The sequence below is a fragment of the Salminus brasiliensis genome, chromosome 12, assembly GCF_030463535.1.
Source record: "Salminus brasiliensis chromosome 12, fSalBra1.hap2, whole genome shotgun sequence".
NCBI classification, from domain to species: Eukaryota; Metazoa; Chordata; class Actinopteri; order Characiformes; family Bryconidae; genus Salminus; species Salminus brasiliensis.
In genome coordinates, this window is record NC_132889.1 from 31,331,104 (window position 1) to 31,385,975 (window position 54,872).

The window sequence follows — 54,872 nt, forward strand, 5'->3', positions numbered from 1 at the left end:
ATAAGACTGCAGTGGCTTGCTAGGTAGGCCTACAGTGTTTATCTATAGATCATGGGTCAGTTCCTGTCCTTGAGGGTCAGTGTCCAGCTTGGCTTGGTGAGTCACATGCTCAAACACAGCTGATTATAGCAGTTAACGTCCAGTTAATTGCAGGCACAGAGGTCAACAAACTGTGCTGGACTGTATGGAATTGATGACCCCTGATCACTATAAGAAGCTTATTATTGTTATACACTAATTAGCCATATCATAACATTAGTACCACTGATATTATGATATTGCCTGATATTGAGTAGGTCCACCCTGTGCCACCACAACAAAGGTGACTATTTGAGGCATGGACTCCACAAGACTTCTGAAGGTGTCCTGTGGTATCTGGCACAAGGCAGCAGATCCTTTAAGTCGTGTAAGTTGTGAGTGTGGGGCCTCCATTGAATGCATCAATAAGCCTTAGGTGGCCATGACCCTTTCGCCGGCTCACCAGTTGCCCTTTCTTGGACCACTTTTGGTAGATACTGACCCCTGCATACCAGAGAAAACCCTGATGTTTTGGAGATCTTCTGAACCAGACATCAAGCCATGACAGTTTGGTTCTTGTGAGAAATGCTCAGATTCTTACGCTTGCCTAATACAGCCACAGTCACTGTAGATTAAGATAATCAATGTTTTTCACTTCACCTCTCAGTGGTGCTAATGCATTTTACTAAAAGACACTGAACAAGTATTATAGATTGTCAGAGTGGCACCTCTAAAATCATTGGAGTTGGACCATCAGAGTGTAAATCTTTAGTATCTTTAGTTGGGATCATAATATAGCACCATATTCCAATTCTTTTTGGATTTAGCATTGACTTCTGTTTTTTATTAGATTCATTTCATTTAAAAACATTATAAAACACTACAAATATGCACCTTTCCCCAAAAGAAAGTGGATTTACTGTACATTTAAAACTCAATTAAGATGCAGCATTGACCCTTAAGACAACTGTTACATCTTTGAGGACACATTAACATGTAACATTAATATTGTTTACAGTGATCTGACGGGGTAGTGGATTCAAATGACTGATCTATGGATCAGGGGTCAGCAGTTCTTGTCCTGCAGGCCTGGGGGGGGGGGGGGGGGGACTGGGGGGTAGCAGGGATTATAGATTGGTGTTTAAGCCTCACCAAAGGGACACCACCAAACTGACTACTGCTGGACAGACCCTGAGATCTATAACCACTGCCCCAGTCATTTGAATCCAGAATGACCTCAAATCTATAAACCATTTTCATTTATATTTATGGTATTCGGCTGACGCTGATATTCAGAGCGAATGTGAATTGTGTTTCTCAGGTCGGGGAATAGTGTTTGCCAAGCACTCTATATATTGGTGTAGCGGGTTTGCTCACTAGAACCCTAGTCTGCAACAGGGAAGGCACTGTTAGCCATTCACCTACACTATCTGTAATTTTGCTAAGTGGAACAGACATTATGATCTGGGGCTGTACTTATTAATTTATCAGTTATCTGTCTTGTAATGTTTCCTTTCTTTATTTAGATTTATTTATATGCTTGTTCTTGATTGATTTTCTCAAATATAGGTAAAGTTACAATGTTAATTGTAGTGATGAAGTGTTATTAAGTGTTATTTATATTTATTATTTTTAGTGTTAAGTGATATTTCATATTGATATTAATCAAAACAAGCTATAATGGGTGGTTTTACTTTTGTTTTACACAGGGGATGTTGGGGGAGTGGCGGAATTCCCTTGTATCGCCCTCAAATCGAGCTTCGATTAATTTATAAGTGAAAGTATGAAATTGTAATAAAACCAGGCATATTATACAGTATATCTACAGTGTATTATTAACTACAGCTGTTTCTATAAGAGTCTGTGATAGAGAACCGTGCTAGACTGAGATTGATTAGGACAAACGTCACGTTCCCTATCAATATCACCACCTCGCTTTCACTGTATTGAAGCCGTGATGACGTCGCCGCTGCCAGTAATTCAGATGACTTACAGCCGGGCTGTTCCAGGAACCTAAGCGCTGCCCCCTCCGCTGCACACGCTCCGCCAACGGCAGCCCGGAGGGAGGAAGTCGACTCTGACCGGTCAACCAACCTATACCAATAAACAACAGGCTCACACAAACCCGCTGAGAGCAGAGCCCGCCTTCTAACGCCATTCCAGGGCAATGATTGGACAGAATTCTGCCTGTGCACTGTGATTCGTCACACGCGTTGTCAATCATAGCGAAGTTAGCGCCGCACCGCCCCTCCTTCAGCCAGACTGCTTTGGACTTACGTTTTTTAGGCTGTTACCAGAAAGTTAGGATAAGTCTGGTCGTCGAAAACGTCTGATATCGCGGTTTTATTGATATTTACACGCTTTGAACGCTGGTTTGATTGCCTCCTTCACTCAGCGGCGGGTCGTAGGCTTTTCTCACGTTTTCTCTGAAATCTCAAACCACGTACACAGAGGGTGAGTATGGCAGGCATCCAGAAACGACCCCACATTCCGCTTAATGTCTTACATTTTTACTTAACAGTTCGATATGAGTGGTTTTTGGTCATTTTACCGTATGTTGAGATGTTGAAATGTGCGCTGGTGGAGCCAGAGGCAAGCTCCCATAACTGATCTGAAAGTTGGCTGATGCTGGGCTGCAGTTCTGAGAACACGATGCTCTGTGTGTGTGTGTGTGTGTGTGTGTGTGTGTGTGTGAGTGAGAGTGTGTGTGTGTGTGTGTGTGTGTGTGAGTGAGAGTGTGTGTGTGTGTGTGTGTGTGTGTGTGTTGAATGTGAAATGTTTGTTTCTGATGTTTAAAAAGTTGATCACATGATTAGATCCCAGTACTCCCTGCGCTTTTCTACACCACATATTACCACATGTCATCTGCATAACATGTGGATTCACTGTTACTGTGGCAGAGGTGGGGTTTCTTTCACTTCTAGGACCTCTCCTTTTCATTTATGCTGTTTTACAGAGCCCTGCGTTTGTAAACGGGGTGTTTTTACTCCATCATGTAAAAAGTAGTGTCAGTAAACCTGTTTCTTCATGCCTTTTTAATGAATGTGGCTTCAGTCATATTTTGACCTATTGTTGTTTATCATAATCACTAATATTATTATTACTGTTATTGTTGTTATTGGTAGTAGTAATAGTAGCAGTAGTACAGTCTGTCTGTTTGTCTTTAAGAGTGTGTGTGGGAGAGAGAGAGAGAGAGAGAGAGAGAGAGTGTGAGAGAGAGAGACCCACATACACTGAGAGGGCGCACACGGGAATAAACGCAGCCTGAATCTACGGGTTTTCGGCCCGGAATGTCCCGTCCAGGCCTCGGTCAGCGGTTCCTCGTCTCCTATGCAGGAGCACTACTTTAGAGCATTTGTGCACCGTTCACAGTTTTGTTTCCGTGCTCACTGTAAACAGCTACGCAGCTCGATAGAGGCCTATAAAGAGCCAAACGACCTGTATAGCCATCTTCTCAATGCTATATTATGCTTAACTAACTTTATAGCATTTGATATTGACATATATCCCACAAGCATAACACATAACATAACATTGATAACACTGTTAGATGTTTATGTATTTATGCCCCCTGGTCTGCTAATGTGCCGGACGCAACCTTTCCATCACTAATACAGGGCTCCAGATGTATAACTGGTCTATAATCACTTTATTTTTCACCTCTCGGGGGTAGTCCCTGGCTCCCGTGACGTCATCACTTCCAGTATTCTGAGGGAGGGAATCCTCTCGTTTCGTTTCTTACACTGCCTGCTGTAAAGTGTGTGTGTGTGTGTGTGTGTGTGTGTGAGAGAGAGAGAGAGAGAGAGAGAGAGGGGGAGAGAGGGAGAGAGGGAGAGAGGGGGGGTTAATGGTGAGTTGCCAACTGGTGTTGGTATGTGTGTCTTTGCTCCTGCTGTAGCCCTGCACCGCTCACTGGAGTGATCCACCTCCGAGCTGAGCCTACCTTCAATGAATGGTTCAGTGTAAAGTTGGGGAATATCTTGCTTCTATCTTGTTAAGGTCAGACCTGATGATAACCAACCATGATGACTCAGTTAATGACTTGGTTTTTTGAGAAAATGTTATATTTGACTAACACCAACTTTCAACCTTTATCAAAGCTCAGTCAGTGGCCCAGTTGTCTTATCAGTCAGTGAAAGCCAAGCGGTCGGTGAAAGCCAGGCGGTCGGGCCGCACAGGCGGTCGGGCCGCACAGGCAGTCGGGCCGCACAGGTTTGAATTGTACGCTGTAGCCAAAATGTGCTCCATTAGCAACTCAAGAACTTCATGCTTATTAAAAACTGTGGATATGTAGTGGACAGTGTTGGGTTTTGGGCAGTGGTGGCTCAGCGGTTAGAGCACCGGGATATCGATAACAGGGTTGTGGGTTCAATTCCCGGGCTCGGCAAGCTGCCACTGTCGGGCCCTTGAGCAAGGCCCTTTACTCTCTCTGCTCCTCGGGTGCTGGAGTTGGCAGCCCACCGCTCTGGGTGTAAAGGTGCACGTATTTGTCACTGTACAGTGTACACCGTACAGCGAAATGTGTCCTCCGCATTTAACCCATCTGGTAGTGAACACACACTCACACACACACACACACACACATGTGTTAGGGGCAGTGAGTACACACACCCAGAGCCCCTAACACGTGTGTGTGTGTGTGTGTGTGTGTGTGTGTGTGAGTGTGTGTTCATTACCAGATGGGTTAAATGCGGAGGACACATTTCGCTGTACACTGTACAGTGACAAATACGTGCACCTTTACCTTTTCTGGGTTTTCTAATGTTTGCCGTCTCCAGTCAAGAATTGGCATGTTGTAGAAATGTTTCCTGACAGAGAACCTTGCATGTTTTTTTAGTGGTAGGAGGTTTGTGTTCAAGGCTGTGTAGGCAGGTAAAAGTGCAGCCAAATCGGAATTCATGCAACTTTTACATCCATCTTGATATTTTTATCCAGTGAAGTAGCTGCCATGACCCCACAGAGACCCATCATCCTTCTGCTCGCTGCGCCAGCCTCCACTGCACGGAACATGGCTATTAAGGAATTGTCTGGGACTCCATTTTGATTGTTTACCTCGGATCAAGCGGGTCACAGACATTTTTATTTGGTTCAGATAAATGTTGGCTATAGCTCACGTTTAAAAGATACCTGAACAGAAACAAAAATCAGATTCTTTGGTAAGTAAATTGAGTTTGGGCCACTTTACCTGCTGTGTGAACGTAGCCTGTTTTTGGTGCACTGCTGTGGGAGTTCTGGGCTGGTTTCGATACCTGGTGTTTACCATGTTTATATCTGCCAATATCATTACACAAACATTTATAAAATGCAGAGCCTAGAGGTCAGCAGATGTGTATTTGGGGCAGATACCAATTATTAGTAAACGTGGTACATTTGAGGCCGGTAACCAAGGTTTGAAGATTTACAGGAACACCCTTTCTGCACAAAATGAACATGAACAGACCATGATGTTTAATGAGGTACTAAAACTAAAAATTTGATCACTGTACAAATAGGCACATTAAGCTGCTTGTGAATCTAAACACTGGGAAATTATGGTTTCAAATGCATGAATACATAAGTAAATATGTAAATCAGTAAATAAATATTCCTGACACGGAATTAAATGGAACACCCAACAGCAATAATCATTGAATAGCTCAAATAAATTTATGATCTATATATTACACAGAATAACCCAAGACTGCCTTTGAGTCAGGCCTGAATTCCAGTTCTCTCACGTGTCTTTGAGCTCAGTGTTATCTTTGCTAATTGATAAGTAGGTTATTAATGTAGGCGCTACCCAGCATGTTCAAATGCTCAAGTATGTGCTAAGTGGGAATGACGTTGGAGGGTCTGTCAATGGTCCACTTGGTTTTAACAGTGGTTAAACAGTGGACCTGCTCCAACACACTCTCTTTAACCTCATGAGTTAATGTGTTGAATGTGACTCCACACATGGGCCACGATAGTCCAAATGTTTGTGGACATCCCTTCTAATAAATACATTCAGCTCCTTTAAGCTGCACCTGTTGCTGGCACAGATGTGCAAGCGCATACACACAGCTTGTCTAGTCCCTGGCCAATAGAATAGGACTGTCTGGAGCAGATAAACATGAATCTATTGGTGCCATGCATAATACCAGGTGTAGGGTATAAAGCCCCCCAGCATTGAGCTGAGGAGCAGTGGAACGATTGTGCTCTATCCAATACTTTAGTTGGGGATGAGGCGGGTGGTGATCATCCAACATCCTGACCTCGCACATGCTCTTGTCGCTGAATAATATTAAATTCTCACAGCAATGCTCCAGAAACTAGTTCTACTACCTTTCTTGGGAAGTAGAAACAGTTACTGTAACAAATCCCAGGTGAAACTCCTTTTTAATACCCTTGATTGTAAAAGAACAATGAATGAGCAGGTGCTTTTCTCTGTATAGTGTACCTAACGTAGGTGTTGTCCTCGTAGCCTATTTGTTGCCTAGATAATACTGTGACAACAGTCATAAACATGAAATGCAAGTCCAAAGATTAGTTTGAGCAATGACCAATGGTACACGTGAGCCACTAATGAGACAGCAGGACAGGACAGAAGCCTGAATCTAGACAGAACAGTAGCCCGAAGCAAGAGTACATCAGAACCGTTAGCGCAGGGATCAGAGCGGCAATACAGTAGAACAAGACTCACGACTCCAGAACCAGAACTTCATGGCATGAGAATACAGAATTACCACCTTAAAAATAAAGGTGCTTCAAAGGGTTATTTGAGCGATGGCATAGAAGAACCTCTATTGGTTCCATAAAGAACACGATTAGTGAGTGTAAGAAATCTTTCCATCAAATGAAGATTCTTTTAGACCTTTACAAGGTTTTTTACACTCTCATTTCGACCCGCATCAGACCAGCTGCCCTCCCTCCAGCTACTGCTATCTGCCCTAGTGACCCTCCCTTCATTGCATTGACATTTACATGGACTCTATTTGCTTTTATTGGTACCATTAACCATCTTACCATCAGTACTATGGCAAAGGGTGGTAAAGACCGCAGACAGAATTATTGGGATTTCACTTCCTCCCATACAGGACATTGTGACAAGTTGCAAGGTTCAAATACAGCTTCTTTCCACATACTACAAGACTGCTGAAATGAAAAAGCAGCTTTGATTACCCCAGTGCAATATACTATACTTAGGAGCTCCAGTGCAATGTATTGTAAATCACTGTTGATAAGTTTTGCATATTTATTTCTATACATGTTTATATTTTACTACACTTTGCACTACACTGTATATGGTATCAACACTGTTTACTTCTGCTGACTTCGTAAAACCAATACATCAAAGTTCGTTCTTAAGCGCACTGTACAGTGCAAATTTGAATGATAATAAAAGTCTAATGATCATATAATATAATATAAAGTAATATAATATATTATATTTTTATATCAGCACACTTGAGCATAAGAACTGTAGTCTCAAATAGTGGTTTAATAACTTTCTATCAATAATGTCTATGTAGTTCTGACCAGAGAAGGATGGGTCCCCCCCTGTGATTCCTCCCAAGGTTTCTTCTTCCAGCCCTGAGGGAGTTTTCTTTGCCACTGTCGCCTTTGGCTTTCTCATCAGGGCTTTTATGTTTTGTTGATCTTTTGTTTTAATCCTGGATTCCTGTAAAGCTTCTTGAAGACAACATCAGTTGTAAAATGCGCTATACAAATAAATTTGATTTGTTCACGGAACCAAAAGTTAAGCATCGTTCAAAGAACCATGTGAAGCACCTTGGTTTTTAAGAGTGTACGAGAGTTTGCTTTAGAAAGCCTGATATTCTTTAAGCCAGTGGGCTCTAATACCCTGGTCCTGGAGACCAACTGCCTTGTTCATTGGGTCAGATGTGTTGGGAGCAGGGAAAGCACTGGATGTGGTGGACAGTGGGCCTCCAGGATCAGGGTCAGAGAGCACTGCTTTAAGCATTGATGTCTCTCTTCCTTCTTAAATTTGGTCACGAATGAGTCACACTGTCTATCCCTTGTGTGTGTGCTTTGTTTTTCATGCACGCAGACAGTGCTGCAGTATGAGGAAATACTTACGGGAAAAGTCAGGACTGGAAAACTTCCTGCAAGAATATTTGGAGTTGTGCAGCGCCACTGACCAGAATAGGCCTTGTTTTGTTTAGGTTGGCTTTGTCCATGCTTAGGCAGATAACTGGTGATTGCAGTGTATTCGCTGTCTGAGCTGACCTTTTATGGGTTGACCAAATTTCTTTGGAAGTCCGTTCAGATAATCTGCTTATTACAATGCAGTGTGTGCGCTGGTGTTGGCCTTGCTCTTTGCTCTGATAGGATAGTCGTCTTGATTTCATTTAGCTGATTGTTTACTTCAGATATGTATGGCATTTCTACATAAATGGAATACAGCAACATTATTATTATTATTATTATTATTATTTTAATATATATTTTTAAAAGTTGTGTTAATGTTAAAATGAAGTGCACGTCTGAAGTCAAGATTCAATTAATCACTTTCTTTAGTCTTTCTGGAGCAGGAAAAACAAGCAAACACATTCAAATTAGAAGCCTCATTAATCAATACCAATTTTTTGCACATCACTTTTGCAGAGACCGATTACTAGTTGAAATATGAATGGGAGAACTCATAACTCTCAACATGGCATCTGTTTACGGATGCCCACCCAGTCCCACCCTTCAACAAAAAGAGCTTGCTGGTTATGCTGTTAGTAAAGGAGGGCAACATGCTTGTAGGAAAACAGATTTTTTGGCCAGATGTGATCAGTGATTTAACATCTGTTTGGAGTATTTTGGACTCTCTCCATTCATAGAGATCAGAGGATGGTTTTGTATGAAAATAACTGCCCTCCGGCATTGCAGAGATGGCCACCAAGTGAACTGACTTGCCTATAAGAGCTTTGACCTCGGGCACCAATAGCACTACATGTATAAATGACTGAAATCAGATTTTAACAGTTCAGATATGACATGTCCACACAGCCCTGAAAAATCAGATCTGTGTCTTCTAAGACACTTTTCAGTGCAGAAAATCAGATATGAGTCACTTCAGGCTGGTAATGTGAATGTACCCAAAAAAGTCCTTATTACCAGGGTTGTGAAACTCCAGCATAGCGGTGGGTAATTTTATTGTTATTGTGATATATATTACATAACATTTAAGCTTTTTTTGATCGTGTGATGGACATTATGGGGACATATATTAGCCAAATCATCACAATACAGAGGTTAAGATTTGGAGCATGCAGTTGTAAGTAGAATATGCAGTACCACTTGTGCAAAGATTGATGAACGTAATGTGCAACCAAATTTCACCAGTGCCAGTGAAACATAAAGCAACACTATGTAGCATTTTGCCTTAAACCCCTGTAATATCACTCTACCGCCTCAGTCCACATACTTCTTTAACTTTCAGTGACTGTTCTGTATCTCACCCAAAAATGCATGTGTACATTGGGATCTTTAGTGGTGGCTCAGAGCACGAATTACACTTCCACACTGTGGCGGGAGCCAAGGAGCAAGAAATGCCAGTTGTCGCATTCTCCGTTCCTGCTTATCCTACCTTGAAGAACAATATATTGTGTTTAATTTTAAATAGCATGGAAATATCATAAAGTATATTTATTTTACCAAATTGCCCGACTCTGCTGGAGGCTTTGTTGAAGTCCAGCTGGATTGCTCAGTCCTGCATTATTATACAATACACCAGTGTTTGCAAACAGTGTTTGCATAGTATATGAAGAAACTTCAGTTTTCCATGAGTGGGGGGGGGCTTTTACTTCATGTGTGCTGGTGTTTGATACTCTGTTTTATGAGGTGCTAATGATGGGGCAGCACTAACCTTCTCACTAGAAAAGGAACCAAAGTAAGTATCCAGTTCATGGCAGTTCATGGAACTGTGCTTCCTCAGTGAACAGTGGAGTAGGCCTTTGTCTGTGTGTAGCTGTGCTGAATTCTGAGCCTGGTTTGGAGCTGTCCAAATTTACATAACTGTTCTGGCATCCATTATGGTGCTGTGCCTCTTGCAAAACAGTTCTTCATTGTTTTGGCCTTGTTTAGACTTCTCTTTTCACTGATGGGTCCTAATGAGTTGTGGTGCTAATGAGGTTTGAACTATGGCTGTGCAATACAGAGGTTATGATATAGATTGTTTTTTAATTATTATTATTATTATTAGTGGTAAAAGCAGATACCGCAGTAATGAAAAATGTTGACATGTCTGATGTGTCAAATTTATGTTGTGTCTGTATAGTAAAGGTAAAGGTGCACTTATTTGTCACTGTGCAGTGTACTCCGCATTTAACCCATCTGTGGTAGTGAACACACACACACACACACACACACACACACACACACACTAGTGAACTAGGGCCAGTGAGTACACACACACCCAGAGCGGTGGGCAGCCAACTCCAGCGCCCGGGGAGCAGAGAGGGTAAAGGGCCTTGCTCAAGGGCCCAACTGTGGCAGGGAATCGATCGAACCCACAACCTTGTTATCGACAGCCCGGCGCTCTAACTGCTGAGCCACCACTGCCCCAAGTACATGGCCAAGTAAGCTCATTCCTCAGGTTGGGGACACCGTGGGAGCTCACTGATTGTTGAGATCACGCTCTGAAAACTGGTGGGGGAAAAAAAACAAGCCCAGCGTAGTTGCAAGTTTAGTGGAGCTTTAGCCGAGCTGGTTAAGCAAAGACTAGCTCAGCGAGGGGCTACAGGTCCAAAATCATGGGAGAAAAAATTCACTTTAGCTTTCTGTCCTTTTACAAAGAGCTGCTCAATCATTGGCCACCAGTCGCTCGAGTCATTCTCGTCTTAACGTTTATAAGTGGGGTTTCAGTCAGACAGGCTTGAGTTAGTTCTGTAGTGAGCAGACTGTTATCCTGCTCACTAAGCTAACGTTAACCAGTTTCTCTCCTGATTCAGAGCAGTAGAACATTTGTAAAGGTCTGATTGACAGTTTAACATGTGTTAATTAATTGATTGATTGATTTTATAACTGTGCAGTTCACTTTGTCACCAAGCAAGCAAACTGAACTGTATTTAGTCATTTCTTAGTCTTAAAATCAGACAGAATGAGATTGTATGGATGTAAATATAATCCCCCGGGTGTTTTGAGACGGTAAAATGCCACCCAAGCCTAGTACTAAATATACACAGGACAGACATTTCATGGAAATATCATCAATTTCACATATTTACAGACCTTATCACCATTATACCACCAGAACCTAGTCCTGCAAGACATTTTTGTGATTTGTGAGGTTTTTTTTTTTCTTTCCTGTGATCCCTCCTTATGCTTTAATCATTGACTCCATTTCATATATGACCTTCATGACTAAAACCGAAATTAGCAATACCTTTACGCTTGATACATGAGGAGAATGGGAACAGAATGTACTGTTGAGCAATCAGAAAAGCCACTACAGCTCCTGTTCCTGTGAACATTATAGATGACATTGCTACATGGAAGCAGTGTTGTGGTTTAAGTCGCAACTCCATTAACCGTTCAAAGATCAGTGCTGCCGTGTGTGCACAGGATGAACGCTGCGTAGTATTCTTGTGAAAGCTCTTACACTTTTAGGAAACCATGAGTACCAGCTGTCAGCTGTCACTTTCAGTATTCATAACCAGCGTGCCACATCTGTTTTTGAGAGAAAACTTCTCTTGGTGAGAGGGGACTTCTCAGAGAAGAGAAGTATCAACATGCTTTAAAATCTAAGCTAATAAATCTGCTAATGAAAAGAGGCACTCTTAGGTTCCAGCATGCTGCATAAACACTGTTATGTAGGTATAATGCGTAAGGCAAGTTTTGTCCCGCAGACCATCAAAACGAAAGTGTGCATATCTGGTGATAAGAGGGAAGTGGAAATGCGTTTGCAGCGGGGGAGTGGGAGGTGAGAGACAGGGATGAAACAGCCAAGTAGACTTGTACCACTAACCCATCTTGTCTGCAGTGGAAAATAAAGAAGAGAAGCTAGAGGTCAGGGTCGTCGGTGTCTCTCAGTTGTAAAGATGTCCGTCGGCATGTATACTTTAGCTTGGCTAGTTCTCACTGTCAGATATTCACAATGCATTCCATTACTTTTTACACGCTATATCGCGGCCAAAGTAATAATAAACAGCAACGTATCCCCCATTATTCTGCATCTGAAACCCCATAATGAGAAAGTAAAAACAGGATTTTAGACAATTTAGCAAAATTATTGAAAAGAAGAAAGTAAAGTATTGATGAAGCATTGACTAAAGTATTCAGACCCTTTACTCAGTACTTAAATGAAGCACCGTTGGCAGCGATTACAGCTTCCATTCATCTTTGGTATGATTCCTCAAGGTTTGCACACCAGGATTTGGGGATTTCTGCCATTCTTTTCAGCAGGTTCTCTCAAGCTCTGTCCAGTTTGATTAGGATGGTCAGTGAACAGCCTTTTTTTTTTTTTTTTTTTTTTTCCTGGAAATGGGTTCAAGAGTTCAGACTGTGGCTGGGCCACTATGGGGCATTTATTGGACATACATTGTCCTTAAGCTACTCCTGTATTGACTTGGCTGTGTGTGTAGGACCATTGTCTTGTTTTTAAGGGGAACCTTTGACCCAGTCTGAGGTCCTGAGCACTCTACAAAATATCTCTGTACTTTCAGAACAGAGCATCTGTTTTTTCAGTCTGAGAGGGCTTTACAGGCCTTTTTTTATGTGTATTATAGTATGAAGAGGCTTCTGTCTGGCCACTCTGTCATAAAGAAACTTCCAGAAGCTTAGCCAGAGTGGCCATTTGGTTCTTGGTCACCTCTCTTACAAAGGGCCTTCTCCTCTGATTACTTAGTTTGGTGGGGCGACTGTTTTGCTCTGATCTGCTTTGCCAGCTGTAAGAGAGGTGTGTCTTTCCAAATCCTGTCCAATGAAGTGATGTTATCATAGGTGGACTTCAGTCAAGGTGTAGCAATATCTCAAAGATGGTCTAGGGACATTGCAGGCTCTCAGAGCTAAATGTTAGGTGTCATAGCAAACACTAAAATTCTGTTCAACTTCTCATTATGGGGTATTGAGAGTGGAATAAAGGTTGGGGGGGGGGGGCTAGGCCTCAACTAGGGCTAGGTGATATGGTAAAAATATTGCTTCAACGATATTTAAAGACATTTTAACGATGCACAATATTCACCAGGATAGACGTGAGTGCAGACAAAATGCATCAGTAGTAATAAGGGGTTTTCGCTTATATTTAGTACAGTAATTTTTATGGAAATGTGCTGCACTTTATCCAGTTAAACCAGACTAATTACACTGTTTGTAATTAAATATGTAGCTGATCAATGTTATTTAGGCACTACCAATAAGCATATTGTGTGTGACTGTTAGAAAATGTATCACGATGCAATAAAAAAGTGGCTGAATGAAAATACAACAGATGGAAATGCTGACTTAAATAAACATCCTTATAGTAAGTTATGAGCTACTCACTTACGTACAAGATGAGGAAAATGAAGAAATATCTCAATTCACAGATGCTCTGGTGATATAAGATAAAGACATCTTGTTTGGTTTGGGCCTCCTTGCCAAGTGCTTTCTTTTTCCTCTGCTGAAATGACAAAGTGGAAACCAATTAGGAAAGGTCAGTTAGGAACCTCCTTCAATCTGGTTTACTTCTCAAAAAACTTCATTCCTCTGTGACATTTTCTCACTCTTTACTGTGCAACCTGAACCTCAGGCTGCGGAAGGAAAGCAGATTGCTTGGAGCAACATCAACAAAATGCAGAACATTGTTGCAGACTTTTGGTTTCGTCTCCACTGCATTGTCTGTTATGGAACTGTTCATTAGTCTGAAAGCTGATGCCGACCAAACCTCCAAGGGTCGTCTCCAGTCTCTGTCTGGGCTTTTAAAAGGCTGATATTGACCACGGAGAAGGGTCACCAGATGATGGCGAATGATTATCTCCCCTGCCTTTAGGGAGAACTGTATTGTTCCTCCTAAATTTCCACATTAGCAAGCCATTCTTCTCAGCTGTTGTGGTTGCAGTGTGATCCAAGTCCGTTGGTTTATCTAAGTTCTACCATTGACCAGAAATGCCAGCCAGGCAGATCAGCCTTTGTGTCGCTGCTGTGTGACAGTGGGTCGTTAAGATGTGTCAACAAGGAAGTCCATGCTTACTTCTTGTAGTGCTTGTGCAGTGAAGAGGTTTCCAAGATGTGGCTGTTAAAGTCGGTTTGTCACTCGTGTAGGCAAATTACTGCTGACTTTCTCCTTCAGTCACTGGAGTAGAGTGAAGTCAGTATACTCATCAGATTAGTCACAGGCAGGAGGCCTTTCTTCAAAGTATGAACAATAAGGCCCGATATATTGATTGGCTGATAATGAAACTGTTCTTGGACAGTAAACACCTACTCACTTTTTTATTTTTTTATTTTTTATTACGGCAACAGAGTCTAAACATGAAGCGTGATCATAGTTAAAAATTTAACCTTAATTGTGAAACTATATATGCTATGACACAGAAAAACACTCTTATATACCAGGAAGCTCATAAAAGCAATCAGCCAATAAAGCAGGTTGAGAAACTGTTGGAATGACTGAAAATACAGCAAAGTTATATCAACATTGGCTGATATTATTGGTAATCTGAATTGTTAGGTTCTTAAAAGTGGAGCAGTGTCTGTGATTTTTAATCAATAATGAACTTTAAAAAGTAATGGATTAGGCTTTAATTAATTTTAAAAGGCCGCATTGTCAGGCCCAATTAAACATACAGTCACATGTTCACTAATTAATATAAACAGATATATTGTCAGGCTCTAATAAACATAAATACAGTAGGTGTATTGATCAGGCTCTTATTAACATAAAGTCAAATTGTGAGGCTCTAATAAACACAGATGCATTGTAAACATAATGTCAAACCCTAATAAATATATTAAGAAAATGGTGTCTTACAAACATAGTTATTAGTATTGATCAGGCTCTAATGAACATTCATAGTCATATTGTTGGGCTCTAGTAAACATAAATAGTCTTATTGTCAGGCTTAAACAAATGTAAATACAGTAGTCCTACTGTCCAGCTCTAATAAACATAAATACAATAGCCATATTGACCAGGTCCTAGTATACCTAAATATTCTTATTGTCAGGCTTAAAAAAATGTAAATACAGTAGTCCTACTGTCCAGCTCTAATAAACATAAATACAATAGCCATATTGACCAGGTCCTAGTATACCTAAATATTCTTATTGTCAGGCTTAAAAAAATGTAAATACAGTAGTCCTACTGTCCTGCTCTAATAAACATTAAATACAATAGTCATATTGACCAGGCCCTAATGTACTTAAATATTCATACTGTCAGGCTCTAATAAAGATAAAAAAAGATTTTGAGACTCTAATAAACATAAATACATAGTAAACATAATGTCAAACCCTAATAAATATATAAAATAATATATAAAATACATAAAGGGCTCTAATGAACATATAGTCATATTGTCAGGCCCTTTTAAACATATACAAAACAAACAAATAATCCTCATAAACAAACACAGTAATAAGAAAGAGCTACTGATTAGGCCAGAAAGAACGTTTAACGTTAAATGAAGTCGCAGAGCGGTGTGAGCTGTTCTGTCAGGCTGTGGCTTCCTGAGTGCCTCAGTGGGGAGGTTCTTCTGTTAGAGTTGGAAAGTGTAGGAGTGATGTCAGGAGAAGTGGTCGCGAATGCCTCCACAAGTCAAAACTTGATGACCTGTCTTCTTTTCACAGCCTGCGTGACGGCCGAAGAGACCTCAGCAGCAGCAAGGAAGATGACCGTGTGTTCTGTTTTAGGCCATGTTTGTGCAGACGCAAGTGTTTTAGAAGAGCTGCTGTTGCATCTGTATGCTGCCGTGTAGAGATTTGTGCTAGGCCTGTGTGTGTTGTGTGTTTGCGCGGGTGGGTAAGCAGACCCATGCGTGATGAACAGGATGTGTGAGTATGTCTTGATGGGTAGTTGGATTAGAAAGAAACCAACAGTTTCTCAGCCTCTGGGTTTTGAGGTTTTCCTCTGAGAGCGGATGCTCCTGCTGCTGTCTGATCAGGTGCCATCGATTGTAGATGTGATGGTGCTTCAGCAAGATATTTCTCTCCAGACTGCACAGTGTTTCCCGCAGCGCTTTTGGGGAGACTTGAAACTGTTGAAGTCTAGAGTTAAGTTTAGCCATTCAGGTCAGGTCAGTTCTGTTGATTCGCTGCTAACGGATCTAGCATTATGTAATCTTCTATTCCTAGAAGGCTTTTTACTAGGTTGTAGAGCATTGCTGTGAGGATGTGATTGCATTCAGTAACAAAAGCATTAAGAGAGGCCAGGATGTTTGTGATCACCACCCAACCTCATCGCTAACTCCCCAACTCCGCCCAAAAGGATGGATGAGCACCACCACCATCATTCCAGAGAATTTATTTAAACAAATAAACAAATATTTTAAAAAAGGAAAACAAAATATTAGAAGGGACGAGTTCTACAGAGCCATCCAAAACGATCCTCCTTTGTCCTCACTGGAAGATAGTATAATGTCATGGTGTTGCAGCCCCACATGGCTGTGTCTAAGATATGTTTCCTGTTCTTTGTGTTTTTGCAACAATGCAGCCATTATTTCAATCCTTCAACCCTGACAAAGACATATGAGCCACTTGTTGGTTATAAATAGTGTGGAGTTCTTTAGTCAACTGGTGTTGCTGGTTCTACTCTTCCGATAATAAAATACTGATCTATTTCCTCTTCTACTGTTTTCATATTTTCCTTTTCTACCAACACACATGTGGTAGACAGTATAAACTGAAACTTGAACTTGAAACTTTATAATTTGCACTTTCCCCCACTGGGGTGGTAGGGGGGGGTGTCCAAACTATTTCATATAATGGGTGTAAAGGTGTACATAGTGCATATTTCTGGATTTTTAGCTAACCCTAATGATCTCAAAAATGATCTTTTACCCCTTTTTTACCTTTTAGCTCATATTATGCATGTTTCATGATATCATATATCATTTAAAAGACAAACTTCTTATATTCCTGTAGTCTTCAGGATTCAGGTGACTTTTGCCACCTCTTAAACGTCTTCTGAGTGTTGCTTATATCTTAATGCACCAGCATGTGAGTTAAAATACTTGCCAATTGTATGAGGGTTCACCACCCCTCCTTATCATCGCACAAAAAAAAACTTAGGTAGCTCAGAGAACCTCTGTGTTACTGTGTTTGCCTTGTAAACACACCATGATATGAAAAGAAAATGTGTATTAATAGGATCCATATCCTTTAATAGGATAGGAAGAGCAAAAGTAAGATTTTCCCCCTACTCAATCACAGGAAGTGTCACATGCTTCCTCTGACACTTGTACTACCAGCTACCATCTCTTTTCAAACGCCAGGTACTCTGATACCTCTGAAGTAATGTGGGAGGGAGAGATCGAGGCCAATTGCGCTCGCTCATGCTCCGGCTGCTGATGACAGGACTCAATCTAGTGATCCACGGGTCATTGTGGCCGCGCCTTAGTCCACCTGGATGTCTCCTTATGCTTGTTGAGAATTTAAAATCTTATCTTAATATGTCTCTATCTCTCTGCCTTTCTCCACACTCAGGTCACCATGGCCCAGTGGAACCAGTTGCAGCAGCTGGAGACGCGCTACCTGGAGCAGCTGTACCATCTGTACAGTGACAGCTTCCCTATGGAGCTCCGCCAGTTTCTAGCTCCCTGGATCGAAAGCCAAGACTGGTACGTGTCCTAATCAAAGAACCAACACCCTTCTTCTGCATATACACTGTAAAAACTGTTGTATTGAATTTATTTGATTCAGTACATGATTCGTATGACAGGTAGGCCATTGTATTGCTAGAAATCTTGCCTAAGGACAAGGTGTCCTTGTCTGGCCAATTCCAACTCCCTAGTCAGCCACTACAATACACCAACCCCCTCATGTGTATCATATTTTCACATAAATAAAATGACAAATAAGCTTTTCAGCCTGATTTATATAATTATTGTAAATAATGCTTATTGATTGCAATAAAATAATTACTTTATTCAGTTCTTTGAATTATCCTTAATAGGACAGTGCATTAATATGTTTAATAGGACAGTAATTTGTTGAAGGATATGGTTTGTGGTGCCTGTAGGAGTTGATTGAGTGGCTGTGCAGTGATTTGTGTCTTTGAACCCTCACCTTCTCTAACAGGAAGCAACAAACTGACATGTTGCTTATTCCACATTGTGTGATTCGTTTGGCATTCGGCCATCCGTTTAAAAGAGGTTTAGGCTTGATGTCAGTCACAAGATAAAGGTTTTAGCTGCACTTCCTTATTCTTCAAATTCAACAAGTCGTTGAATGTATGTCATGCAGGTGAGGAAAAGCATTTCCATGCTTTCCTGTAAGAACACAGGTTTTATAGGTAGAGTTTCAGCACCATAAGTATTCCAAGAATTTCCGCTGTTGTTTAACAAACCTATTTACCACCCTGTTATTCTGCCTTATTCTCAATGAAATGTGGGTGCTGATTTTCCTTGTGTAAAGTGCTCAAGGAAAAACAAATGATAACCTTTGCTTTTATTGGCTCACAGAAGCTGCACATTATAATATAGTTCTAACACTGTAACAAAAAACTGTAATTATTCCCACTGGATAGTGTTGCTGTCCTCTTGTTGTGTCCACCCGGCGCAATGTGCTTTTAGCAAGCTGAAGAGATTGTAGCCAGTTAGCTTTTTGCCTAGTTCGGGTTTGACTTTCTTGAATCTTGCCAGTAAAACAGTAAGCCGGACCCTTCTAGCCTTTCCTTGGTTGTGTGCCAAGGTTAAGCTACAATTCTGTGGACACTGGCAGAGGACAAGCCATGGTCACGAGGCCTTGTTCACTTAGCGACCCGTATTCCCATAACTAGAGTCTGGAGGTGATGAGCTCCTCTCCAAGTATCAGCAACACCATATAAAAGCTATTGTATGCTCTCACTGCTGAATGAACACAAGGACCGAAATATTACTCAACCAGTTTGCAAAGTGCGTCACTTATGGGAAGCACCAAAACCTGTTTGAGTCTTAAGAACACCCCCTTGTGGAGAATTCTCTGTCTCCTAAACATCTGGGAAACTTTCAAGGTAGTGGTTGTTCTAAGACAGGCTTGCTCTGGAGCACTGAACTTCTACTGGCTGTCGAAACTGCACAGACTCATGCTAAACCCACAAAGATATGCTTTACTGTGAAGTGAGGCCCCAGATGGTCTAGGTGAGTGGGTTTTTATCTGTGGGTTGAGTCGCTGTGTGGGGATTACTGGGTTGCGAGGAAGCCACATCGCTGTATTTTTGTCCAGTAGAGTAGAGTTCAGATCGTGTTTTATGGCAGAAAGGGGAACCAGTCTGGTTTGCTGCACTTCTGCATTTATATTAGCAATTTCTTTTTTTATGTTATGCTTATTTATTTTTATTTACAATAAAAGCATCATTATGTGAGTGTGTTTTGCTTCTGGACTCCCTCTACAGTTGGGAAGTATAATTCACTTTTACGGCACTGCAGTAAAGCGATTTACATACATGCATTTCTGGACAAGCTGAGAGATACAGCACTGGTGTCTGTAGTGTAAGAAGCATGTGGACTGAGGTGGTAGAGCAATGTTACAGAATTGGACACTTATGACTCGAGATACGCAGTGCTGTGCAGTTTCACCAAAGTTACATAGTGCAGTAACAGCGTTCTAGCCCAGAGTGGCAGTAACGGAGATGCCGTTCTCCCTGTTACAGTCAGTGAAACATCATTGTGATTGAAGCTGCTATTTTAAGGTCAAATTGCTACATAATGTTGCTTTGACAACATAATGAAACCACAGAGAGCAGATCAGATCTGTTTCTGCTAATCATCTAAAAGAGGGAGGGCACAGTGCTTGTGCTGCTGCAAGGGGAAGTCAGCTGTTTGGAATTTGTGTTGAGTAACTCAAGACCTTTCAATCATAGCACATTCATCATCAGAACAATGTAGAAACTTGGCTAGTGTTTGTCCTGGTAGTGTTTTGATGTTACATCAGTATCAGCAGCAGTCTTTGGGTTTTGGGGTTTTGGGGTTTTCTGGGGGGAGGAGTCCGCATCTGAAGAGATGATTAAACAAAGACTTTTGTTTTGATTTTCTGCTCTTGCTCAAATCTCCACGTTTGTTATTGAAGACCAGGTGTGAAGTCAATGCAAAATAAGACTGTGCATGTAAGTAGAAGGCTTAATTAGGACTGGGTATCAGATGTATATATTGTTATGGTACAGAACAAATTCCTGCAGTACTACTATTGAAACATACTGGGTCCTTTCAGTACCAAAGTATTCAGTCTTAACAGCATGTGGGCCAATAAGCCAGTAGACTGGTATTTGGAATCTAAAGTCTAAATTACTCTCTATATGCATGTTGTTATAGCTTCTTGATTACTCCAAAATCCACTGTGGTCAGTAAACTCAGAACCCACTTCCAGCACCTCATTTTATACCACTCATTTCTGGTAAGCACCACTTTACACACCTACCTTCAGTTTGTACCTTGCAAGAAGGCCTCAAACGGGTCTTTCAGGAATTGTTACCGAAATCAAGGTGCACCATATGTCTAAATGTTTGCAGACACCCTAATGAATGCACTCAGCTACTTGAAGTTGCGCCCATTTCTGACACAGACGTGCAGACGAGGCACACACACACACACACACACACACACACACACACACACACACACACACACACACACACACACTTGACTAGTCCCTGTAGAAGAGTATTGTCAATAGAATGGAACTCTCTGGAGTAAATAAACTAATGCCAAGCCTGGGCTAGAGGGGTCTAAAGCCCCTCAGCATTGAGCTTTTCTGGAATGATTGTGCTCCATCCAATACTTTTGGGATGAGTTGGGGAGAGGTGGAGTGGTGATCGTCCAACATCATGATGCTTTTGTTGTGGAATGCAATCAGATTCTCACAGCAATGCTTCAAAATCTAGTAAAAAGCCTTCCCCAGACACTAAACCAGTTTCTCCAACAAAAGCAGGATGAACTAACCTTGATTTCAGAAAATGCAATGAATGAACAGGTGTCCCAATACTTTTGTCTATTTATTGGATCTAGTCACAATACAAAAGGAACCGGAAAATTTACTCCCCTTAAAAATGAAGGTGCTACAGAGGGTTCTTTTGAGTGATTTATGGAACCAAAAATGGTTCTTCTATGGCATCAGTCAAAAGAACCCTTTGTAGCACCTTCATTTTTATGAGTGTTGGGGTCATTAGAAGATACTCTTGACTGTTTCAACATCTGAAGTCTAGAGAATGTTTGGAATTCTGAATTTCGGAAGATTGTTTGCTGTTTGATTATTATCCTGAGCTCCCAATCACATCTCGTCCTCTCACTCCACAGGGCGTATGCAGCCAATAAGGAGTCCCATGCCACCCTGGTGTTTCATAACCTGCTGGGAGAGATCGACCAGCAGTACAGTCGCTTCCTGCAGGAGAACAATGTTCTGTACCAGCATAACCTGAGACGTATCAAACAGCACCTGCAGAGCAAATACCTGGAGAAGCCCATGGAGATCGCCCGCATCGTAGCCCGCTGTCTGTGGGAGGAGCAGAGACTGCTGCAGACAGCCACCACGGCTCAGCAAGTATGACCTCACACATTCATATACAGTATTTTAGATACAGTGCACAGACTCGCACAGTTTCCTTAGTGGTGTCGATGCCGCCGTCAACTACCGAAAAACGCACACAGTTTGGTAGTTGATTCAATGGGCCTGGAGTTTGTTGAACCATAGCATCAGATGTGTAAGAAGCGGCTCCCTAAAGCTACGTCAGTCGCCTGTTATTAGATTGTATTAACATCATATTTCCCTTCGATATAGAGGTCAGTACACCCAGTTCTGGTCTTGTTCTGACCACCTCATACATCTAACCAGCTAGTTAACACACCTTTCCTTAGCTGAAATAGGAGCGGGGTAAACACTGAAATATGCTCTAAAACCAGGGATGGGAACTACTGCTCTCAGTATCGTTATTCTATACATTTATAATCACATGATCAATTTGTGACTAGGTTTGCCTTCTGATCGTTTGGTTTGCTCTCTCCTCTCCAAAGGATGGTCAGGCTGCCCACCCCACTGGCACTGTGGTGACAGAGAAACAGCAAATCCTGGAGCACAACCTGCAGGACATCAGGAAGAGAGTGCAGGTCTGTTACAGTGGCTAACACTTGGTCAACTGGAGTGGTGACCATTAAGACGGGAGATGACATTAGCAGTGTGTTTTCACTCCAAGTTCAGTTACAGTTCTGCACTACTGCTAATAAGCAGGGTTATATTTAGCTCATGTGTTGACTCAATTGTGTAAGAGCAGGGGGAACAATAAACCACAGTGCAGAGCTTTCCGTGAATGTACCTGGAAAAACATTGCCATGTTGTAGAGATTGTATTTCCTGATTTCCAGTTTTCTGAGTTTCTCATGCTGTTCTTCTGTTTTTAAGGATATGGAACAAAAGATGAAGATGTTGGAGAACTTGCAGGATGACTTTGACTTCAACTATAAGACCCTGAAGAGTGCTGGAGGTAGGACTGACCCAGCTTTTCTATAACCGTCCATCTACTCATTTAAACCATCTTCTGTATTCTCTTCTTGTTAAGTCTAACCAAACCATAGCGAGGTCAGCGATAGCCCTCTAGTTAAGTCCTGTGTAAGGGTTATTTTCCCTTTAGCCTAATTCTGATTGCCGTCTTTTAGAGCTCTCCCAGGACCTCAATGGAAACAGTCAGGCTGCAGCTACAAGACAGAAGATGGCTCAGCTGGAGCAGATGCTGAGTGCCCTGGATCAGCTCAGGAGGGTAAGAGACACACTGTATATAACACACAAGAACAAACCCCATTGATTTTAGTCTGGACGGTTTAGCCATGCCCTGGTTTAATGATGGAGGCTCAGCAGAGAGATGATGTCCACAAAACGTTCTGCCTCTGCTTGTCTTGCAGCAAATAGTGACCGAGATGGCTGGGCTGCTGCAGGCCATGGACTTTGTGCAGAAGAATCTGACCGATGAAGAGCTGGCTGACTGGAAGAGAAGACAGCAGATTGCCTGCATTGGAGGACCTCCAAACATCTGCCTGGACCGGCTAGAGACATGGTACACACACACACACACACACACACACACACACACAGTACATACACAATGTCTGACTGTGCTGTTTAGGAAGCTGTCGTTTCCATCTCCATGTTCCACGTTGGTGGACTCACTCTATCAAATCAATCAAATAGAGTCAGACATTTGTGTTGGCATTAATAGAAAAACACCATGTCTTCTCCTTCCCCCTTCTGCCCCCCCCTTTTAGGATCACTTCGTTGGCTGAGTCTCAGCTGCAGATCAGACAGCAAATAAAGAAGCTGGAGGAACTTCAGCAGAAAGTGTCGTATAAAGGGGACCCCATAGTTCAGCACCGCCCTGCCTTGGAGGAGAAAATCGTAGATTTGTTCCGCAACCTCATGAAGAGGTGGGACACACACACACACACGCAAAAGCTGGGAACAAAGACACAATTAACACATTACACCATTATGCAACGTTGTTGTAAATCCCACTTTTTATGTAAAGGCCCTCTTGTGGTATGTTTGTGCCATTGCAGTGCTTTTGTAGTCGAGAGGCAGCCATGCATGCCCATGCACCCAGACAGACCTCTGGTCATCAAGACAGGAGTTCAGTTCACCAACAAAGTTCGGTAAGATTCCCTCAAACACATATATCCACACACACACACAATGTGAAAGTAAGTGGTACTTTTTCTAATCTTTTGTATTTTTGCCATCTTGTTTTAGGCTACTGGTGAAATTCCCAGAACTGAATTACCAGCTGAAAATCAAAGTGTGCATTGACAAGTGAGTACATGTGTCAGAATTACAGAGTAACACAGAGTAACTGATGAAGGAATTTGAAGAAGAGTACCTGATGAAGAGTAACTGATGAAGGAATTTGAAGAAGAGTAACTGATGAAGAGTAACTGATGAAGGAATTTGTGTTTTTTTTTTTTTGTTTTTTTTTTTGTTTTGTTTTGTTTTTTTTTTAATATTACCCCAGGGAATCTGGAGATGTGGCCGCCATTCGAGGGTGAGTTTCAGCTTGCTTGTAACTGCTTGTCAGTATTTTATTTATTTATTAGATTTTAACTTGAAATGAGATAAAGAAAGAGATACAGCTCACTGAACTGAGTTAGCCCTTTAAGAGCAGCTCAAAAAAAGTGACTTTTTCAGACATTGTTTTCATATGATATTACACAATCAGTCGACTGACGCCTGGAGCATTTACTGTTCCTTTTCTTCTAGGTCACGCAAGTTCAACATCCTGGGCACTAACACTAAGGTGATGAACATGGAGGAGTCTAATAATGGCAGTCTGTCAGCTGAATTCAAACACCTGGTAAGCAAGTCAAGTCAAGCACACTGAACACAAACAGAATTATCAGAATAGTTTTAGATCAGGAGTTCAAATGCAGTGTGTTAAGTGGATGATGTTATTTATATTTAAAAAAAAATAAATACATTTTGATATTCGAGAAAAAAGAATAAAGTAGCATAGGTATAGTTAGTCAGATATATATATATATATATATATATATATATATATATATATATATATATATATATATATATATATATATATATATATATATATATATATATATTCTATATGATCACAGCATTAAATGTAGCTAGCACTAACTAGAGAAATTAGCCTAGTTTGTGAAACCATGAAGCCATGGAGAGTATTTTTAGTTGTTCTTTGATGTGCAAGTGTTAAATGACTTTTTGGTTCGGCTGAAAAGTGTCTAGATGTAATTTTACGTTCCCATTTACAACCCTGTTATTTTGCTGAAAAACAATCTGATTTTCCTTTTATGGTGAATTTGTGAATAATTTAACAAGCTCTGCTCTGATTGGCTGTTTTACACACAGTGTGTTAGCTTACACAGACAGTGTCTTACTAGACAGTGTTGCCATCCTTTTCTGCACTGTGTTTTTAGCTAGCTGAAGAGATGATTAGCCTTTAGCCCAGCATGGATTCCCACTTAGCTTGTACGTCCCTGTACCGAATGCTTTATTCAAGTTTGCCAGGGTAAATATTGTTTTCGCGTACTATAGCAGCTTTAACAGGGCTTTTTCTGAGAACACTGACAATACGCCCCCGCTTGTGTTTCAGAGTAATAATGTGTCATAATAATAAATAAATGTACTCCCAATTACGGGAAAGCTGTCACAGTCCTGTTAAAACATTAAATCACTACATTGTCAGTCTGTATATTTTCTGCCAGTGAATAAGAACATATTCCCCAGTACTGATTCCAGGATTTTAATACTTGATGCAGTTAGCTAAGTACTTGAGCACCCATACACAAGTGTAATTTGAACTTGCTGCTTGTAACTGATCATTCTTACTGTAAATAAATGCAAAAGTAGCAGTAGAGATGTGTGACGCAATTGTTGAGGTAATCTGTCTAATTTTTGTTTCTTAGACTCTACGAGAACAGAGGTGTGGCAATGGAGGCCGGACTAACAGTGATGTAAGTGGCTGCTCAGGAAGAGTTTGTGTCCGTGGATGCAGTTTGTGATATTAAGCAATTGCTAGTGTAAGATCTACATATGAGTGATTATGTGAATGAGAAAACACTAATGAATTTGCCCTCTGACCGGCAGGCCTCTCTTATTGTGACTGAGGAGCTTCATCTTATCACCTTTGAGACAGAGGTTTACCACCAGGGCCTCAAGATTGACCTTGAGGTGAGAGAGAGCTCATGCACACACATCCAGTACTGTACTGTGCACATGTGACTTTCTCAGCTTGACTGAAGACTATTTCTATTAAAATTGAAAATATGCATTCAGATGCTTCCCACTGATGGGTCTGATGCACTCTTTGAGGCCATTTCCCATCTGCCTTATTACTGGGGCAGATCTAATAATCAGAACCCTTGTCATGAACTGGCAGGACAGTCCAGCTGGGCACACAATCGGCCGCGATTAGCTTAAATCTTATTATTATCTTAAAGATGATGTTTAAATGATTGGTGATTAAGTCCATTCCACGACTCCTGGGCATCGGTGCCCTCTGCGGAATTCTAATGAGACAATGCTAATGGCTGTCGCCATGGCGCCCACTCTGAACTGCTGTGGGTGTAACTAAGCAGCACTTCTGTCACTAAAAACCTTGGACCACACAAATAACCAAAATCTCTCGCTCCCCTTTTAGACACACACACACACACACACACACACACACACACACACACACACACACACTGGTGTAAATGCGGATATCTGATGCTCACACACTTAAAAAAAGAAGTTGCACAGATACGATATTACTGTAGTACTGTAGTAGTTGTGAAACCGAGGGCTTCATATTAGTTAAAGTTCCACATTAAATATGTTAAAGGGGATTTTGACGGAGCCTCTCTTATTTAAATGTTTACACAGCAGGTAAAAGTGGCCAGATCTAAAAGAATCGAAAAGTTTCAGATTCATCTTCGTCAGCGTCACATGAGGCCGACAGCTGTGTTATTAATCAGAATGTGTTCAAGCTTGCTGTAAAAAAGGCGCAGTATCTAGCTTTTTATTTTCCTATGACGCTGCAGCAGCGCCCTCCTGTGGTCACTTTTGGACATTTCTTTAGAAATTTCTTAAAACAGGGAATCATCTAAATGTGTTTGAACAGAGACCTCACCCCAAATATCTATCAGGTCTGTTACCTCACTATTCTACCACTAAAAACCTCCCTTCTCTGCAGCGAATGTCGAGTTGGATTATTGTAAAAATTGCATGGTTTCCGACCTGGCTGTTCAGACTGAGCCACATTACTGCATATTGGATATCGGCCCAAATCGGAACGATTCTGTGTGTTTTTTGCCGTTCACACTCTCAAACAGAGAACACATCTGTGTCACAAGATCAGATTTGGCCCATTTTTACCTGCTGTCTGAACGTAGCCTTAGTCCGTTTTGCTCTTGATTATTAAAGTAAGTGGGATCATCATGGTCAGATTCAAAGTGCTCTCTGAGTCCATTAGAAAGAAGGTTGCGGCGAAGGATCTCAGAACTGTCCACAAAACAAATTCCAGTGTAGAACATTTAAATCAACCTACTGCATGGCCAGGTCAGACCGTCCTAGCAAGTCCAACAACAGACCACTAGATGAGTGAGTAGCTTTCGCCACAGTTGATGTGCAGACTCTTTCTAATGGTAGATGCATGTAGTTTGACAAGTTTAATTGTCACAGGAGGTGTGCAAGGAGGAGATCTGATGTCTGTATGTTTAAATATGTTCAAAATAAAGCAGGAAAGATAATGTGCTGTGTATATGAGCATCTAAGTAGGCCTAATGTTGTTGTCCGGCGCTGTAAGCCGTTACTCTACACCAGCCAACACTACTATATTCCTATTCCTAAGTTTTCCTTATAATTACTGAACGATGGCCCTCATTTGTCCTAAGACTTTTCTGAAGTTTGATGTCAAATTCATGATGTTTTTAAAGTGCAGAACTGCCCTCAGCTCTGCTCTTATATCGATGGATCCTGTTGTTCTTATAAACTAAACACATCCCAAATAAGAAAACACTGGTGTCAGATGTCAGAATCTTTGTGAGTGGGTTTTTCCACAGTGGTTGCTGAATGAGGCCCATAGAGCCTTGGAATGTGATTTCTGGTGGATATATGATTTTTAGAAGAAAAAAAAAGACACTCTGAAGCTTTTCAGATATAGAGCTGAATTTTGTTCAGTTTTCTCTAGACATTTATTTCAGTTTCACTCGCTGCGTGCAGACAACTAGATCCGTAAACATGCCCCTCCCTTAAGGAGTCCATTGAACTCTCTAACCTTTCTGTTTCATGTAAGCTCCCCTCAGGAGGGACATTAACCCTCCCAGACCAGCAGAACCACCTCATGCTCTGAGCCTTTTCATCAATAGAGCTTCACATCTCTCAGCAAGATTTTTTCACCAGATTCTATTTCAGTCTGCATGCCTGCAGCCATGGAAAAGTAGTGTTCAGAAATAACACTTCATAAATTGGTTCCTAAAAAGGCCTGATGCACGCAGTGTGTTGATCTAGTTTAAGTCGAACAACTGTTATTATTCATATACAGGTATGTCATTTGTGAATATTTCTGGCCATGAAAGCATTTGATGGCTTGGCAGCAGGCATCTGAGAAGCACTGCTGTTTTTTGTGCATGTGTGTGGAAGGGAGGCTGCCTGTTTGGGGCAGTTAGAAATCCTTCAGATATATTCAGATATCTGCATATTTGGTTTTCATGGTTAATTGAGAACTGAAATTACTGCAATTAGAAGAGGTCTCTACTTCCACTAAAATACACACAGCAGTGTAATTATGCCAACTCATTAAGTCATTAGCGCAAAGCTGTTTTTTTTTTTTTTTGTGTGTGTGTGTGCGTGCGCCTAGCTGGCCACCAGTCTCAATAGCTGTTGTTATCTGATTGTGTACAAATCTGGTAATGTAGGTTGTGACGTTGGCTGACCAAAATTCAGCGTCAGGACAACGTCAATTTGACATAAAATAGCGATGACTGCTGATGTTGATGTCTTTTGATGGTTTGAAGTTGTGATAGTCAGTAACCAAAGTAACCATGCAACATCTTGATACATAAAAGACCAACATTTTGGGGCTCAGAGTGGCTCTGTGTTCTGAGGGTCATGAGTTCAAATCCCAAGCCATGCTGCTTTGCCATCAGCAGGCGGAGTCTGAGAGAGCCGTGCTCATCTCATCACTCTTGAGGGATGTTTGCCAACATAGGCGTCCGTTAACTGGTGCGATGGCTCTAGGGCCCGTCGCTTTCCTCCGGCTGCCTGGCGATGCTGCATTGCTTGTGGTTTGAAAAGAGGCGCTGGCTGGTTTCGCATGTGTTGGAGGAGACATGTTAAGTCCTTACCCTCCTAGTGTAGGTAGCAGTGCTAGTACCTGCTGGGGTGATCAAGGCAAACCCAGTAATCCAGCCAGATGCACTATATGTCCAAAGATGTGTAGATACCTGACTGGAGCTCCTGCACTCTGCAAGACCGTAATCTGATCTCTTCTCGTTTTCAACAGACGCACTCGCTTCCTGTTGTAGTCATTTCTAACATCTGTCAGATGCCAAATGCATGGGCGTCCATTTTGTGGTACAACATGCTGACCAACCATCCGAAGGTGAGTAAAAGCAACAGTATTGCAATATCGCCCTCTGTTGTTCACTATGCTTTGCCCCGACGTCTGATTTATGCTCTTCCTTCCCTGCTTTCAGAATGTAAATTTCTTCACCAAGCCTCCTGTGGCCACGTGGGATCAAGTGGCTGAAGTGCTGAGCTGGCAGTTCTCCTCCACAACCAAGAGAGGCCTGACCATTGAGCAACTCACCACACTTGCAGAGAAACTGCTTGGTACGTCTAAATCTGGACATGTGTTGGACGCATATATGTGCAGATGAGTGCTACTGGACTTGCTGAGCACACTTTATGGAGAATAATGCGTCTCTTCCTTTATTTTCATGTGTTTATAGGTCCTTGCGTCAACTACTCTGGGTGCCAGATCACCTGGGCCAAGTTTTGCAAAGTATGTTCCAGTGACTGCTACACTGTTCCTACTGTGTTGTGGAGGCAAACACAAAGGCACACTTAAACCATGAATTTTATGTGTGTGTATGATTTGCAGGAGAACATGGCAGGGAAAGGTTTCTCATTCTGGGTATGGCTGGATAACATCATTGATCTGGTGAAGAAGTATATTCTGGCTCTGTGGAACGAGGGGTGAGCATTGTTGATTGTAGAAATGACAAATTCATATTTGCATATTCATAAATGCATATATATATATATATATATATATATATATATATATATATATAGTGATGTATAGAATAGAACCATGTCCTTGAGGTTATGCAAAAATCTTTTTGACATATTGTGAATGTAGTAGTCACTCTTTACATTGTGTTAAAGTTTCAGGACGAACAGACCAATTGAAATGCCTCAAACTGTCCGTTTTACATTGCCTTCCATTAAAATGCAAGTAAACTGATTATTTGTTAAAACATATGATTTGTCCAACAGTAACCATTTGATTGCATTAATGTAGACATTAGCTGTTCCAAACCTGACTTGTCCATCCCCAAGTGTTTAAAAATTCAGTTCTGCTCCTCCAGCAACTCCGCCTTGATGATAAAGTAGAGAGGATATTTTTGCTCTATTACGTATCTGTGATTGTGACATGTTTTGAATATTGACGCTCCCGCTGGTTTCTGTAGGGATATCTGAAGCAGAAAAGCCTCTGATTGGCTGCTTTCTACCCTGCACACACATCACTAAAGCCCCACCTCCGCACGTTTGTTCTCGACCCCCTAAAGACTCACTTATACTCCCTTTACGCATGAAAATTAAGACGTCCATTTAACGCTGTATTTGGCACATACTTCTATTCGTTCTTACGTTAGCATGGATGTTAAAGAATACATCCACCAGTGAGCAGCTTAGAGGGAAAACTATTAGTGCGATGCACTTACTACAAAAAATATAAAAGTGCTAGCGGTGTAAACTGCCATTGGGTTCTTCTTTGTCTTGTCCATATGACCAGTGGTTGCATTTTGCTTGAACCATTGGCCCATCATTCCGTCCACAAGCATTCAGAAAACTTGCACAAATCTGGACAAAATGAAGCCAGAGTACGGACAGAAGGCCTCGTCCATTTCCATATTTTTAACACTTAGCATAAATGAGCCTTAACGTGCATTTTTCAAGAGTACTTAAAGGGCGGAGACTGAGAGTAGATGTACGTTTTAAATTTATTTTTTTTCTCCTGTAAAAACAGTATTCTGGAGATACAAGGTCATTGCATAACATTGATGATATGCTGGCAGACAAGATACAACCTGTTACATCAACATCAACAGTTTTGTTGTTCAGTTTATATATTTCACATATATTTGATTCCTTTGGAATTGATACACATATACACACTGGAATTGAGTGCTTTTACTGGACTTCATTGTACCATGTTCTCAATTTGGCCTTGTTTCATAGCTTTATTGGGCCTAAATCAGAGTTGGCTAACTTCCATTCTGTGTGTGTTTGTGTGTGTGTGTTTACGTGTGTGTGTGTCAGCTATATCATGGGCTTCATCAGTAAGGAGAGAGAGAGGGCTATCCTGAGCCCAAAGCCTCCTGGGACTTTTCTGCTACGCTTCAGTGAGAGCAGTAAGGAGGGAGGCATCACATTCACCTGGGTGGAGAAAGACATCAGTGGTGAGTTTCTCTGTCTGTGTTTTGTGAGGGAGACAGAGATAAAGATATAAAGAGAGAGAGACTTTCTGTGATGTGTGTAAGTGTGTAGGTCTTGATATTCTAGCACAACACACTACCATGGACCGCCACCTAAATATAATGATGGTCCCTTGACGGAAGGGATGAGATTGGCTACATTCAGTAATGCTCCTGCAAGGTACAATAAATGGACAAAAGTATTGGGACACCTGCTCGTTCAGGATTCAGTTTATCCTGCTTTTGTTGGAGTAACTGTCTCTATTGGGGAGGTTTCCTGCTAGATTTTGGAGCATTGCTGTGAAGGATTTAAATTGAATTCAGCAACAAGAGTGTTACTGAGGTCAAGATGTTGGATGAGCACCACCCCACCTCATGCCAAAAGTATTGGAGGGCACACCGCAATTCCAGAGAACACAGTTTCACTTATAGAAATGCTCCGAAATGACTTGGAATAAATTCACTGTTGTATTGTAGGTAAGACACAGATCCAGTCAGTGGAGCCCTACACTAAGCAGCAGTTGAACAGCATGTCCTTCGCTGAGATCATCATGGGCTATAAGATCATGGATGCCACCAACATCCTGGTCTCTCCACTAGTCTACCTTTTCCCCGAAATCCCCAAAGAGGACGCCTTTGGCAAGTACTGCCGGCCCGAGGCCCAGCCTGACGCTGACTTCCAAGAGCCTGGATGTGGTAAGAGCTTCCCCCTGCTGATCTACAGCAGCATTTCCACCAGCCCCAAACCCAGCCCAGCCTACAGGCTTTAGGCCTCAGCTGAGAAAGCAATATCAGTGACTCTCCAACAAATCATTCATTGATAAGAAGTAGAGCAAAATATGAACTTCATGAATTTCAGCCAAGCAGGTACATGCCAAATAAGCAAGCAGTTTTTTAAAGCGGCTTAGCTGTAGTGATTCAACGGGGTGAGAACACAGGAGAGGGAACAAGGAGAAGGGACGATTACAGAGAAGGAAAAGAACAAAGAAGGAAAAGTGTTTAGTTTTGTTTTCCAGAAAAAGAATAGAGAAGTGAGAGAAGTGTGTGTGTGTCTGTTTAAGCACACGCAGTGTTCGAGTCAGGGTATAGCCAGAACTCTTAAAAAAAAAAATAAAGGTGCTAAAAAGGATTCCTTAAATAATGCAATTGAAGAACCATTTTTTGGTTCCAAATTGTTTTGTCTGTGGCCTCCCTCAAAGAATGGGGGTGTTCATGAGGTTGCCTGCTCTCAGTGGATGAAATGGAACAGTTAAGGAAGAACATGGATATTCTTTACTGAGAAATGTTTGTTGTCATGTTGTCATTTTATTATTATAATATATATATATTATATTTTATTATTATTTTGAATCCCCAAATTATGGAAAGTTCCTCCTCTTCTACTCAGAAAACTACCTTTGCTGACTCTAGCTGTATTGGGAACAGCAAGATAAGATATTTACATGACATCATGTATTCTGCGAATAGCAGGGTGTCTGCTACCCCTGTCTTTTAGAAGTCCTCTTTCTCTGAAAGAGTGAAGGTGTGTCACACTAGGAAATGCGTGGTAGTGGGACAGCGTGTCCATGTGTTGAGTCATGTGTCGAGTCGAGTGCTTACATCACTTTTTTGTTGTTTGCTTGTTGTTTTTGCAGCCATTCAGCCGTACCTGAAGACCAAGTTTATCTGCGTCACCCCGTAAGTTGTTCGTACTGTTCACTATCTGTGTGTGTTTGTGTGTGTGTGTGTGTGTGTGTGAATGGAAATGGGGAAGGGATTTCACGTATATTTCTATGACACATGGGTGCATGAGTATCAGTGTGCACATGCATGCTATTGTGTATGTGTGTATATGTGGCCACTGTGAAGGTCTGGTGTCTCTCCTTTCCTTTTTGCCTCTATGTTGGATGGAAGGTTTTGGTGCTCAGATCAAAGCCAGCAGGTTTCCCACTTTGTGGCCGTCCCACAGTTAGCAGGGTAGCTACTCCTTGGATTTCCCACACTGGCCTTTTCCGCTCCCTTCTGTTTACCCAAATGTTTCTACATCAATTTTAAAAAGGGTGAGGTCAGCTGACGTTCCTCTCCTTCTCTGGTTCTGTGAGCCGTAAAACAGTAGAGAGGAACTACGTACATTTAGAGACGTCATATAACGTCAAACGTAAAGGCGGGTGATTGTCAAACTGGGAACTGTTGATGAAGTGGGGAAATGCATCATATTGAAAATTGAAATAGTTAACAAAGACTGTTGACAGTGACTAATACAGTGTGTGGGTGTATGTGGCTACTATGTATTACTGTTATTTTACTGTATATTACAGTATTACTGCCAAAAAATGGAATTGCCCATAGTTACATGGCAAACTCTATAGCTTTTTTAGCTGCATTAGCATTTTGCCATTTGTTTCAAGTAGAGCTGGCCAATATGGTTAAAATACTAGGTCACAATATTTAATTTTTTCATTTTTTTAACAATACTCATCACAATACATGTAATTACTGACTAAATACATCAGTAGTGACAGATTCTCAGTCAGATACTTTCCCCTGCTGAACACAGTGATTTTTACTCAGCATCTAATTAAACCAGCCTAATTATACTGTTGGTAGTTAAAATTGCGGCTGATTTAGTGATTCAGTGTTTTTTAAGCACTAGCAATATCCTTAATATGCTTAAGGAGGCATATTATGTATTCCGATATCAAAATCGATTTGATAAAATATCATGATTTAATAAAATATCTTCACATTGCCCAGCTCTAGTTGTAAGCCCTCTTCGGACGGGATTCGCTTTAATGGTGGAGGTGGGGTATTGTAACCACGGGACGTCTGTCAAACTAATAACCATCACAACCCCTGATTAATGTCCGGTTCTTTACAGACATTTGACATCAGACCACTGTGAACAGTGTTTCTAGGTGATTGAATCATGCAGAAATTCTGAACATTTCGATGGAATTCCCCTTTAATAAAGTGACTTCTCTTAGACTGAAGAGTGATAAATCCAGTGACACACTCACATACACACTCACACACTCACACACACAAACGCATTGGTCCCACACTTTAGCTTTTTCAAGAATACAATGGAGAACTTTTTCAGCATGGCTGTGTTAGAGATCATGAGGGCGTGATGGTTTGTGGGGGTGTGTATGCTTATGCCTGTGTGCCCACACATGCATGCGTGTGCGTGGGTGTGTGTGGCAGGCTGTAAACTGACCTCTTTCCGTAGGTGTCCTTCTGTCTTCATGGACTTCCCGGACAGCGAACTGCTGGGGAACGGCTTCCCTGGGTAGGCAATAGGGAGCTGGTGTGTGTGTGTGTGTGTGTGTGTGTGTGTGTGTGTGTGTGTGTGTGTGTGTGTGTGTGTGTGTGTGTGTGTGTGTGTGTGTGTGTGTGTGAGAATGAGAGCGAAAGTAAAGAGGATGTTTGGATCAACCCCCCCCCCCTTCCCCAGTATTAACATGTGCCATTAAACAGATGAACAGAACCTATCTAACACATGGAGTGGGTCTAAATAACATACAGGTTAAATCTGCATTTCTGTTGCCTGACAGAAGGCCCTGTCCATTCCAGCACCACACATCCCCTTCAGTTCTCTTAAGCCAGGAACATTAGCTAGATGTTATGACATTAATATTATTATAATATATGTTTATAGCTGCAGTGTTTGTGTGCTGACTGTAGTTAATAGTGGTGTGACAGTACACTGTTCGGTTTGCATAGCAGTTAGGTTCGCATAGCGGGGTTGGAAGTGTGTTACCAAAAAAAAGTAACACTAACCAGGGTTTATTTTCATTTCTTTTTAATTTTACAGTTTTTGTTACAGGGGGGCAAACAAGACTACAGTAGCCCTACTGCTAAACCCCTACAATTCCAGCGACCTGCAGCTTAAGGTTGTGAAGTTACTGTATTTACCCTAATACTGCATACCGTGTATTCTCCATGCACCTGTGTGTACCGAACCGTGACCCCCATACCATGATGGTTCGGAGCAAATATGCGTACCGTTACACCCCTATTTATTAAACAAGCTGCCCATAAAATATGAAGGCACAGCTAATACCCACTCGAAGGGAAAGAGAAAGAAGTAATAAGCGCACAATAGAGCAGCACTGTAAAAATGTTTGCTGTCATGCAAAAATCTCTAAAATCTTTAAATCTCTTTACATTCACTTCCATTGAACGTTAAGAGACATTTTTTTTGTCCTCTTGGAAAGTTACCATTTTGAAGATACATTGGTGTGACCAGGCCAATATTTGAGACACCAAAAAAATGGTAATATATAGCAGTCTTAACTAAATTAATGTAGTTATTAAATAAAAATGGACAGAAATACAAAATGAAAGGATTCAGATCAGGCTTAGGGATCAGGGTGAATCATCCCTAAATGAAGCTGCACTAGCTTTTACATTATTGTGTTCTTATCCTGCAGTACCTGCACTAAGTTTGGCTTTATTCTACTTGTAAAGGACTCCATTTAGCACTAGATGGAGTCACCAAGAGCAGTGAACAGTCTCTGGATTTGGACAGGGCCTGGTAGTGGGATCTCTTGTGTGGGTGTGCTCCAAATGATTGCATCATTTCTTGGCCTCTGTTATATGACATTGCTTTGGTTGATGTATTTGTTGTTTGTAGTTTCTGTAGTGTCACTTCTGTAAGGGTCCTTCTGTGATTTAATACGTTACCTAATCATCTTCTTTTTAAAAGATTTTCTCAAGCCTTCAGAATGTTTCACTTTAAACCTTCATTCATTTCACATTTCCAAGTTGTCACTGTCGTAAGAAAACCTCCAACACCTAAATATCCCCAACATGGTAACTGTAAATTAGAAGAGAACAATGGGCCTCATTCACCAACTGTTTTTCTGAAAAACCCTGAAACGCAGTTCTTACGAAGATTCTGACATTCATCAATGTTTTCTTGTTATATTGTTCAGTTACAGGGGCAGTGGGATCCATCAATATCAGATTAAAGCTGTGGACAATTCTGCAGTTCTTTAGAGTACTTTTATCACTTGTGACTCTAGGAGTAGGGCTGGGAGGGTGAGGACTGATTTACTCCTCTTCCGACACATGCTCAACCAGCCACCACCTCTTTGCGAAATGCTGTCGACAAAATGCAGCATCACCAGGCAACCAATGTGCTCAGAGGAGCTCAGCTAGCAGACAGCCATGCAGGCCAGCATCACACCGTAGTAGAGAGGACCTCATCTACCCACATGAAGAGAGCAGGGCAAATTGTGCTCTCTCAGGCTCTGGCTGCTAATGTCGGGTATTCAGCACTTAAACCAGCGACCCTCAGGTCATGTTGGCAGCTGCTTAATCCAGCTGCTGAACCACTCAAGAGATACTTTGTTAGAATTGTTCTCAAGAGTAAATTAAAGAAAAGAAAGATGTTGGTGAATGAGGCCAAATGTTTTATTCATTTATTTAATTATTTTTAGCTTTTATCTGTTTTGAGATTTATTCCATATAATTTTGGATTGTTTTTATGGCTCCACTTATCGTGTTGCGTGTAAAAGGCAGCTGAGGAGTTGTCAGGTTTTCATATGGCAGCAACAGTATATTGTATTGAATATTTAGTGATGTATTAGTGGTTTCATTAACAGTATCACTAACTCCAAGCATCCATCTGTGGTGTGTGTCAAGACTGCTCTTATCGGAAAATGAGTTTCCCTTTTTCCTCAATTCTTTCCGTTCTTTGACTGGAGACATTGTGACCTTGTCTTTGAGGTCAAGGAGGTTAAGGAGGCTCTTTCAGTAAAGTCGAGTGACCCCTGTTGTTGACTTTTTGTCCCATAAAAGTGCACATTACAAGACATGGTTCGCAATACTGAGCTCATATGTATTCTCATATTTACTGTCAAATAAGCAAGAACACACTTTCTTGCTACTTTACTTGAACACAGGAATCTTACTGGGTTTGCCTCCCGTCCTAAACCTCTCACTAACATTCGTTTGCTTTTCCAACTTTGACTGAAATGTGTGATGTATAATGTAGCCATTTCAAATTATTGCGTTTTATCATACATGTTTGTGTGTGTGTTTCTGACGCAGGACTAACTCTGGAAACACGAGTGATCTGTTCCCCATGTCTCCTCGCACTCTTGACTCGCTGATGCACACCGAAGCGCAAGAGACCAACCCGGGACCTCTTGGTAAGACATAGACACAAACACATATTACCATCTTTGTGCAAGCTTTCCATTAAGCTGTGCGCTGCTGTGGCTAAATACTAGGCATATACTTCTCTGACCTATTGAGCCACTGATTCCCTATTTAGTGGTTTATTCATGTGAACGGGTGCACCTTACAGTGTTTACTGTGTTAGAAATGGATAAGTAACTCACTACTCATTACACCAATATTTCTTACTGATTAATAGGACGTGAACACACAGGTGCCTCACACATTTTTAGACAAATATGTTCTTGCTAGCTGGTATTAGGATCAGCTAGTCTAGCTGTATGTCATTTTCTTCCGAATGTGGTGACAGATGAACACATTCTAAAGAGAATGTAAGACACTATTTATGCACATATCATTACAAATGAATGTGACATAGAAAAAAAAAACATTGTCCATATGTGCAAGCGGTCACTGTGTTGATGACTTTCTCTTATTAACTTGTAACTTGACATCCTTTCTTAACAACCCAGATTTCTTACAGTATCCCTATGCTGTCGATCTCCAACGGCAGATCTCGAAACCCCCCCCCCCCCAAAAAAAAAACAAAAAAAAACAAAGAATTTGCATCTTATAGAAATGATTTGCATATATTCCATTAGCTTTCTTAGACCAGGTTGGTTTTTACTAATCTAAGCAAAGTGTGCACAGTGCAACTGTATTATCTATTAAAATGCAAATATCATCATCACTATCACCCAATAGAAAATATGTGTCCGTGTTTGCTGTTCTTCTCTTTTTCTTTGTATTGTGTCGATTTCATGAAATGTGGACCAAAAGAAATTCTCCAAAATGTTTTCCATTGAAAGGTAGATTCCTGTTAAGATGACATTGACATTTTGGAGATAAAAGGTTTTTGCATAATGGCAACAATAATAAAAAAAATAGGATAGTTATACTACTACTACTAATAATAATAATAATATACTTAATAATTTATTATGATTCATTTCCAGCATTCCCAAATAATGTACTTGAACCATCACCTTCAGCTCCACTTCCACTGCTGTAATAAATACTGTGGTGCCTGAACTCGAACCCCTTATCCTAACCCTTACCCTTACCCTTATTTTTCATGCTGTTGTTGTTTTGTTTCTTTGTTTTCTCTCTCCAGAATCCCTCACTCTGGATATGGAATTGAACTCGGATGTGGCTTCACCCATGTGAGACCAGCAGCCATGGATGTGACCTGTCCTCTGATGCGTTATTCTTGTTCAAGATGCTAGTGTCAACTTTTACTAAGAATTGCAGATTGCTGAGTTGCATTGCTGTGAAAGTCCACAGATATTAGCAGATGTTAAACAACATTGTGTAAATTGAACAAACCCTCTGTGAACATATTTTTGTTTGTTTTGTTTTTTTTGTTTGTTTTTCAGGTTGTTTTAATTGTTCACAGCATCTGTAAAACGTCCAGCCCTGTCAAGTTTTCCTTCTGCAGGAGCAAAGCTATTTTTGATAGAGGTCATTGACCTTGCTTTTGAGGTTTTATAGTCAGGTGACCCACATTGTTTTAGCATCTCGCAGCCTACCAACCTAAAACCCAATATTGAAAAAGATAGGATAGAGTAGGGCTTTTTTTGTGCATCTTTTATGTGGCTGTTTTGAGGAAGTTTATAAATGTCCTGATTTGTTTGTTAAGACTGTGTTAAGTTGTAACCCACGTTGGTCTTGTGAAATAGGTTTATTTTGATGTGTAAGTTAGAGCTGGTTATGTTGAGAGAAGGTTGCTGGAAGACAAGTGATGCCACTTCATGCGACTGTATTATATCTTGCTGTTTTATATGTTTGTTTTCCTCTTTGTTTGTCTTTGTCTGTCTGGTCACTCTGTATACTCGTATTTCCAGTGACCTGCGCTGCTTGCTGTCCTCTATTTGTGAAAAGTAAGAGAAATGGGCATGGACAGTTAGCGCCTGCAGCAGTTCTGGGATCCCTCTCGATTCTGATGGAGTTTTTTCTTGCCACTGTTGCCACTGGCATGCTCAAACGAGACTTGGACCCTGAAATATCTGTAAAGCTGCTTTGGGATAATGCTTGTTGTAAAAAGCCCATATAAATAAATTTGAGTTTAATTGAATTGACTTGAACTACGCTTAAAGTGATGCATTCAGTATGCTTGATATAAAGGTGTACGTCTTTTTTGATGACTAATATATTGTCACTGTCATGCATAAACCTCATATCTCCAAAATGGCAACTTTACAGGTGTAGAAATGCTTCTTTACTTTCCATAGAAGTCAATGTACAATTTTTATTGATTCATCTTGAAATTTGATTCATCTTGAGCCATGTAAAGAACAGTTGTCATATTTACATTATGTTAAAAATGAAAAAACATCAAAAAAGGAGATACAAGCTTTTTCATGACCGCTCACCAATGTAATTACTTCCAAAAGGGCTTGACCTGGCTGGCTTTACTCCATGTGGAAATGATTTACATCTACATTTGAATCAGCTCTGTAAAAATTCAGTGCTTCACTTTTTCCACAGTAGTTCCCAGTAAACCTTGGGTAGCGTTAGGAACGGGGTTGTTTATGCCGATTTCAGGCAATCTTCAGAGGCAGATTTCAGTCTATTTCTATCCAAGCTCACTCAGGGTCTCGCTCAGTGCTCAATCAGGTTTTCAGTCAAGATACAGTGCAGTTTACATTGCGTTCAGGTAGAGCTGTACAGTTACATTGCGTTCAGGTAGAGCTGGGCCATAGGACGGTATTTTACCGTTATCGTTACATTTTATCACCATATATCACCAGCAGTATGCCATGGCCTCTTTTCCACTGCAGGGCCAACTTACTTAGACCACGCCCACGGTGCAGACCCATTAGACCGGTTTCTTTTTCCATTAGCTTTAGCTAGTTAGCATGTTACCTTGTGAAACAGAGCATATTAACTGAAGTACTTGTTGTTTGCAGAGCAGCACAAGCTGCACTCCAGGAATGCTGACCAATAGATACAGCTTGAACGAGAAGATGCTGTCCCAAGTACGGTTAGCCAACCCTGCTGAGAAAATTGGGCTCGGGTTGATTTGTAAATGCTCCAGGTCAAAGTGTGTCCGTGTTGGAAAAGCCAGTGGAGCGGTTATCCTCCATGCCCTGCAGTGGAAATAAGGCCCAGGTTACCCTTGAAAGTAAAGGGGCTTCAGATGGATCTTTGAGTGATGCCATAGCAGAACCAGTTTTGGTTCCACAAAGAGCTGTATGTAAAATACCTTTTAAAGGACTTGAAGAACCTTCACGCTCACCTCTCTATTACAGGCCTGCCTTTCTATGGACCCCAAAAGTGGTGGTTCTTTGGCATCCAACTGAAGCATCTTTTTCTTTTTAAGAGTGGAGCCCTGTTTTATTGCACATAGTGCAGCAATGAAAAGTTGAATAGAAACCATCATGCTAACAGTGCACTCTACTATTATCGTAGGTGGTGGGTTAAAAAAAAAAAAATAATAAAAATAAAAAAAGGCACCCAGTGTACCAACAGGCCCAGAACATTAGCCTCAGAACGATCCAGAGGGAGGGAGCAGTGGGGGGGGGGAGGGGGGAGTTTCAGCCACTGTTAAATGTCATTTCTCCCAAATTAATCTCATCTGCTTTTCATGTGATGAAATGGCGCCGGTAATTACATGTCCATCTCTGTCTGACTGCCTGCCTTTAGCAGCCGCCACAGCAGCTCAGCAGTAAAGGTTACCCAAAGGAATGATAGAAGGGGGGGGATGAACAGAGAGAGAGCCTTAATGCTGAAGATAGCACACTGACCTTTGTCTTCAGGCTTACTTTTTGACCACATATAGATGTTCTTCCTCTTTAATGTTTGCAGTAATGTTTTTTGTGTATTTTTGTATTTTGCACTTCTTGTTTTCTGCACATTTAGTCTTGCAAGTTCGAGGTTGAAGCCGTTCTGTATTTTATCTGATTTGCGCAGTCAGGTCAGTCTGCCTGTAAGCCTATTTTTCTGTTTCCGTGTCTGGATTGATTACATTGAGCTGTATAATCATTTCTGATTTTCGTTTACTGGTGTTGTCTCTTATTTTTAATATTTAAAAATATGATGCTCTGGTGTAATCTGTCTGTGATCTAAGCAAACTTCATTACCCACTCTCTCTCCAGTGCAGCATCATGGTCATAGCAGTTCATGTGTTGTAAATTTCACTTTCAGCAAGCTCTCTGTACAGTATAGCTGCATCCGCCTGCCATTTGAAATAAATATGGAATACTCAGTGTTACCCTGTGTGGTCATTTCTGTGCGGCACAACAATGCCATCAAGATTGCTGTAAAATAAGCCATTTGTATATACGCTACATGTCCAAATAGTTGTGGACACCTCTTCTAATGAATACATTCAGTGACTTTTAACTCTCTGGAGCAGATAAACAAGCTCCTATTGGCACCATGCGTAATGCCAGGCGTGGGCTAGAGGGGTGTGAAGCCCCCCAGCATTGAGCTGTAGAGCAGTGGAAGAACTGTGTTCTCTGGAATGATGGTTGATTCTCCATCCATTACTTTTGGGATGAGTTGGGGATAACGAGGTGGGGTGGTGATCATCCAACATGCTGTCCTCACTAGCGCTCTTGTCGCTGAATGCAATCAAATCCTCACAGCAAAATCTAGTAAAAAGCCTTCCCTGGACAGTAGAGCCAGTTACTCTAACAAAAGCTGGATAAACTCTTTTTAAAACCCTTGATTTTGGAAGAAACGAATGAATGAGCAGGTGTCCCAATACTTTTAAATAGTGAATGGTGTATGTGTGAATATATAGCGTTCTAGGTACCATATAGTGTACCTAGAACCCCCTACGGCAGCAATAGCAGATGAAATGCTGCCTCATTTGTCTTTGTTTGTTGATGCTTTGAACACTGTGCTGCTTTGGCCATTCATAGGCCAGTCTTCTCTTTCCCGGCTGCACAATTTACAGCCATTACTTGCTTGTAAAACAGTGGTTTCAGAAGCATTAGCTGGAAAGCTCGCCACTGCTGGGATCAGCGAGGTTCAAATGAAATTGATCGGGCGCGTGCATTCAATTTCATTCCTGTAAGATAAACAGATGAGGTCCATACTTCACCCGCTCTCTCGCCCCCTCACTGCTGTGTAGACGCTGCAGAGTTATTCCACTGCTTTTATTAACTGCCTACGTCTTCAAGAGCTCCGTCTGTAATACTTCAGAGCTGTGACCGGCCCTGTTTGCTGACACAGATGTACAAGAGCACACACACACACACACACAGCTTGTCTAATCCCTCTAGAGAAGTACTGCCAATACAATAGGACTCTCTTAAACTTTTGGCACCATGCTGCCTAATGCCAGACATTAGAGGGGCATAAAGCCCCCCAGCATTGAGCTGGGGAGCAGTGGAAGAACTGTGTTCTCTGGAATGATGGATGCTGCTCCACTCAATACTTTTGGGATTAGTTGGGGAGATGGGGATGAGGTGGGGTGGGGTGGCCATCATCCAACATCCTCACCTCACTAACACTCTTGTGGCTATGTGCAATCAAATCCTCACAGCAATGCTCCAAAATCTAATAAAAAGCATTCTTTTCTGCACAGAACTATTTTTAATACCCCTGATTTTGGAAGAAACAATGATTCAGTGGGTGTCCCAATACTTTTGTCTATATAGTGTATGTACATAATCATAGAGCTAGTACTGTGTATATTGTTACATGGGTCCCAGTAAAAACACGTGTACAACCCCACCTGGAACCCACCCTGCCCACATGTGATCCCCATGTGAACATGTTGGCTGAGATATGTGTCACAGATGCCCCGATTTGATCCAGTGGATCGGGATCAGAGCAGATCCAGGCATATTTAACTGGATCAGTTATCAGCTATTTTAATCCCAATCCAATTCAGAGTCTCTGTTTCAACCACAGTGTTCAGATCGCCGTCTGAAAATCATCTCCTCCAGGCGCCATTAACGGACATGGTTGCGCAGCTGAGTCCATAAGTATTTGGACAGTAGCATGTACATGTAAAGCTCTCACTATTATACCTCATATAGGCCTATCCATATACCGGCTGTTGCTGGAGGTATATGACTGAAATAGAGACTTTAGAGAGCTAGGTAAATAACATGGTGATAGGATATGCAGAAATCATTGTGTGTGTGTGTGTGAGAGAGAGAGATAGAGAGAGAGAGGTAAGGGGGAGCTTGAGAGAAAGTGCTGACTCAGCCTGGCTATTCCTCTAGTCTGGTTTCCTGCCAGTGCAGGCGGTTCCAGCTGAGCAGGACCACAAAAGATGGAACAGGACAAGACCTTCAAAAACAGGCAACCAAGGAGAAAAACACATCAGCGCTGAGGAGCCGTCTCCAGGCCCGATGTGTTGGAAATATGTGACCACAGATGTTTGAATTGTGTAAAAACACTTGGACTCTTCTCTGTCTCTCCCCCCCTCTCTCACTCACACACACACACACACACACACACACACACACACACACACACACTAAAATATCCAATTATACAGTCGTGTTTCCAAAACACTGTGTCAGGGGCTATTTTTGTCTTGTGCTCGAGGATTCCACCGTGACCCTGAGCAGGAAGACTAGGGTAAGATGCTGGATGGAAGGTGTTTCCAAAACAACCATCAATATTTTTGTTTGTTCCTGTCAATCTGGTGATGATTAGAAGTGTCATTCCACCCCCTGGCCAGCAGGAGGCAGTGTAGGTCTGTCTGTTCAGTGTTAAACTGATTATTGAGTCTGTTTCAATCCGAGAATCAATCAGGCTTCATTCAGGAGGAGGAGAAACAGAGAGGTGGTCCAGCCTGGTAACGGGGGTTTTGCTTCATTTCTGCCTGATTAGCAGAAACACACACAAACACACCTGCAGCACTTATACACGCTCTCTGTTTACCACATTCACACACAGTTTGTGCGTGCGTGTGTATTTGTGATAAATCACTGACAGACACACTATAGAGAGAGAGAGAGAGAGAGAGAGAGGAAAATATAGTATATAGCAAGAGAGAGAGAGAGAGAGAGGAAAATATAGTATATAGTGAGAGAGAGAGAGAGAGAGAGAGAGAGAGGAAAATATAGTATATAGTGAGAGAGAGAGAGAGAGAGAGGGGAAAATATAGTGAGAGAGAGAGGAAAATATAGTACATAGTGAGAGAGAGAGAGAGAGAGAGAGAGAGAGAGGAAAATATAGTATATAGTGAGAGAAAGAGAGAGAGAGAGAGAGAGGAAAATATAGTATATAGTGAGAGAGAGAGAGAGAGAGAGAGAGAGAGAGAGAGAGAGGAAAATATAGTATATAGTGAGAGAAAGAGAGAGAGAGAGAGGAAAATATAGTATATAGTGAGAGAGAGAGAGAGAGAGAGAGAGAGAGGAAAATATAGTATATAGTGAGAGAAAGAGAGAGAGAGAGAGAGAGGAAAATATAGTATATAGTGAGAGAGAGAGAGAGAGAGAGAGAGAGAGAGGAAAATATAGTATATAGTGAGAGAAAGAGAGAGAGAGAGAGGAAAATATAGTATATAGTGAGAGAGAGAGAGAGAGAGAGAGAGGAAAATATAGTATATAGTGAGAGAAAGAGAGAGAGAGAGAGAGAGGAAAATATAGTATATAGTGAGAGAGAGAGAGAGAGAGAGGAAAATATAGTATATAGTGAGAGAAAGAGAGAGAGAGAGAGGAAAATATAGTATATAGTGAGAGAGAGAGAGAGAGAGAGAGAGAGGAAAATATAGTATATAGTGAGAGAAAGAGAGAGAGAGAGAGAGAGGAAAATATAGTATATAGTGAGAGAGAGAGAGAGAGAGAGAGAGAGGAAAATATAGTATATAGTGAGAGAAAGAGAGAGAGAGAGAGAGAGGAAAATATAGTATATAGTGAGAGAGAGAAAGAGAGAGAGAGAGAGAGAGGAAAATATAGTATATAGTGAGAGAGAGAGAGAGAGAGAGAGAGAGAGAGGGAGAGGGAGAAAGAGACAGAGACTGAGAGAGGGACATGGAGAGAGAAGGAGAGGGGGAGGGACGGGGTGAAAGTGAGAAAACACTGCAGTGTTGTAGATTAACTTTTGATTAACACTTGATTTACTTCTGCTGTAGCGCCATCGATCACAGACATCTGCACTCTCTCAGCACTTTATCCACTTTATAATGTGCAATGGGCTGTGTGTGTGTGTGTGTGTGTGTGTGTGTGAGAGAGAGAGAGAGAGAGAGAGAGAATGATATTGTTAAAATAAAGCAAAGCTTTAATAGCATTTATTTCTTTTAATTTCTTTTTTTTACTCTATTCTCTCTCTCTCTCTCTGTCTCTCTCTCTCTCTGTCTCTCTGTCTCTCTCTCTCTCTCTGTCTCTCTCTCTGTCTCTCTCTCTCTCTGTGTCTCTCTCTGTGTGTGTCTCTCTCTCTGTCTCTCTCTGTCTCTCTCTCTCTGTGTCTCTCTCTCTGTGTGTGTCTCTCTCTCTGTCTCTCTCTGTCTCTCTCTCTCTCTCTGTGTCTCTCTCTCTGTGTGTCTCTCTCTCTCTCTCTCTGTCTCTCTCTCTCTCTCTGTCTACATGACTGTGTGTCTTTAGCTCAGTATAGAGTGTGTGTACACATTCATGTTCATCTCTCCGGTAGTTTTTATCCTCATACACCATACAGATCAGAGCATCATCAGACCACCTCCCGGGTCTCTATATAGCATGTCAGTTCAGGACTGATAGCATACCTAGGTCCAGCTTGTCCCTCAGCCCAGGACTAAAATTCATTCACATATGTGTAGCAACCTCTGACCCCAGATCAGCTCTCTGAATCTAAGAATGCTCTATATAGAGTAGGACCCCACATCTCACACTGTAGATAGATAGATGGATGAATGTGCTGGTGAATGGGCAGATGGGTGGATGAATGGATGGGTGGGTGGAGGGGTGTTGGAGTGGGTAGGTGGGTGTGTGATGGGTGGATGCATGGATGGGAGGATGGATGGATAGACTGGTGGATGGGCAGATGGATAGATGAAGAGATGGATGGGCGGATGGATGAATGGATGCACGGATGGGTGGATGGATGAGTGGATAGGCGGATGAAAGGATGGCAGATTGATGGGTAGATGGATGGGCGGATGGATGAGTGAATAAGTGGATAGGTGGATGAAAGGATAGGCGGGTGAATGGATAGATGGATGGCGGATGGATGAGCGGATAAGCAAATAGGCGGATGAAAGGATGAGCGGATGAATGGGTAGATGGATGGGTGGATGGGCTGATGGATGAATGGATGCATGGATATATGAGTGGATAAGTGGATAGGCAGATGAAAGGATGGGCGGAGGGATGGGTAGATGGATGGGCAGATGGGTGAGTGACTAAACAGATAGGTGGATGAAAGTATGGGTGGATGGATGGGTAGACTGATAGGTGGATGGCCTGATGGATAAATGGATGCATGGATATATAAGTGGATAAGTGGATAGGCGGATGAAAGGATGGGTGGATGGATGAGTAGATGGATGGGCAGAAGGATTGATGGATGGATAGGCTGATGAATCGATAGATGGAAGAACGGGTGGGTGGATGGATGGACGGATAGATAGATGGTGTATAGATCTTTTTTTTTTTTTTTAAATAAACCTTTGGTAGTGAACTGAGGCTTTCTGAACTACCGAACTACCAACCAGTCATAGTATGGGGGGCTTGTCTGCATATGAGTGGGAAAACATCACACCACACATGCAGCGCTAAAGGCCCTGTGACTCATATGTGTCCTCTTTGTGTGTTGTAAAACATATGTCTGCCGGGCTTTCTGGATGTATGTTTGTGGTTTGTGTGTGTATTTATTTATGTGAATACATAAGAAAGTGTGTGCTGTTGGCCCTGTGGCTCTTTATTTTACTATTAGAAAACTGGCGCACATTTACAGCAGACACTTTTAAACTTCAAAGAAACGACTGAGTTGACATCATAAAGCAGTGTGTGTGCCCGCAGGGGGGCCCGCAGAGAGCTGTCGTCTAAAAGCAAGCGTGTTTTACACAAGACAGAACTACACAATTACACAATTAACTTACACAATAGACACAAGAGACTTAGGCCTAATGGCCTAATGGCTTTACATCAGTAGAGTGTAAAAGAGTTCTCAGATAGCAAATGAGTCATGGCTCAGCTCTGGCCCATACTCTGTCCTGCCCCGGTTTGGGCCCACAGTACGCTTGCCATTGCCATAACTGACCCGTATGTGTTTTAACTGCGCCGTATTTGACCCTGAATCGTTTTCTTCCTGTCTTTACAGAATAAACCTTAATTACTAATTACACAGTTAATAAACACTTGTCAGGATTGGTCCCATGGAGCTCCACGGCTGTTAATTGAGCTGTGAGAGGAATCCTCATTTCTTTACATTATTAAACACTTTACAAATTACTCAAGCAGCTCTGAAGCAAATGACGTCCACACTGGTAGGTGGATCCATGACTACACTAGCAGTGCAAACAGAATTTGGAGCAGATTACCTAGCGTTCAGACAAGTGTAAGTGTGTCCAGTTTAATAAAAAAATAATTCATGCATGAATTAATACATGAATTAATATATTTATTTATCTCCCTGTACTAAATATTTTTAAAATATTATAGATAAACAGATCTATTAATGAATAGTGTGAATCTATATGAATCTATATGAATAAAAAAAACTATTTTGGAACCATCAATAATTCATTTAATTTAATTACTACATATTACTGTGTAATTACTAAAGTAATTAGCAGTAATTAGAAAAATGAATAAAATAATAATTAAAATGATGATCTATATTTAGTTTTTGTAGAATAAATACACATATAATTAATACAACAAAAAACATACCTACTGACAATCAATCTAATTTATGTTATCTAATAAATAAATAAATATTAAATTAAATAAATAATGGACAAATATCTATCTACCAAATAGTTATCATATAGATAGATAGATAGATAGATAGATTGATAGATTGGTACCTAATGATTATCGATATAATTGAAATTACTTGCCTAATAAGTAATTATAAGTCATAAGAACAATGAATGAATCAACCAAACCATAAATAAATATATAAACAAATGATAGATCTATCTATCTATCTATCTATCTATCTATCTGTCGTTTCTTATTACATACATAAGTAACTAAAATGAACATTTATGTCTTATAATAATAATAATAATAATAATAATAATAATAATATTAAATCTGATTTCACTTAACAAATAATTGATCTCTATATCGATCTATCTATTTATGGTTTTAATATTAAATCTCTATTTATATCACTGTTTAAATAAATAAATAAACAAGGGTAATTAATCTTATGTCATTAATTAAAATGACTCCTAATGAGTAATTAGCATTAATTACAATACCTAATACACGGCACTATAGTAAGAGTAAACTGCAGCTCGTGCAGGCTTCGCGAGCAACAACACCGGAAGTGGGCGGTTAAAAAAACGAGCGAGTGAGAGAGTGAGAGAGAGAGAAAGCGGGAGAGAGAGAGAGAGAGAGACAGAGAGAGAGAGAGAGAGAGAGAGAGAGAGAGAGAGGCGAATGAAAAACTGCGTAGCCCCCACTGGTTGCCACAGACGGACAGAGAAGGAGTGGAGAGAGAGGGAGAGAGAGAGAGAGGGAGAGAGAGAGAGGCTGCTGGTGTTTCTGGGTCGGCTGTGATATCCGGAGCGCTTCTCCTGCACTTTTGTTTTTTATGCGACACGACGGCAGATTTAAACGCCGCGCACGAGGTAGGTCCGCTACAGCCGCGCGCGCGCGCTCCCCGGTGCTGAGTTCCCGTGGTTTTGACGCGTGTCATGCACTTTTATTAGGAGAGAGGATCAGCAGAGCAGACCCGTCAGCGCTGTAAACAAAGTCCGGCGAGAGTGCTCGGCGGTGTCACTGCGAGGCGATCCGCGCTGAGAGAGGAGAGCGGAGGAGGAGGAGGAGGAGGAGGAGGAGGGAGGGGGCTGACCTCGCGCTCGCTCGCTCGCTCGCTGCTCGGCTGGGTTTATTATTGGAGACACTGTTGGCAAAGTTTACAGTCCCACATGAGGGCAGTTTGGGCCTGAAAGCGCGCTAAAGGGGGGCTGGATCGGGCGGCACTGGCTTTATTTAGGCTCTGCTCCCTTTGGCGCCGGTGTGTTTCGCAAGGTTCAAGCTCGAGCTCTGTTTATTGGATCAACAGGCGGAGAGTCCAACCTCCTGTCAGAGCGCGGGCGCGAGCGCGAGAGCTTCACTTATCCACCCTCTGGGGCAAGAATAGCACAGGCCTGTACACTTTAGTGCTGCAGAGTTGAACCCTGACAGGCTCTGCCCTGCCCTGCCCTGCCCTGCTCTGCTCTGCTCTGGTCTGCTCTGAAAGTTGGAGGTTCTGCTGTTTGGGGGTCTCTGAAAGTTTCCTGCTGATTGCTGTCAGAGCAACAGTAGGCAAACGACAAGAAGGGAGTCGAGCATGAGGCAAATGATGAACGAGCGCTGGCAGATAGGGCGACCATGCCATTTGCAGAGCTGTGAAAGACAGTCCGTGTTAATGCAATGACTGGCAAGTGATGAAGCAGTGCTGTCCCAGGTTTGGCAAATTGGCTGGTAACGCAGTTTGGAAAGCCATAAAAGTCTATAAAATGTCCAGCTGCTGCTTGTGGATGACTGGGAACGAGAAATACAGCTGTGACAACTGTGGCATTGCTAATGTTTTTTTTTTTTAGGTTTATATTAAATCTCACCAGTTTGCATATATATATATATATATTTCTTTTTTGCACATGGTCACCGCCATGCAAAAACCTTGTGTCCATTTTTTGCATTTTCCAGTATTTGACCATATGTAAATCTGGCAGTTGTTTTTTACATTGTGTCAAAATGTCTTTATGATCAGATCAATAGAAATGCTAATCTTTGTACATGACTTTCATCTTCTAAAGTTATCTTTTTTGGAATGCTGACGTAAATATTATTATATATTATTGTGTATATATAGCTATAAAAGTCTAGCTATAAAATGTCAAGCGGCTGCTTGTGGAAGCCTGTGGAAGCCTGTGGAACTGAGAAGCGCAGCTTTTTCTTTAACGCTGGAGACTTTTTCATTGTTATAGTGTCTTATATCTCACTCGTTTGCATTGACAGTTCAATATATGCAGTATTTTGTTGCACGCTTGCACTTTGGGGTGTGGGATCGCTGGAACTGCAGTGACTACAGCATGCTGTCTCTCTGAGTTCAGTGTTGAACTGGTTCACATTCTGAATTAAAGTGCTTTCAGTTTAAATGCACCTACAGCTTTTGTGTGAAAGTGACGCTCTGGTTTCTATTTTGATATTATCTAGGCGACCATAGCGGGGCTTCATTTCCCATCATGCACTTGGCTTAGTTTCCGTTTAGCATGTGTGTGAGTTTCTGCGTGTGTGTGTGTGTGTTTGTGTGTGTAGCTGTGCCCTAAAGCGTGACCTACAGGTCAGGGGTGGGAGATAAAAAGAAAACATGATCGGTCACTTTGGGTAGTTTTCTTCTTGCTGCATCAGCATGAAACATATATATATATACACACACACACACACACACTCTCTCTCTCTCTCTCTCTCTCTCTCTCACACACACACACGTAAAATGGCTTTCAGTTTTGAACAGTGCTGTTAAAGTGGTAGTGCCATCAAATGAGTGCTAACTGACTTTTTAGATCTTATCTCTGACACTGATTGATGAGTTCTGCTCTGATGGTCTGGGGGCGCTCCCTTTCCCAGCTCAGAGGAATTCAGCTGATCCTGTAGTGCAGGAAGACGAACCAGGGCCACTTCTGGACATTTACTGGCCCTGAGCGATGTCCTGTTTGTAGGGCTTGCACCTCATCCTCATCTATCCCAGTTATATGTGCTTATTGAAAAAACATGAAAATAATATAATTCTTATAAATATATTATTATTATTATTATTTAATAATTATTTTTATTATTCAATAATAATATAAAAATATTTAAAAAGTGCAGTCTGTGCTAAGGCAAAAACAACAAAACACCAGTTAACTAAAACATATTTAAATAATTCTGTTTAAAATGTGTTTTTTTTTAGAAAAATGTATCTATATACATATTTTATGTTTATATAAATTGTATATATTTATTTAAATCAAATATATTTATTAAAATAACATTAATACACAATACTTTTACCTACCAATTACATGGTTGACACAGATTATTAGTTCTAGCGACCCTTTGTTATTTGGTTGGCCTTAAGTGACCGCTTGTACCACTTATAGCAAGAAAATACCCTGATGGAACTGGTGGTCCCATGCTTCAATTCCTCACTCTGTTAACTACGCATATTGAGAACTTATTATTATATAATAGCTTAATATTAACCACACAACACATTATTTCACACTAGTTCCATAGTCGTTAGCAAACATTAAGCCTTGACGTTAATGAGGGATCAACAAGCCTGCAGTGTAGTATCTGTATTTTGCTGAATCAGCAATTTTGATTTACCATAAAACCAAACACAATTTCTGTGAATGATGATGCCAGTTTTTTAGCTACGTTATACGTTGGGAATTCCACAGACATGTCAAAGAAAATATTGTCTGAAACGTCACTCCTGATCTGTAGTGAAACGTACTGACTTTAGAAACTGGTGATAGACACCAGTTTCTATATATATATATATATATATATATATATATATGGACAGTAAGTGTTTATTTCCTCAATAAAACACTGATACTAGAATAAACACTAATAACATTCATACAGAAAGTCGTGATTTTACATCACTGTGTTCATTAAAACATCTCCAAAGCTCTCCTCATGGAGTCTAGTGTTATTTATAGTGATCATCCAACACCTGGTTTAGTAAATCAGAGCTTAATGATGGTAAATCAGATGAGCTGCAGCTGCTGCTGCTGCTGCTGATGATGATGATGGTATTGAACACGTCCACACTGTGCTGGCTGGACTGGGGGGCGTCCAGGAGAAACCTGGAGGAACCAAGCTCTGTTCTTCAGACTAGCTCAGAAGATCTCACCTACTTTCTTCAGAATGAGAAGCTCTTGCTCCTTTTTCCTGGATGTCCTGCATCTGTTCTAATGAGATCTGGAGCTTCTACAGTAAAACTCTCTTACTGCTGAGTGAGATATGGTTTAAATAATGTGCTCAGGTGACTATTAGACTATATTTTGCCTTACAACACCCTGCTTTTACCTCTTGGCCTGGCATGTACTTTAAAAGTCCTGTAAACCAGTCACTCTGGAATAAGCCGTTGTATTCCCGACTATTTGGTCTATAAGCTTTCTGTGAGGAGGCCTTAAACTCGAACCACTCAACCAATTCAGTTAGTTAGTCTATAGCCTTTAGACTGTCCACCGCTGTCATTCACTCAGTGAGCTGAGACTGTTTATTTTGTTCTTCCTTCCATCTGTTGTGTGTGTTTGTGAATGCTGGAGGCAAGTGTTGGGCAGAACTTTGCTAGGTGTAAGCTATGGACCACACAAGATTTGGCACAGTCTGCCTGTCATGGCAACAGAATAAACAACAAGATGGCAAACCGAATTGGAGACAACAGCCTTTTCTCTGTGTGTGTCTGGAGATAGGAGTCGGTCTGCTGTTTGTTCTGCCTATTGGTTTAGCAGCTCTCTCTGTTAATGTTCACAGCTGACTAACTGGGCAGTTTTTGAATTAATTACAGCCTGTGGTTATTACAAGATGCTGTGCGTGGTCAGTATTTCCTCTGCAAGTTCCTCGCTTGGCCTGATGGTAACTGGCTGCTGAGTAATGTGGATGGGCCTGGGCGAAGTGCATTTGCTTTTTAACAGCGGAGTGGATGCAGAGTCCTTTCAATGAGCCCTTTCTTTTTCGATTATGGTCGGACAGTGTGATATCATTACTACAGTAAAATACTTCATTGGCATCATCATTGCCTTTGCAACACCGGCCAACTGCAACACTGTGAAAAAATAATTAAACTGATAAGTAACCAATTACAGAGTGATTTTTGAATTAACTCAGAAATCAGAGGTTCTCCTAACTCACATCTTGTGCTTCTGTGATAGGGGAGGCCTTCCAACCCTGAGGGCTGTGGTGTTGATAGGATTTAAATATATGATCTCCTGTCTTTTCTCAAGCAGACAGTTTGACAGTTGCGCCACTCTAGAACTGTGGAGCCATATGCATTTCTTAGGGTTCCCATGCATCCTGGAGAACTCGAGGAAAATGAGAAAATAGCTGCAATGTCCTGGAAATATCCTGGAAAATGAGCTATTGATATTGCATATTTCAACCACTGGATTTGCAGATCCACGTAGACTTACTTAGAGGATACATCTATGGTACTAGGAGTTCCTAGGAATAGTCCATCCAGTAATCATGTGTGTAAAACAGAAAATTATAGAGAGGCTTTTAAGATGCTCATTGTATGTATGTTGCCATGTATGAAAGTCATGAAAATGTCCTGAAAACGTCCTGGAAAAGGTTTTCCAAAAAAGAGTCCTGATTTCAGTCAAGAAAATTGACTGTAATGTCACAGCTCTGGAGTGGCCCTACGGTCTATCTGCTGCTCATGAAGTATGAGGAGATTATAAATTCAAATCCCAGCAAGCTCTCAGCTCTCCACTTTAAGTCTTTGGAGATGTCATGTGATGGGGGAGTTCTACACAGCAAATGGGAATAAACAGTAAACAAATTGAGAGAGGGAGGAGCACAGACTAAACATGAGCCCATATTCACCTATATTTATTTAAGCATTTTTTAAGTTATGCAGTTTCTAATGAAGTATTAGTAGGCCTAATGTGTTAGAGTTTAATATTTTGACAGTTAGTTCTTTCTTTGGCTTACCCAAGGTCAGCTGAATGTAGGGAAAACCCTGCATGTAGGGAAAAAGGTCATCTGCAGGACCATTAAGTGCGTCTCCCTGCATTTAGTCTGAGAGTGTTTACAAATTATAAACTGCACCTGTTGAGCTTTTTTCTCCCTGCAGAGAAAATAGGACACACTTTTCTTTAGTGTAGCTTTAGTGTGCTGGTCAGTAGCAACCATTTGTATTGCTAACTGTAATGTGACAAAATAAAAGAAACACAGAGGGTCAAAAATGCAAACGTTGTAAAGCTGTGTCTTTATATAAGCCGTGTTTCTGTTTGAGTAGGTACTTTTTAGAATCTCATTTGATACCACCTTTAATTAAGAGGGAGGAGTGAGTGGTAAAGGTTTATGAATAGTTTGATATTTGTAGACCATCATATCTGACTTATAAAAGCTCCTGTTGGAGTTAAATTCTAGTAATTCATGAACAAACCTCGGCTGAAGCTGACCAGTAGACCACGTATGCACAACGCACAGTAAGATCAGTAACCAGACACATCTGAGCTTTAACAGTATAGATGAATGTGGTCCCTGTTGTCCTTTTTATGTGTTATATCTGCTTATTTATTAGCATAGTTATTAACCAGTACTAAACACATAGTAAGCTCTCAATAAGGGTTGTC

General features: G+C 41.3%; 2 protein-coding genes across 4 annotated transcripts in view; both read left to right on the forward strand.

The window, feature by feature from the left end:
* Nucleotides 1-2,266: 2,266 nt before the first annotated feature.
* Nucleotides 2,267-41,678, forward strand: stat3 (signal transducer and activator of transcription 3 (acute-phase response factor)). 2 transcript variants are annotated; one of them, XM_072692901.1, is made up of 24 exons: nucleotides 2,267-2,472; nucleotides 17,608-17,741; nucleotides 21,393-21,636; nucleotides 22,107-22,199; nucleotides 22,491-22,572; nucleotides 22,745-22,845; nucleotides 22,988-23,139; nucleotides 23,348-23,506; nucleotides 23,639-23,731; nucleotides 23,829-23,888; nucleotides 24,088-24,117; nucleotides 24,333-24,426; nucleotides 25,520-25,567; nucleotides 25,701-25,784; nucleotides 29,101-29,199; nucleotides 29,294-29,429; nucleotides 29,549-29,601; nucleotides 29,701-29,795; nucleotides 31,146-31,285; nucleotides 31,778-31,996; nucleotides 32,935-32,977; nucleotides 34,509-34,568; nucleotides 37,337-37,437; nucleotides 38,580-41,678. In XM_072692901.1, exons 2-24 carry the CDS (start codon nucleotides 17,614-17,616, stop codon nucleotides 38,630-38,632), a joined length of 2,367 nt encoding a protein of 788 aa, XP_072549002.1. In that variant the 5' UTR covers nucleotides 2,267-2,472; nucleotides 17,608-17,613; the 3' UTR covers nucleotides 38,633-41,678. The 2 variants fall into 2 exon arrangements, with proteins under 2 accessions (XP_072549002.1, XP_072549003.1); XM_072692902.1 differs by lacking the exon at nucleotides 34,509-34,568.
* Nucleotides 41,679-48,989: 7,311 nt separating this feature from the next.
* The window catches only part of LOC140573532 (signal transducer and activator of transcription 5B-like), a 121,863-nt gene continuing 115,980 nt past the window's right edge, over nucleotides 48,990-54,872 (forward strand). For both annotated transcript variants that reach the window (XM_072692940.1, XM_072692941.1), the window contains exon 1: nucleotides 48,990-49,154. The gene's annotated coding sequence lies outside the window, so the exon portion shown is untranslated. The remainder of the gene's footprint in view (nucleotides 49,155-54,872) is intronic.

Excerpts from the sequence above, each read along its gene's own strand:
- stat3 (XM_072692901.1), top strand. The coding sequence starts at position 17,614 with ATGGCCCAGTGGAACCAGTTGCAGCAGCTGGAGACGCGCTACCTGGAG. Across the intron at positions 22,573-22,744 it reads GACCCTGAAGAGTGCTGGAG|AGCTCTCCCAGGACCTCAAT; the intron begins GTAGGACTGACC and ends GCCGTCTTTTAG. Across the intron at positions 25,568-25,700 it reads GAGGCCGGACTAACAGTGAT|GCCTCTCTTATTGTGACTGA; the intron begins GTAAGTGGCTGC and ends TCTGACCGGCAG.